The sequence below is a fragment of the Carex rostrata genome, chromosome 1 (genome assembly GCF_964058835.1).
Source record: "Carex rostrata chromosome 1, lpCarRost1.2, whole genome shotgun sequence".
NCBI lineage: Eukaryota > Viridiplantae > Streptophyta > Magnoliopsida > Poales > Cyperaceae > Carex > Carex rostrata.
In genome coordinates this window covers 17,093,057-17,151,481 of record NC_135918.1, presented here as the reverse complement: position 1 = coordinate 17,151,481, position 58,425 = coordinate 17,093,057, and the positions used below count along the sequence as shown (strand labels likewise).

At 34.7% G+C, this 58,425-nt stretch overlaps 7 protein-coding genes across 12 annotated transcripts in view; 3 read left to right on the top strand and 4 right to left on the bottom strand.

The window, feature by feature from the left end:
- Positions 1-2,059: 2,059 nt before the first annotated feature.
- On the top strand, positions 2,060-6,475 carry LOC144560740 (F-box/LRR-repeat protein At4g14103-like). The gene is made up of 4 exons (XM_078310016.1): positions 2,060-2,303; positions 3,872-4,762; positions 4,982-5,146; positions 6,107-6,475. Exons 2-4 carry the CDS (start codon positions 3,890-3,892, stop codon positions 6,395-6,397), a joined length of 1,329 nt encoding a protein of 442 aa, XP_078166142.1. The 5' UTR covers positions 2,060-2,303; positions 3,872-3,889; the 3' UTR covers positions 6,398-6,475.
- Positions 6,476-10,269: 3,794 nt separating this feature from the next.
- On the bottom strand, positions 10,270-13,571 carry LOC144561584 (putative F-box protein At4g22170). 3 transcript variants are annotated; one of them, XM_078310599.1, is made up of 3 exons: positions 13,428-13,571; positions 11,579-12,718; positions 10,270-10,447 (listed from the first exon to the last, which is right to left on the bottom strand). In XM_078310599.1, exon 2 carries the CDS (start codon positions 12,716-12,718, stop codon positions 11,615-11,617), a length of 1,104 nt encoding a protein of 367 aa, XP_078166725.1. In that variant the 5' UTR covers positions 13,428-13,571; the 3' UTR covers positions 10,270-10,447; positions 11,579-11,614. The 3 variants fall into 3 exon arrangements, with proteins under 3 accessions (XP_078166725.1, XP_078166731.1, XP_078166716.1); XM_078310605.1 differs by lacking the exon at positions 10,270-10,447 and having other exon boundaries at positions 11,171-13,081; XM_078310590.1 differs by lacking the exon at positions 10,270-10,447 and having other exon boundaries at positions 11,171-12,718.
- A 433-nt stretch (positions 13,572-14,004) lies between these two features.
- LOC144567757 (Pentatricopeptide repeat (PPR) superfamily protein) lies at positions 14,005-15,702 on the top strand. The gene has a single exon (XM_078317965.1). The coding sequence runs from the start codon at positions 14,005-14,007 to the stop codon at positions 15,700-15,702; it is 1,698 nt and encodes a 565-aa protein (XP_078174091.1).
- A 12,592-nt stretch (positions 15,703-28,294) lies between these two features.
- On the bottom strand, positions 28,295-33,628 carry LOC144561577 (RNA pseudouridine synthase 4, mitochondrial-like). The gene is made up of 10 exons (XM_078310579.1): positions 33,269-33,628; positions 32,721-32,780; positions 32,155-32,301; positions 31,107-31,154; positions 30,548-30,628; positions 30,329-30,442; positions 29,591-29,683; positions 29,401-29,503; positions 28,861-28,907; positions 28,295-28,772 (listed from the first exon to the last, which is right to left on the bottom strand). The coding sequence occupies exons 1-10, from the start codon at positions 33,593-33,595 to the stop codon at positions 28,407-28,409; spliced, it is 1,386 nt and encodes a 461-aa protein (XP_078166705.1). The 5' UTR covers positions 33,596-33,628; the 3' UTR covers positions 28,295-28,406.
- Positions 33,629-44,163: 10,535 nt separating this feature from the next.
- On the bottom strand, positions 44,164-47,461 carry LOC144561560 (scarecrow-like protein 14). 4 transcript variants are annotated; one of them, XM_078310540.1, is made up of 2 exons: positions 47,345-47,461; positions 44,164-47,212 (listed from the first exon to the last, which is right to left on the bottom strand). In XM_078310540.1, exon 2 carries the CDS (start codon positions 46,225-46,227, stop codon positions 44,314-44,316), a length of 1,914 nt encoding a protein of 637 aa, XP_078166666.1. In that variant the 5' UTR covers positions 46,228-47,212; positions 47,345-47,461; the 3' UTR covers positions 44,164-44,313. The 4 variants fall into 4 exon arrangements, with proteins under 4 accessions (XP_078166666.1, XP_078166693.1, XP_078166683.1 ...); XM_078310567.1 differs by having other exon boundaries at positions 44,164-46,233; positions 47,345-47,460; XM_078310557.1 differs by having other exon boundaries at positions 44,164-46,920; positions 47,345-47,447.
- Positions 47,462-48,446: 985 nt separating this feature from the next.
- On the bottom strand, positions 48,447-51,784 carry LOC144561551 (succinate dehydrogenase [ubiquinone] iron-sulfur subunit 1, mitochondrial-like). Its single transcript, XM_078310528.1, has 4 exons — positions 51,480-51,784; positions 50,869-51,036; positions 49,984-50,276; positions 48,447-48,828 (listed from the first exon to the last, which is right to left on the bottom strand). Exons 1-4 carry the CDS (start codon positions 51,684-51,686, stop codon positions 48,654-48,656), a joined length of 843 nt encoding a protein of 280 aa, XP_078166654.1. The 5' UTR covers positions 51,687-51,784; the 3' UTR covers positions 48,447-48,653.
- Positions 51,785-57,634: 5,850 nt separating this feature from the next.
- Positions 57,635-58,425, top strand: part of LOC144561491 (scarecrow-like protein 9) — a 3,298-nt gene continuing 2,507 nt past the window's right edge. The window contains exon 1 of the mRNA XM_078310460.1: positions 57,635-58,425. This exon is cut by the window's right edge and continues 345 nt beyond it. The gene's annotated coding sequence lies outside the window, so the exon portion shown is untranslated.

Genomic DNA, 58,425 nt, shown 5'->3' with positions numbered 1-58,425 from the left:
TTTCGTCTGCCAAGTTTCGAGATTTCTCAAAATGCTTGTTGTTTTATGAATTTTGTTATTTTAAAATGCTACAAATAAAAAAAAGTTTGAGATAAACACTAGTTTTTCAACTCAAATTTTACTCTATAAATTGATGAAACCGTAACAATGATACGATTTTGGGGAGAGGCCAATAAGACTGAACATTAACCGCCTTTGCTATGAGATGGAAAAAATAATTAATTTATTTTCCGACATTTTTTACAATTTTATAAATTTGATTACTCCCTAGCTTCTATATGAGATGGGAAAAATAAATAATATGTTTTCCGACATATATATATTTTTTTTTGAAAGAAGTGACTTTGTCATCAATTTTCATTAACATGAAAACTAAAAGAGGAGGGATCAAGTTACAACAATTTTTGAGTTACAATAAGTTACAACAAGCATTTTTTCATTTTCAAAGTTCAAATCGTCGATCCAAATCGTTAGATGTGATCTCTACAATAAAATGTGCTTGGAGACCAAATTTTACATTTTTTTGAATTTTTTTACTATTTATTAAGATGGGTACAAAATTCAATGGTATGAATTTGACTAGTTTTTGTACCCATCTTAATAAATAGTAAAAAAAAATTCAAAAAATGTAAAATTTGGTCTTCAAGCACATTTTATTGTAGAGATCACATCTAACAGTTTGAATCGACGATTTGGACTTTGAAAATGTAGAAAATGCTTGTTGTACCTTGTTGTAACTTGATCCCTCCTCAAACTAAAATTTACACAGTATTACCAGTACCACTAAGATAGTACCACACGTACCACAAAATACATACAAAAAGGAACTATCATCCAATAACCACATAAAGACCAACAATACTAGAAATCAAAACCTACAAATAACAATCCAGAAAAAGCACACTAAACAAAATATAACAGTAGCTATATAAAAGTAAAAATTTGCATTAAAGACCCTCCATCTTCCATAGACATCCAAGGCACCATCTGCAATCCATCGTTATCATCCAAACTTGTCTCGCCTCCATTTGTAAGGATTGTAACCTGTATACCTCCTAGGAAATAGCCAGCATTATACCTAATAGGTCCTTCACATCACAAGGCGTAATAAGCTTCAGTTGCTCAGCTAAATCTGTTTTCTGTTGAGAAACCCAAAAGAAAGCAAGTACAATAATATTTGAACCTAAAGCTTGAATATTTAAAATATTGCTATTACGAAACACAATCCTGTTGCGATCCAACCAAAGAGATCATAGAACTGTCCCACGTATCATTTCTACAAGATTGGCATCCTTTAATGGTATACAGTAATCAAGTTCCCATAGCTTTCCTACAGTAGTACTATCAAACACAAAATTATTAAAGATAGCTATCCAAGATCAGATTGAGTGTATACCGGACATGTAACAAAAAGATGATCCACAGACTCCAACTCAGTTAAATCTGTTTTTGATATTTTATATTTTATACTTTTAAAATATTTATTGAAGCCGTAGGTCAAAATAATTGGAAAAAGATATGATATCGACCAATGAGAATTTTTTGAATTTAACCGGAGGGAATATTAAATAATCTAAATTTTCAAATTATTTATAGAAAATATATTGTTTTATAAAACTAGGTCCGATGTCACCGAATTTACTTTTTTGTGAACTTCAAAACTGTCTGATTCGCTTTCAAATCTGCGCATACGAAAATTAAAGCAGAGCACACGAATATTGAAGCAGATCGCACGAATCTTATAGTGGATGGACGGTAGGTAGTTTGTGCCTATCGACTCACTGCGTACTTAAAACGTCCCCAACGAGTGCGTATCCTCTGAGATATCTCAACCTTTGCGTGACCGACGTTTACGGTGCCTATTTGGGGACAGCGCAGGGGCCAGTATAATTTTTGCCTTGAGATTCGTGCAGTACGTCTGTAAACGGTTGAGATTTTCCAGTAAAACACTCAAAGTTTGAGATATCGCAGGGGATCATTTCCCCAACAAGGGGGATTTTTTACTGTAACCCAAAAGCGGGAAAACACATGAGCTTTTTATCTTCTCCAATGTCGAAAATCCTAAACCGTAAACCCTAAACCCGACTAAGCTCTGATCGGGAAACCTTGCGTTCAGTAGAAACGCGTAGAGCTGTGATCGGAAGAGGAGAACGAGAGCGAAAATAGTTCAACCAACTGGATTTCAGAGAACTGAGACTCGCGCGATTTCAGTTCGAGATATCAGAGTTATCTTCTGTCCCTTCATTGTCGCCTTGAGAAGGTCATAGTACAACAACGCTAGATAGAGAGGTTGCTTTGAGAAGGTAATAAAGTTTTTTGCTCCTTTTTTTTTTTCCGTTTATTACCCGTATATTTTAGATTTTGGCTTTTTTGAGCTGAGCATAGGTCAAACCCTAATTACTGATATGTGCGGCGATTTTGGTAAATTAGAACAATAATTTGGATTATTAATCATATACAAATGAATCTACAATACGTGTTTTTATTTGGTAAATGAATCTATTAATTCATTTATCATTTTAAGATGATTTTGGATTACGAGGAAATTATATAAAATTGTTATTTGCATAGATGTGATTGTATAATGGTAGTGTCAATCCTGATAATGGAATTTGTAATTTTGTCCTTGTCTTTTATTTGACCAAAATACTTGCTAATTTGGCTTAAATAAATGTCCGCTAGTATTAGATATTTATAGAACCAATTTATGTTGCAACAAATGCCAACTTCAAATTGGAACCAGCATGTATTATCCATTATAAGTTCTAAATTGGTTTGGTTTTGACTTGAAAACGTCTATACCTTGATATGAAGTTGTGGCTTGATATTAGAATCAATACTAATTTGGATATAAACTCGTGATGTCTTAAAAACATCTTTACTTGAACTGAAATCAATGGAACTCTAATAAGTGTTGTGTTCCGATCACACCCTTACAGATGATATTTTCCGGTCAATAAAATTCAATTCTGAATTGACATTTTTCATCTCTTAACTGATGAATTGAATTCTACTTTTGTTGGTTTTTATTCCTATCTGAGAGTAACGATTCTCTGTATTGTGATATTACATCCTCGAATCTCGTTTTTTGTTTGCTTATCAGAGGTTAGTCTCTCTGGATGTTATTAAGTGTTTTTCAGTTTGTTGTCAGGTTTAGAGGGGTTGAGAATGAACCATAGTTACGGAGAGGTGGAGATTCAGAGGTTCTTTAATCACACTTTTAGGTGTCAAAAGTACAAATGGGTCCTCTTGTGATTCTTATCAGTGAGAAATAAATTATCTTTTAATTATTGAGGCTTGGATACTAATTACTGCTCACTATAAATTGAAGTTCAGAAAAAATTTCAGACAAAAATAAAAAGGAAAATTTTGGTATTATAGTAAAACAATGACTTACTTTTTTATTTGGAAATGGAAAAATAAGATTCCTCGTATAAAGCACAACCATATCTCAAATGAGCTATGTAACAGCAAACTGAAACAAATCGCACTGGATTCTCTCCAGAGATTTGGTATTTCAAGGCAACTAATTGTGCTCAAGTCTCACTACTAATTGCCTTCGAGATGTTGTCGTGCATATGAATTGCTTAAGTTTACTATTTTAGACAAGAATAACCAATGCTTGCACAAGTGAAGCATTGAGATATGACCGATCTACCAAATCAAGCAAACTACCATAAAATTCAGTGAAAAAGGCTACTTGAGGGCAGAATGTTTGTTTAAAATTCATATGTGTGGGGTGTGTGTGTGTGTTTTAGTGCCATGTAACCACTTCCTGTTCTTCAATTTTATATTCTACAACATTGAATCGTTGATGAACTACCTCTTTACTGTAACCTAATAGTTACGAGCTTTTGTTTTTTGCAAACAGGGTGAGTGCCTGCTTAAAATGGGCAGCATTGACAGGATAAGCGACTTACCTGATCCTCTGCTTCACCACATAATGTCTTTTTTGGAATCCCAAGAGGTTGTGCAGACATGTGTGCTGTCAAAAAGATGGAAGAATTTGTGGGCTTCTTTGCAATGTCTGCACCTTGACCTGTCAAAATTTGAGGTAGGTGAGAACAGAAAGGGGCAATTCACAAATTTTGTTAACACCCTGCTACTCCTGCGTGATACATCAGATCTGCAGACATTTCGTCTAAAATATCGTGATGATGATGCTTATGTTTACAAGGGGATATTCATGTCATGGATTCTTTATGCCATCAAGCGTAATGCTAAAGTGATCGAGATAGATGTTACTTGCTATGTAAGGTTGCCTCAATGCATGTTCAATTCTCCATCTCTTGAGGAGTTAAATCTGTGTGTTTCTAGCATAGACCATGACATGGAGTCCAGGGCAATCAATCTTCCTAGACTGAAGAAACTGGAACTTCATGGAGAATCATATGATAGTGAAATTTTGAATAAGCTTGCTCTAGGTTGCCCTGCGCTAGAAGATCTCTACCTGAATGAGTGCTTGATAGACATAAGTGTTGTTTCCTTCCCAAAACTGAAATATCTAAATATTAATAGCTCGTGGGCAGAGGACATGCGGGTTGGGTCCATTAGTGCTCCCAATCTTGTATCACTTACATTAGTTGGATGCACAGAAATCTTTGGAGAAATGTCTCTTGAGAAAATGCCATCTCTAATGAATGCAACTATTGATCTATGGGGTGGCTTCCCAATGCCATCTCTAATGAATGTGGAAAAGTGTAATCTGCTCCGTGCTGTTGTCAATGTCCAAAATCTTGAGCTATATGGGAGCACAATTCAGGTAAATGCTTCACATTAGGGATGAATTCCCTAGATACTGTAAATTCCGGTAAGTGTTTTCAATAACACCTGATACTTGCTTGTACGAAACCTGTATAAAACATGATAGCTAATGTATCTGGTATTTAGTACATCATGCTTGATTGATAAAATTACTTAAGAAAATCCCTTAATTTTCCTTTTATTTTGTCAAAGCTAAGCCTATTTCTTTTAAATGTAGGATTTGTTTGAAATAGAATTGCCTAGATGCCCTACTTTCTTCAACTTGACAACTTTGTCACTTCGCGCTTTTTGTATGATTTGTGATTCTAGTGATGTCGGTGACTTCTTGAAGCGCACACCTAATTTGAAGAAGATTACTTTATGCAGACACTGTTATAAAAAGGTACTCAAGTTTTCTTACAGAATTTTTTCTCTGGTCAGAAAGAAGTGTTGTTTTTCTATAAGGTGCAATCTGTGAACATTTTCTTATTCATTCTCCTGGAAATTGTATATCAAAGTGACACATGTCATTTCTGTGGTCAATTTTCGTAAAAAAATGCCTATATTGAATTGCTTTGGAATATATATAATGAAGTTCAGACCAATATATTTTGGATATGAATGGACTTTAGAATGTATAATACCAACTATTTCTTAAAATACCAACTATTAATCTAAATATCCAACCTAAGCATCATAGCTGTTATGAACATTTGTTCAGAATTTCTTGTTTGGTATATTCTTTTGGTTTGTGCAACAACAAACTCGTCAATATTGACACTGGGTTAAACAATGCACAAGATAGTAGATACTATGAGACCGTGTCCGGATCCCCTAAAGTAACCCAAATTTTGAGTTTAGAACCACTTCCAATCAGAATTCGAGCCAATCCGGTCCGAGATGGGATGCACGGGGCCCTTTAATATTCTTACCAAGCAGATCGAACGGGTCGGATCCAAACTCAAAATTTGAGTTACTTTAGGGGATCTGAATTCCTACGAGACCATTGATTTCATAGTTGGTTTGGTCTTCACTGTTTTCCAAGGAACCTGAAGATGCCCCCGGCTCTCGATCCATAAATGACCTGCCATAGATCAGTTTGGAAGTTGGGATAACTTGGCAAAATAAGATTCTAACTTATTTTTGTGGTTTAGGGCAATCTACGAACAAGGACATGTTGTCATGTCAACCTTCTTTTGACCGTCATTTTGTCATGTGGGTCATTCTTTGCTAATGGTTAGTAGTGATTTCGCATGATTACTGACCATGCAGGGTGTTTGATGAAGTGTAGGAACTACGTTGCATTTATTAAAGTTCTCTCTTATTTGTGGTCTGTTTCTTTTTTCTTTCCTTGAACTGCCAGCGTAAAAGCCACTCAAAAGCAGATCAAGGAAGCAACTCGATGAAGAGCGCATTATTTCAGTGCAAGAAATTGGATGAAATTGAGGTTGAGTTACAGCTCATAAATGTTAGAACAAAGCAATTGGTGAATGCACTTGTGGAGAGTCTAGCTGAGCTAAAGACAACACGTCTTGTACTATCCTTCCACTGCACCTCTCTAACCGAGTTTCATCAATCCTGTCTTTCCATGGTTCAAGGAAAAAATGTTGTCACCTTCTTTCGTTGCAACAAATTTGTTGTTTGTTCCAAATGAGTAATTAATTAATACTAGGTTAGATGTTAATGTCTGAATTTCATATGATTTTCTTTAGTATTTTTTTTTAGTTGCATACTCATGGGGCTTTTGTATATGGTGTCAGAATTAACCGATTGGTGTTAGAATAAAGCAATTGGAGAACACCGGTATGGTTATGGGAATGTTATTTTTCTTTCTATAACACCTGATACTTTTGAAATGGTAGAAAGGTAGAAAATCACTACCTTTCTTTAACACCTGATACTTTACATTTTAAAATTTTTTTCTACTATTTCTTTAGAAAGGTAGAAAATCACTACTTTTGAAATGGTCTAAAATTTTTAAATGAAGTGATCTTTTTTTTTTTCTTTCGATGGCACAACAGAAAAAATAAATAATAAACGAATATAACTTGGGATAAAAATCACCACCACTCACTATTTTCCTATATTATTTTATAATAATTGCTATTAATAAAAAACTCTCAATGATTTTTCATGTTTGCGTCCAAGTTAGAAAGTGAGATCCCTGAGGTACAGGATACAACAGGAGCCTATTTAGAATATATGAGGTATGCTTTGAGATTTGTGCCAAAATAAAACATACTACTAAAATTTCATTCTACACTGTCCTGTACTACATTGGGTCTGAATTCCAAGTCAGATGAACTAGTAAAGATTCGTTTATTTGCACATATAATATGGGCTTCTAAGTTCTCCTGTAAAGTTTCGTTTAGTGATAGACAATTTAGGCCTAGCAATGTGGTGTTTTGACTTTGGTTCTATTGATCTTTTATATTTCCATGTATTAAATGCTAACAGATAAAAATGTGGTAATTGCACCTTGCAATCCATGCTTGTCCGAAAAGAGTTTCTTTAGTGTTAACAAAAAAATTATGTGGTACGATCTAACTAATATATTTGCACTTATAATTTGGTTTTAACGGGTGTTTTATAAGTCTTCGTTGAAAATTAGCATTCAAAAGAAAGTTTTACATGTGTGTACACGCGTATAAAGAAATGGAGAAGAAGAGAGTTTGCATGATCAATCATGCATATGTTATTTAAGATTCTTGATTTAAGTACAAGCGACTCCAACTTTGAATTTTTATATATAAAAAAGTAAAAAGTTATTATCATATAAATCTATTTTTATTTGTATTTTTAAAACAAAATGAGAAATACATCTGACAATTATATTCATGTTTTTATATAAGTTTCTAAAGCTTGCAATTAGATATTAGAGAAAAATCAACAAATTTACAAATTAAATATAACAATTATATTCATGTTTTTATCAAAAGAGATCCACTTGCATTTTTTTGAGTGACACAATCTTATACTCTATTAAAAATATAGATCTAAATATTGTCAAAATACCATATTAATTTGCTAGATACAAAAAAACTCCTCTGCTAAATTTCATATAAAATCGCATTGCTGACTTATGTTCCAACAGGAAATGCAAAAAGAAGTCTAATTCCTCGCATTGCTGATTTATATTCCAACAGGGAATGCAAAAAGATGGAGAAAAGGGCTTCAGTCTAATTCCTCGATAATATTGTGGTTCTTAATACAAGAATTTGAAGTCCTCAGTTTCTTTTTAGGAGGATCACCTATACAATAATTAAATGTATTACATAATGCAAAAGCATTATTATTAAATTTATTTTAAAAATTTTACTCGATTCATGTAATCTTACCAAACTTGTATACTATTTTACATTATCTACAAAGTTTTGCTACCTGAGATTGCTTCGGTTGAGGCATTAGTTGAGATTGTAAAGGAGATACAGGTTTATTTTGTACAATTGTTTTGTTCAAAATTATAATACTTTGTCGTTTAATATTTTGTATTAGGCATTGCTCAAGCTCTAAAGATGAAGCAATTTAATATTTTGTATTAGGCATTCCTCAAGTTCTAAAGATGAAGCAATTATTTTGTCTTAGGCATTGCTCAAGCTCTAAAGATGAAGCAATTGTCCAGGACAATTATTATCTTTCAAATTAACAATTGAACTACAAAGTAGAAAATTCATTTTTTATTTTATTTTAAAGCATATGTATACATTTTTTATTTCTAAATTTTGATATTTTTTGACAGTTCTTATCTATAAGGCAATATTTATTACATTATTATTAAATTAAGGTGTCATTTGATAGGTTGTAACAAGATTTACTCTATCCACTTATTGTTTGCCAATAATGCAATCGTTGTTCAAATCTGATTTAAAAGGGAAAAAATATGCAACTCAAAGTTGTGAGTGATCTTAGTAAAAAAAAAAAAAAATAGCTGAAATACAAATTCCAAATAATAAAATCTCTACTCAAACCTAATTAATTAAGTTGGCTAAATGCATTCTTATATATGCAACAAAGAATTAGCTATGATGTAATTTATTTATTAGATATGGAGTAGTCGTTATTTATTCAAATTTGTGAAAGAAAAAAAAATAGATAAAATGTGCTTACATGTTTCTTTTGATTTTTGTTTAATTAATTATGACCACTATAGATAATATACTCATCAAAATCTCTCTCTCTCTCTATCTATCTATCTATCTATCTATCTATCTATCTAGAGAGAGAGAGAGAGAGAGAGAGACTCTGCTTTTGCCTTGGCAGCAAGGGTCTTCATCTTCTACTTTGTTTCTTTTGATTTTTCCATGTCTGATTTTGTCAAAAAAATGTCTTTTGACGCATCTAAGAGATGAAGTCTTGTTTTATGGATGTGGGTTGGGGTTTGAATGAATGAAGGCTGATGTGGTGTTAGCATGTTGCGCGGGTATGGGGGATGGAACTCCAGGAAGGCGCTTCAGGTCCTTCACACTGTCTTTCTCAAGGTAAGGCAAAGTGTACCACTAGACATGATTGTTATTTTTTTGCAATTGCCTTCAATCAGGACCTTATGCTTTGATTTTCTACTAATATCAGGATTTACCAGTACAGCTAGCATTCTCCAGTGATAGATTGTTTTGGCTGGAATGATTCGTGTTTCCCGGCCTGAGTCCATATGTGTTATTCTCATGCATTGTCATTTTCTTTTCAAGCAAATTTTGTTGCATCTTGGTTACTGTACCAGCAGGGGCTGGGATTGTGGTATTAGTTGAATACAATTGTGCTGATAATTATTTCAATCATGATTTGTGGTTTGCTGAATTTTAGCCCAAATTGAGACAGACTTGACCGAATTGGAACTGCCTAATGAATTATATCCAGCTTAATTGCACAATGGAACTTGCAAAAGTTATTTCGGATTAGACTAATGCTTGTTGGGTGCTTCTTTTTTTCTGATACATCAGCAACTCTACAGAACAAGCACTATATTTTCCTTTTACCTCATTTTACATGCCTTATGTGGATCGTACTGATACAGCTAAGTTCGCTCATATGTAGGATTTATCTGATACAAGTTGATTGTCAATATATAAAACAAAACATTGCACATAGCAAGGTAAAATTAAATAAGTTGAACTGACTAATGCAAAACAAAATAAACAGAGCTTTCTCATTATTTTTTTTTATTAAAGATAGTAATATATTTGTTCTACATAAGAAATCCACAATTATTTTTTTGTTCTTTCCAATAATTAAAGTTATCTTTACACTGATACAAGGCCTCGAGGTATAAATATTTACATTGCAAAACAATAAGAAAGAATTAGGTTCAATTTTAAGTTTTTAACGTATACTCTTTGCAAAGAGGACAGTGCAAAGAATAAACAAAAGAACCTGTACAGGTACCAGTGAGTAGAATCCTAGATTGGTTCACCTCACTATTTCAATCTTTTAGACCTATATAGGTACCAGCAAATGTACAGGCATCACTTATCAGGTACCACCTGAACATTGACAAGCTACTTCACAATTTATACCTTGTAAGTTGTAGAATAGCATAAAGAGGAAATATTAATTTTTGAATATAAATTCTACAAACTTCACAACACGATAAGCAAGAAATAACTTCAACTGAATATATATTGTATATGTGTTCCTTTTTTTTAGCTTGATACCGACACTTCTTGTCTCTAATTGCACAAGTTCCTTCAACAACTTGATCCAAATTCACCTACAACAAAGTAAAGATCTGAATTGGTAATATTTTGGCTTGCATAGATGATGCAATCAGCTTAACGCATGCTGTCATATAAAGCAACAACAAAGAATTTAGCCCCCAATATCTACAACTTCCCAACTAACCCTTGACCTAATTTTGTCTCGGTTAATACTTAATTTGGTGTATCATAGAACTTCACCGAGGTAAACTGAAAGTTTCTTGCATACCAATGAACACACTTTCAGCTTACCAGTATCTTGTATTAAGAGGTGGTACTTGTTTAACACCCTCTGATATCCAGTAGCCTAAAAGATTTGGTATCGACCTGGTACTTGTTTCAGTTACCATCTCTAATATGTACTTAAATCTTTTCAGAACATTAATTTCAACTAGTTAGCCATATCTTCTCGAATTTTTATCTAAAACTTGGACTTGATATATTGGGACAGTATAATATATGATGAATTTCAATCTCCCATCCAGATCCCCAGTGGATAAAAAACTCCCATTTAACTATTAATGATTCTCTTGTTTAACATATAATTTTCTTATTGGAATATTGAGTCTTGTTTAACATAAAGGCTTCAAAATTTAGCCACCAAATTATATAGAACTTGAATTTTATAACCATGAGTAATTTTATGTTCACATTACACACAGAGGAAGTACAGCCTACCATACATATATTCACAAAATATTCATGGTTGACATGCAAATAATTATATATACAAACAATAACATGATAGCACTTACTGCCACATATATATTCACAAATCAAAGCTGGTCATACAACATATCAAGGTCATAATTTAGATATACAATGGAAATAAATACCCAACATGGTGATTCGGTGAAGGATTCCAAGATATCAAATTTCACCATATTAGAATATTAGTTGGAATCAAAATATATCCTAACATAATAACTATTAAGTTAGAATAAAATTAACCCAAGTGGCAGCAGTAACAACCTATACATAATCGATCTCATAGCATAAGTGAAAACAAGTAGGTAAATTTGTAATACTAACATTACTTTGAAAAAACACTGATCACTAAAAGAGTTAAGAAGGCAGCCAAATTAGAACAACTAAATATCTAACTTATTAAACAAAAAGCTAAATTAATACTCAGTTAAACTTACTTGGCTCTTAATGCATGCATAAGCGATATCGGAGAGCTATACCAGACTAGGCACAAGCCAAGAGCCCACTTTATCAAAAGGGCAAGGCAACACCTCAGTTGTATCATCTCCTATGTTGTATCTACAAAGATATCGCTCGTCTTTCAGGAAGTAAATGCAATTCCCTTTGAATCTAGCAAAGTTACTGGCACGGAATGATAACCCACGATAATATTGTAGAAACAACATTTGGTCACCGATATCAGTGATTCTCACCCAACAAGGTTTTGCTTTTCCATCACCAAAATAAAGACAGTATATATCAAAGTGGCACTGCTCACCCTCATAATATTGGAACAACCTCAGGATCTTTCCCCTTGACTCAACCATAACAGTGCAACCTTCTAGAAGACGGTTGAAGTCCTCTGGTGGTGCGACTTGATAAACCAATTTTTTGGTGGCAACATCAATAACATTTGTAATTTCAGTTTCTCGGTCATGGCTGAAGTATTGTCCCCTATAAAATGCATTAGCACTGTTGCCGACCCCTCCTACATAGACCCAATCGTCAGCATCAGGTCGCCAAAAAGCCATCATCTTGTGTGGGGCACTCCATTCAATATTATCAACCCAATAATTTTCAATTAAAGGCGGCGATATAACCACAATATCACCACCTTTAATTGGATCTGGACCAATATAGTCGGGGAACCCAAAGACATTAACCCAGGGGGCATAAATCTGATCATTAGTAAGAGGATTAAGGAGATACATCTGGAAACTTTTTGTATGAGAGGCAAGTAAGTAGCGACATGCGGGGCCCTCGAGCCTGGCACGGCGGGAACCTGGACAGGTGACAGTATGAACTTTACCAGACGAAAGGCAGTAGAAGCGTATAATGGAATTTTCATGATGTTTTTCAGGGTGTTCACGGTGCTCTAGAAGCCAAGGGAGTTGCGGGGGATAATCATTGACTGGGGCTGATAACCGCCAACTCTTGCACACAGCACGGAAGCGTATGAAATCAGTGATATCATCAAGATTTTTGTAGAAGAGATGGAGAATGTCTTCTGGAAGTTCTGACCAGTTTCTCTCAATGCGAACGCCATCAGTACCACTTCGCTCTCCCCTAGTGACAGTGGTTGTCTTTCGCTTGGGCATCTAAATTCAACCAAAAATCAATTATTGAAGTTCAACACAAAGAAAACAGTCCATACATGCAAAAATTCAACAAAAAAGGCATCCAACAAAGCAAAATCATAAAAGATAAACTTTCTCAGCAACTAAGGCAGGAAGTTCAGCAAAGGAAGAAACATACCACATTTGAGAAAGGGACTAATATCAGAATTATAACCAAATTCTATCCCTATTCAACCAAATTAAAATCCCAAACAGAAAAGAAGGTTCTCAGCAAATAGAGAACAGCACTTAACGCATTTAAAACACCTGGTTCTTCCTCTATTCTACCAATTAGAAAGCCCAAACAGTGTAGAGGGTCTCAGCAACGCAACACTGGTTCTTAACCTATCACATAAAATTCATCCATTATTCAAACTCAATCACAGTTCAACACAGAACAAATTCAGAACACATTAGGTTCAGATCAGCAATTAAGCAAAGACACAAAAATATTACCAATACTAAAAATATTTTGGTAAATATTACCAAAATTAAATTTAATTCCATACCACCCTCAACAAACTATCAAGATGTAACCAAAAACCACAAAACTTTCTGCTCTAGTTGGCCTCAATGAAACACTGTTCGTAAATAAATAAATAAAGTTATATTAAAAGCTAAACCCTAAAGTCCTAAACCCTAAAACCACTGTTTGTAATTTGAATATACAATAACAAAAATAAATTCTGACCTTGTGAAATTTGAGTCTTCAAGGATGGAATCAGAATAAGCAAATCAACGCTGAGAAAATCGCTAACGATCCACCTATTTTGTTTGTGCGTGTGTGTGTGTGTGTGAGAGAGAGAGAGAGAGAGAGAGAGAGAGAGAGAGAGAGAGAGTGATCAATCATCGAAAGAACTGAGGTCTGTGAGGGGTTGGTGAATTCATACCATTTTCTTTTTTTTGTGATTGCACGCAGGCCTGAATCGGCCCATTTTTGCCATGAAGGCTGAATTAACGGCCCATTGTTGTTTTACACAAGCTGACTGCCATTGATCGGAACGCCCCCGCTTCCCTCGAATTCGCATATATCTCATATTTTGCGTGATTTTTCGGAAAATCTTAACCGTTCAAATACGTCCTTGCACAAATATCAAAGCTCTAATAGTAATGCCCCCCGCACGAATAGACACCGGGCACGTCGGTCACGCAAAATAACAGGTATCTCAGAGGATACGCACTCAGGAACCAAACCCAAAAATGAGTCGATAAGGCTCTCGCTCTCGCTCTCGCTCTCTCTCTCTCGCTCGCTCTCTTTAATAGAATCCATGCCTCCGCTTCTCCACTCAATTTGTTCTTTCCCAAGCACCGCTAAATCTCTCTTTGAAACCAAACCAAAGCCATGCTTCCTCTCTCTCTTTCACCTCACAAAGAACCCCACTTTATCACTGAAGAAACAAGTATGCTCTACTTGTGCAACATTACAAGATGAAAAGGAGATGTCCCCTCAGACTGAAATTACAACCAAAACCAAGTATGTGCGTGTCCTTGAGGCCTACGAATTATTCCAAAAAATGACCAATAAAGACCTTAAACCCACGCCGTCAATGTGCAAAAACTTAGTTTTCGCACTTTGTGATCATGGCATGTTCAGAAAAGCTGTGTGGATTGTGGAGTTCATGCTCCGCAATGGTTTTACGTTGCTCGATGAGGTTTGCACGCTCATTATAAAAAATCTCATTACCATAGGAGCATATGAGTATGCCATCCAACTGCTCGATGAAATGGAGCATAGAGGCTGCAATGTCGATCCTAATGTGTGCGACACCGTGACAAAGTCAATGTGCCGGGAAGCGGTCACATGCCGGGGTTGGCACTATTGGGATAAACTAATTCAGAAAGGACTTGCACCAACTAACCCAAGAACTATTAACAGATTGTTGGATTTTGCTTATTCACAGGGAGGCGCCTACTTGACTGTTTCTATGTTAACCCAAATCTTGTTAAGAGGTGGAGAACCAGACTTTAGATGTTACCAGGCGGTTCTAAGAGCATACAGGGAAGACAACCTGGTTAACATGGCCTTGGAGCTATTTATGGTATTGCCCCCTTGTTTGAAGTATCATTTGACAACCTATAACATTTTGTTACATGCATTGGGTCAGCAAGGCCGGTGGACTGAGGCAGAGGCAATCTTTGATGACATGATGGAGAGAGGAATTATGCCCGATATTGTAACTCATACGGGTTTGATAGTAGCTATGGCAAACAAAGGGTACACACAGGAAGCATTGGAATTTGTTGAACAACTTGGCAGAAATGGGTTTGAAATTGACGCATGGTGCTTCAATCCGATAATCATGCGGTGTTGTTCAGAGGGCCAGCTGAACATGGTCCACAAATGTTTGAAAAGCATGGAAAGATGGAAGTGCCCTTTCAACTCTGGCACATATGGGGCAATTGCCCTCCTTGGCAACAGAGGGATCTTAGATGAGGCATTTGACATGTTGGAGTCATTACGCCAAAAGCAGGGTAAAGACCTACACTCTTTTTATGGGAAAGAAGTGTTATCATACCTGTGTTCTAATGGTAACACCTTAGAGGCATTGCAAATTCTGACCAAGCTAGAGCAGGAGCAGGTACAGTATACACCCAAGTTACAAACCTTGTTATATGTTGTAAATGGTTTGAGCAAGGAGTGCTTCCATGAGGAGGCAATGGAGATGTTTGAAGTGATGGATAAGTATAATGTTCGGCCAAATATTGACAACTATAATAAGCTTGTTTTCCAATTTTGCAAGGGGGGAAGAATAGATTTGGCAATAAATGCTCTTGAAAAAATGGTAATGAAGGGGTATGAGCCGACAGAGCGCACGTATGTGATTATTATTGAAGCGATTGGGAACCTTGAGAGGAAAGATATAGTAGAGGAGTTGTTGAGGGAGTTGTATGCAAGAGAGAAAGTTAGCCAAGAAAGTATGGAAAAGATTAGCTTGAAGTTTTGCTTGGATAATGTTAGATTTTAGTTTGCAAAAATGGTATTAAATATGTCTATCCATTGAGATGGCACGAGGGATGAAGAAAAACCTAGCTTGGTAGATTTTATTGAATGACATATATACCCTTCTTGTCCTTTTTGCTTCATTTTCTGATGAGAAGTTTTGTAGCCAAAATTGTTGCCTGAGTTAAAACTGAAAAATGTTAAAACCATTCTGAAATTATCTAAAAATACTTTTCAAGTTCAATTTATGAAACAAAACTTCCTTCTGCAAAGTATCAAAGACACTAGCCAGAAGGCCATTTTATGTATTTGATCTCTGGTATTTTAAACCATTTTTTTTTTTTGTAAATACACTACAAGTGTGCTAACCTAACCAAACAGGAATTCAGATCCAGTCAGATATCTGACCTGGTATAATGAGATTCCAACCGTTTATTTTAATCTGACACGAATTTCGATGTGCATCTAAGGCATCATGTCTGAAAAGAAACCGCTCAGCTGAGAAAGATTTCCTCAGGTTTCTTGAGAAGAAGGCAAGTGATATATACAACTTTGTCTGGAACTGATAATTTATCAGGGCCTTATATTCATGGTTTCACTTTTCTGTTTGAGGTTGTATAAATGAGTGATGGTTTTTCACGTTTGGGTTCCAAGGTGGACACACTGGTACAGATTCATATCAGTACCTTACTTTTTAGGCTTCTAATTAAGTTCTCTTCTGTAAATTTTCATTTAGTGATAGACAATTTGTATGATTGCAAATTATATTAATGCCCGCTTAACACATCCCATTTCTAATTTAATTAGAAATCAAATCATTATTAGATACTGAAAGTTCACAAAAATTAATGTCGCAATTGATCGATTCCCTTCACGCTCAACACAACATGACAGTTCAAATGAAATGAGTTATATGTTTTTACAATAACATTTCTGTTAGCTAATGTGTAAATGTGTATTATTCAGTTTATTGTTCTTCATCATTTCCTAATTTGAAATGAACAGTTTGTTTGTGACAGGCAGAGATGACATGGAGATACATGTGTAAATGTGTAACTGTTTGTCATAATCTTTTTTCTGAATAACATATTCATAGATTAAATTCAAGCATGAGAAAATACCTTCATTGAACATCCAAAATCACACTTTAGTTCACACCCCAACAAACACAATTCAAGATTAATCTGTATTTTACTTATTTAGGTTTAATTTCCAAAACCCAAGATGGTGGTGAATTTGCAGCACAAAACTTGCTCAAAGCACCCTTGAGACATACCCTATTTCGATTCCGGATATCAAAAATAGCAATGCAATATGTCTTTGACGAACTGCGACAGTCGAACGACTGTACTGAGTAGACACAATTTTGCTTGAGCAGGCTGTTATCTCCTACTTTGAAACAACAAAAATCTTTCTGAAAAACTAGAATTACAGAGTCTAAATTATAAAACATAAAAAAAATTGGTAAAATTAGTAACACTGGATACTAAGGCTGATCTCTTATTATAATTTGTGCTGTTACAAAACCGTCAATGTCTTTCATTGAAAAACTTGATAAAAAGAGAATACAACACAATGCTTCCGTCTAAAAGTACAAGTACAGGAAATAAATCTGCTAGAATCCATGAGAATTTCAGGGACTGAAATTTCCAATCCAACCATCTATATATTTCGTGATTTGTGAAGAAAATTCTATCTGCTTTGAGATTCGTGTATCTAAAAACTTAAATAGTTGGATTTGGAATTTCAGGGTCGCTGAAATCCTCAAGGATTTCTGAGGATTTCAGCAGATTCATTTCAGAAGTACATCAATCAGTCTTTCAATCTGACCATTTAAATTGTTAATTATCTTCTTTCATGAGGACTAATCTGCAAAAACAACACAAGTAACGGATAGAGGAGCGTGGTGGCATTATAGAAGACGAAATTGTTGACGGTACACTAACGGAGCGCATCCGTTAGTGGGATTGAAGTCTACTGGCACCAATCTCGACGCAGTTTCCAAGGCCAAGAACCGGTCGCCGAATCTCTCTCCCTCGCTCTCTTCCCATTTCGCCAATTTTCCACTCCCAATCTCTCAAATTCAATTTGCCATTCTAAAGTTCCTGTTGCTCTTGTCAATATAATCCATGCCTCCGCTTCTCTACTCAATTTGTTCTTTCCCAAGCACCGCTAAATCTCTCTTTGAAACCAAACCAAAGCCATGCTTCCTTTCTCTCTCTCACCTCACAAAGAGCCCCACTTTATCACTGAAGAAACAAGTATGCACTACTTGTGCAACATTACAAGATGAGAAGATGTTCCCTCAAACTGAAATTACAACCAAAATCAAGTATGTGCGTGTCCTTGAGACCTATCAATTATTCCAAAAATGGATCAATCAAGGCCGTAAACCCACGCCGTCAAAATGCAAGAGCTTAGTTTTCGCGCTTTGTGATCTTGGCATGTTCAGAAAAGCTGCGTGGATTGTGGAGTTCATGCTCCGCAATGGTGTTACGTTGCTCGATGAGGTTTGCACGCTCATTATAAAAAATCTGATTACCATAGGAGCATATGAGTATGCCATCCAACTGCTTGATGAAATGGAGCATAGAGGCTGCACTGTTGATCCTAATGTGTGTGACACCGTGACAAAGTCAATGTTCCGGGAAGCGGTCACATGCCGGGGTTGGCACTATTGGGATAAACTAATTCAGAAAGGACTTGCACCAACTAACCCAAGAACTATTAACAGATTGTTGGATTTTGCTTATTCACAGGGAGGCGCCTACTTGACTGTTTCTATGTTAACCCAAATCTTGTTAAGAGGTGGAGAACCAGACTTTAGATGTTACCAGGCGGTTCTAAGAGCATACAGGGAAGACAACCTGGTTAACATGGCCTTGGAGCTATTTATGGTATTGCCCCCTTGTTTGAAGTATCATTTGACAACCTATAACATTTTGTTACATGCATTGGGTCAGCAAGGCCGGTGGACTGAGGCAGAGGCAATCTTTGATGACATGATGGAGAGAGGAATTATGCCCGATATTGTAACTCATACGGGTTTGATAGTAGCTATGGCAAACAAAGGGTACACACAGGAAGCACTGGAATTTGTTGAACAACTTGGCAGAAATGGGTTTGAAATTGATGCATGGTGCTTCAATCCGATAATCATGCGGTGTTGTTCAGAGGGCCAGCTGAACATGGTCCACAAATGTTTGAAAAGCATGGAAAGATGGAAGTGCCCTTTCAACTCTGGCACATATGGGGCTATTGCCCTCCTTTGCAACAGAGGGATCTTAGATGAGGCATTTGACATGTTGGAGTCATTGCGCCAAAAGCAGGGTAAAGACCTACACTCTTTTTATGGGAAAGAAGTGTTATCATACCTGTGTTCTAATGGTAACACCTTAGAGGCATTGCAAATTCTGACCAAGCTAGAGCAGGTACAGGTACAGTATACACCCAAGTTACAAACCTTGTTATATGTTGTAAATGGTTTGAGCAAGGAGTGCTTCCATGAGGAGGCAATGGAGATGTTTGAAGTGATGGATAAGTATAATGTTCGGCCAAATATTGACAACTATAATAAGCTTGTTTTCCAATTTTGCAAGGGGGGAAGAATAGATTTGGCAATAAATGCTCTTGAAAAAATGGTAATGAAGGGATATGAGCCGACAGAGCGCACGTATGTGATTATTATTGAAGCGATTGGGAACCTTGAGAGGAAAGATATAGTAGAGGAGTTGTTGAGGGAGTTGTATGCAAGAGAGAAAGTTAGCCAAGAAAGTATGGAAAAGATTAGCTTGAAGTTTTGCTTGGATAATGTTAGATTTTAGTTTGCAAAAATGGTATTAAATATGTCTATCCATTGAGATGGCACGAGGGATGAAGAAAAACCTAGCTTGGTAGATTTTATTGAATGACATATATACCCTTCTTGTCCTTTTTGCTTCATTTTCTGATGAGAAGTTTTGTAGCCAAAATTGTGGCCTGAGTTAAAACTGAAAAATGTTAAAACCATTCTGAAATTATCTAAAAATACTTTTCAAGTTCAATTTATGAAACAAAACTTCCTTCTGCAAAGTATCAAAGACACTAGCCAGAAGGCCATTTTATGTATTTGATCTCTGGTATTTTAAACCATTTTTTTTTTTGTAAATACACTACAAGTGTGCTAACCTAACCAAACAGGAATTCAGATCCAGTCAGATATCTGACCTGGTATAATGAGATTCCAACCGTTTATTTTAATCTGACACGAATTTCGATGTGCATCTAAGGCATCATGTCTGAAAAGAAACCGCTCAGCTGAGAAAGATTTCCTCAGGTTTCTTGAGAAGAAGGCAAGTGATATATACAACTTTGTCTGGAACTGATAATTTATCAGGGCCTTATATTCATGGTTTCACTTTTCTGTTTGAGGTTGTATAAATGAGTGATGGTTTTTCACGTTTGGGTTCCAAGGTGGACACACTGGTACAGATTCATATCAGTACCTTACTTTTTAGGCTTCTAATTAAGTTCTCTTCTGTAAATTTTCATTTAGTGATAGACAATTTGTATGATTGCAAATTATATTAATGCCCGCTTAACACATCCCATTTCTAATTTAATTAGAAATCAAATCATTATTAGATACTGAAAGTTCACAAAAATTAATGTCGCAATTGATCGATTCCCTTCACGCTCAACACAACGTGACAGTTCAAATGAAATGAGTTGTATGTTTTTAGAATAACATTTCTGTTAGCTAATGTGTAAATGTGTATTATTCAGTTTATTGTTCTTCATCATTTCCTAATTTGAAATGAACAGTTTGTTTGTGACAGGCAGATATGACATGGAGATACATGTGTAAATGTGTAACTGTTTGTCATAATTTTTTTTTTAATAACATATTCATAGATTAAATTCAAGCATGAGAAAATACCTTCATTGAACATCCAAAATCACACTTGAGTTCACACCCCAACAAACACAATTCAAGATTAATCTATATTTTACTTATTTAGGTTTAATTTCCAAAACCCAAGATGGTGGTGAATTTGCAGCACAAAACTTGCTCAAAGCACCCTTGAGACATACCCTATTTCGATTCCGGATATCAAAAATAGCAATGCAATATGTCTTTGACGAACTGCGACAGTCGAACGAGTAGACACAATTTTGCTTGAGCAGGCTGTTATCTCCTACTTTGAAACAACAAAAATCTTTCTGAAAAACTAGAATTACAGAGTCTAAATTATAAAACATAAAAAAATTTGGTAAAATTAGTAACACTAGATACTAAGGCTGATCTCTTATTATAATTTGTGCTGTTACAAAACCGTCAATGTCTTTCATTGAAAAACTTGATAAAAAGAGAATACAACACAATGCTTCCGTCTAAAAGTACAAGTACAGGAAATAAATCTGCTAGAATCCATGAGAATTTCAGGGACTGAAATTTCCAATCCAACCATCTATATATTTCGTGATTTGTGAAGAAAATTCTATCTGCTTTGAGATTCGTGTATGTAAAAACTTAAAATCTTAAATAGTTGGATTTGGAATTTCAGGGTCGCTGAAATCCTCAAGGATTTCTGAGGATTTCAGCAGATTCATTTCAGAAGTACATCAATCAGTCTTTCAATCTGACCATTAAAATTGTTAATTATCTTCTTTCATGAGGACTAATCTGCAAAAACAACACAAGTAACGGATAGAGGAGCGTGGTGGCATTATAGAAGACGAAATTGTTGACGGTACACTAACGGAGCGCATCCGTTAGTGGGATTGAAGTCTACTGGCACCAATCTCGACGCAGTTTCCAAGGCCAAGAACCGGTCGCCGAATCTCTCTCCCTCGCTCTCTTCCCATTTCGCCAATTTTCCACTCCCAATCTCTCAAATTCAATTTGCCATTCTAAAGTTCCTGTTGCTCTTGTCAATATAATCCATGCCTCCGCTTCTCTACTCAATTTGTTCTTTCCCAAGCACCGCTAAATCTCTCTTTGAAACCAAACCAAAGCCATGCTTCCTTTCTCTCTCTCACCTCACAAAGAACCCCACTTTATCACTGAAGAAACAAGTATGCACTACTTGTGCAACATTACAAGATGAGAAGATGTTCCCTCAAACTGAAATTACAACCAAAATCAAGTATGTGCGTGTCCTTGAGACCTATCAATTATTCCAAAAATGGATCAATCAAGGCCGTAAACCCACGCCGTCAAAATGCAAGAGCTTAGTTTTCGCGCTTTGTGATCTTGGCATGTTCAGAAAAGCTGCGTGGATTGTGGAGTTCATGCTCCGCAATGGTGTTACGTTGCTCGATGAGGTTTGCACGCTCATTATAAAAAATCTGATTACCATAGGAGCATATGAGTATGCCATCCAACTGCTTGATGAAATGGAGCATAGAGGCTGCACTGTTGATCCTAATGTGTGTGACACCGTGACAAAGTCAATGTTCCGGGAAGCGGTCACATGCCGGGGTTGGCACTTTTGGGATAAACTAATTCAGAAAGGACTTGCGCCAACTAACCCAAGAACTATTAACAAATTGTTGGATTTTGCTTATCCACAGGGAGGCGCCTACTTGACTGTTTCTATGTTAACCCAAATCTTGTTAAGAGGTGGAGAACCAGACTTTAGATGTTACCATGCGGTTCTAAGAGCATACAGGAACGCCAACCTCGTTAACAAGGCCTTGGAGCTATTTTTTGTATTGCCCCCTTGTTTGAAGTACCATTTGGGAACATATAACATTTTATTACATGCATTGGGTCAGCAAGGCTGGTGGAACGAGGCAGAGGTAATCTTAGATGACATGATGGAGAGAGGAATCATGCCCGATATTGTAACTTACAAGATTTTGATTTTAACCATAGCAGACAAAGGATATACACATGAAGCATTGGAAATTGTTGAACAACTTGGCAGAAATGGGTTTGAAATTGACGCTTGGTGCTTCAATCCGATAATCATGCGGTATTGTTCAGAGGGCCAGCTGAACATGGTCCACAAATGTTTGAAAAGCATGGAAAGATGGAAGTGCCCTTTCGACTCTGGCACATATGGGGCTATTGCTCTCCTTTGCAACAGAGGGATGTTAGATGAGGCATTTCAAATTTTGGAGTCATTGCGCCAAAAGCAAGGTAAAGACCTACACTCTTTTTATGGGAAAGAAGTGTTATCATACCTGTGTTCTAATGGTAGCACCTTAGAGGCATTGCAAATTCTGACCAAGCTAGAGCAGGTACAGTATACACCCAAGTTAGAAACCTTGTTATATGTTGTAAACGGTTTGGGCAAGGAATGCTTTTATGAGGAGGCAGTGGAGATGTTTGAAGTGATGGATAAGTATAATGTTCGGCCAAATAGTAACAGCTATAATAAGCTTGTTTCACAATTATGCAAGGGGGGGAGAATAGATCTGGCAATAAATGCTCTTGAAAAAATTGTAATGAAGGGGTATGAACCGACGGAGCGCACATATGTGATTATTATCGAAGCGATTGGGAACCTTGAGAGGAAAGATATAGTAGAGGAGTTGTTGCGGGAGTTGTATGCAAGAGGGAAAGTTAGCCAAGAAAGTATGGAAAAGATTAGCTTGAAGTTTTGCTTGGATAATGTTGGATTATAGTTTGCAAAAATGGAACTAAATCTGTCTATGATCGAAGTTCTCTTCTTGTTGTATTGAATTCCTTAATTATCCGTTGAGATGGTACGAGGGATGAAGAAAAACCTAGCTTGGAAACTTTAATTGAATGACATTTATACCCTTGTCCTTTTTGTTTCATTTTCTGATGAGAAATTTTGTAGCCAAAATTGTTGCCCGAGTTAAAACTGAACAATGTTAAAACCATTCTGAAATTATCTAAAAATTCTTTTCAACTTCAACTGATGAAACCAAACTTCCTTCTTCAAAGTGTCAAAGACACTAGCCAGAAGGCCATTTTGAGCACTTGATTTCTGGTATTTTACAACACATACAATGTCTGAAATCAGAATGGCCTAGAATAAATAAGTAGTCGACATACTGATGGCCCTTCTATTGTGATAATTATATTATTTTAACTGTTTAGTTGAGAAAAAAAAAAGTTTAACTTTTATCTTTGAGCGAAAATATCTACAAATACAGATATCATGACAATTTATTCTTGTTCGATTTCTGAATCTATACTTAATATATACTATTTTCTGATTTTAGTTTATCGGTTGATATATATTTGTCGATGAATGTAGAAAGACCCATATATTCATATTTAAGATTGTTATCATCTGAAATTCTGATGCATGTATTGGTATCTTTTTCTCTATTTGTGAATATTTGACTTTAAACCTGATTTTGAGCAAATTATTGAGTTGGCATGTTTGCCTATCTATTTAATGTTGTCCAATTCTGATGGTGTCTAATTTGATTACAGTTCTTTAACGGTGTCTAGTTCTGTTGGTGTTGAGTTTTTTTGCAATTTGCCAATTTTTTTGGTCATTTATGAATTTGGTCATTTATAGAAATATAATATTTTTTCTTTCATTTTTTTTTGGGTATGTCATGCTTATGATGCTCTAAATCGGAGTTGGAACTGATATGTAATTTGTAATTTGTAATTTGTAACTAAACAATTTTTTGAGCAATTTTGATTTTCTATTTTTGTTGTTTCTATTTGCAATTTTCCATTTTTAATTAAACTGATATGCAATTTTCTTGTTTATATTAATCTGAGAATGGAATTTGCTAGACCATTTTTAATTTTTAATATAAAAGAATACATATATGAAACAAAGTAATAATCAGTAAATTTCCCAAAGTTAAAAGAAAATCTGTGTGTCATAACAAAAGGAATTGTGCTAAAACCAAAGCTATGTGCCATTGTGCTCCATAAAATGTTAAAAAATTCATGATTCAGACCTTCAAAGAATATATAGCTATTAAACAACTCATGCAAGTGTAGATTTGTCAGTAAACTAAACTCAGTGAACTCAGTCTTTCATGGCTTTGAAAAACCCTTGGTACTGGTACCATACAAGATACTTTGACACTGACAACTCTGGTGAAACAATTTTTTTTTTTCCTTGTTTTTGACAAACTTTGGTGATAGGGTATATAGTATATGCAATATGTATACACCATGGATCAATCAAAGATGAAGGTTACCAAATCAAAAAAGGGTGCTAATTATCTTAACATATTTTGACAGAACAGTGTATTCTTACAAGTAGACTCCTGCATTTTTGCACATTTATATTTCTCACTTGTTTTCATCTAAAACAGTGGTTTATGAAGGGATCATGAAGCATTATACCTAAATGGTCGAGAATTATTCAACTAATTAACATAAAATTATTGTCGTTATGAATGATATGTGACAAAATATATATACCTATATATGCAAACTTTTTATTAATAACAATATTATTTAATATTAATGACAATTGGATTAATATCTGTTGAAACAATGAAAAATAAAAGCATCATGTATTATTGTTTGTCATAATTTTTTTTCTGAACAATATATTAATAGATTAAATTCAAGCATGACATGTAAAGATGCTTAAATGGAAATGTCAACAAACCACACTTGGCTTCACACCACAACAAACACAATTCAAGATTAATCTAAATTTTGCTTATTATTTAGGGTTTCTATCCAAAACCAATCCTCCATTGAGAGACAGCGAAACCCAAGAAGGTGGTGAATCTGCAGCACAAAACTTGCTCAAAGCACCCTCGAGACATACCCAGTTTCTATTCCGGATATCAAAAATAGCAATGCTATACGTCTTTGACGAATCTCGACCGGTGTTCGACTGTACTGAGTAGACACAATTTCGCTTGAGCAAGCAGTTATCTCCTACTTTGACGGAGAAACAATGCACGATCTCCAATGTCGTAGATATTGATCCACTGCACCAATTCACCATTGAGATTGGCGTGGTGAACCATGTAAAAATGCAAGTAACAATCACCACATTGATACATCATGGTGAGGTTAGACACAAGCAACAATTCACCAGATAATACGAGTAAGTGTACCTCAACAGGCAGAATACCAAAATAAGGAGGGTTGATTACAGTTATCTCTTCAAGAGTCTCCTCATCCAAGACAACCGTCTCGAATGTGTCAAATCGAAGAACATAAAATCTACCTTCATCCTAGGTGATGCTACTGGCTTTGTGATACTGCTCAAACTCGGTCATGGCCCAGGCCGGTTCACCCAACCGGTGGTAAAACACGCCCGGTTTTGTGCGGCATGCGGCCATAACTATCGAGTCAGAGCGGTCCCACACGAGGCTATCGGATGCCGAACAGGACAGGGACCAACATGGATCAGGAGAAGGGAGTGCGATCAAGGCACCAGTGAAGGGATTAATTAGAGAAAAGGTATTGGTGACGCTAACAGAGAGGAACCAACCTGAGGAAGATCCAAAGAGCTTACAGTTGTCAAAGACATTAGAGTAGACGCGGTCTTCAGAGAGGGAATACAAATGGGTGGAGGAGGTGGAAGAGAAGGCTAACAAGGGGAGTTGCGGAGGGAGGCAGAGGGTGTGGGAGTGGAATGAAGACCGCCAGTGAGAGCAGACAGAGCGAAATCAGAGATGATCGGTGAACTCCATTAGGTTGCCGGCGATCTTGATTACCAGTTCAGATGGCAGCTCTGACCAGCCCATTTGTTTGTTAGAACTTAGATTTGAACAAGGGGCGACTTTAGGGGTGTCAATGGTAATTTTTAGCCGTTTACCCGACCCGTATCGTATTTGATAAGGCGAGTATGGTTAAATTTTTTATTTCATTAGCTTATTGGGTATGAGTATGGATAATAATTTTTTTTCGTTAATCAAATGGATAAAGGTATGGGTAATGACTATTTCGTATCCGTTACCTATAGGATAATTATAAAATCTAAATATATTTTCAATTTAGTTTCCTACCCACATAAATATATATTCGTAGTTTTCAATTGTCTTCTTTTATAAAATACAATTTAGTTAGAATTAATTGTACATTTACTTTCATTTTTTTTTATAAGAAATACAATTACATATGTGTGAAATAAATGAGTTTTGATGTTTAATTTGTAAAATATAATAAAACTAATTATTATAATAGTATTATCCGTTATTCACCTGCTACCGTTTCGTTACCCGATAATATTAATGGGTAAGAGTAGGGTAGGATAAAGTCAATTTTTAATGGGTATGAGTAGGATATGGGTAAAGTCCATTTTAATAGATATGAGTATGAAATTGCCTCCACCCGATCCGTACTGTCCCCATTGAAACCCCTAGGCGACTTGTCTTTGGATTAGGACTTAATTAAGAGAGAAAGAAATGGCTAGTAAGGAAGGGAGTTTAGCCAATGAAGACTTTGTTGGTGGTGCTGAGCGAATTCGTATCCCCTCAGGTTACCTGACTGAGTAGAATTAAATTGGACGGTCAGAAAATGAATTGGCACGCATCTCAAAGTACAAATAATACTGCCCCTCTTTAATCCCGAATCCCAACCGGCTGAGCGTAAATCTGAGCCGTCCGTTTCAATTTTGTTGAGTCGGGTACCTGAGAGGATACGGATCCGTGCTGAACTGGAACTGATTCAGACAGATTAAATTACGGTATGGTTTTTAAATATGGGGGAATTTCATGAAACCCCTTCAAAAACATTAATATTACGTATTTTCTTTTTCAAAATCACTAGTTCTATGTTTATCCTTTAAAAATTATAAAAACTCACATATATGTCGAGTATAATCTATAATATCTAAAAAAAAAAACAGTTAAATAATAATATTCAAAACTCTAAAATTCAGGTGGATTCTTTTTCTCCTAGTTGGCGTTTTAAAATATGGCATCCCACGTGAACGTCATAAATTGTGGCATTTTTCCTATCATTCAAAATTTCACTAATATGTTTCCATTTTTAAAAATTAGTATTTATTATTTTCTATTAATAAAAAGATAGAAGACTAATATAACAAGTCAGTTTCTAAAACATCTAAAACATGGAAAGTACCACCTTACTGGAAATAAAATGAGAATTTAACTATTTTAAAAATTTATATGGGTACACCCGAAGTTTTCCCATTTTCATTCAGTAATAGACAATTTAGGCTGAGCAATTTGGTGTTTCGACTTCTGATCTTTGTATATTTCAAACAAAGAATTCAAACCATTGAAATTAGTGTACTTCATGAGTGATGTGTTTATATGTAAAATTTTTAAATTTTCAAATTCATCAAGTATAAAGACATATAGTAAAAAAATGATAAAAAATAAATGCATTAAATAACTCATAAATCTTCATCCGCTTGACTTTGTACTAAATGAATTTGAAAATTTAAAAATTTTGCATGCACACACATCACTCATGAAGTACACCAATTTCAACGGTTTGAATTTTTTATTTAAAACCAATCCGATAAATTTTGAAATTATGCTCACCGAACTTTCTAGGTAAGCATAGTGCACGGTAGCTTTATTCTTTAATATTGACGGTTAAAAATATGGTATTTACACATTGCAATCCATCATTGTCAATAAAAATGGAAACAAACCGTCCATGAAATTGCTACAGAGTGCACATTTGCTTAACAGTCAATACAAACATTAAAAAAAAATGAAAATTTCTAACGCAAGATCTACTCTTATTTGTCGATAAAATTATAGTTTAGACCCTCGGCAAAATCAATAAATTTTAAATATAAACATTTAGTACAAAAAACTAAACTACAAAATTGCTAAATTCCAAAAATATAATTATTATTCTACGACTAAGTTCTTCAAAATTTCCCAGCTCATTTGCATGTGAGATGGCAAAGGTGCAACCATACTAAGCTTTTTTAAACTCGATATTTCATCGAAATCAGAAGCACCAACCATTTTCAAAGCAGATGAAATATCAGGCAAAATCATTTGCTTACAATGCAGATGCAAAAACGGTTGTTTCTCTGAGATGGTACCACCTTCAGAATTCAACCCAAAAGGAAGCTTTAGTTTATGATTTGTTATAGAGTCATCAAAATTACTTGGCAAAGGGACAGGTTTCCATCTCTTGTGGGCCCTCCACCCGTATTTGGCATCCCCGACTATCGGTGTTTGTAACACCTCTGCGCAGTGCACTCTCAGCTTTTTTAATTCAAAAGAGTAAAAAAAATGATTAATAATTGATCATATGATTTGTGTGCTGTATCCGCAATTTTTAAAGACTTATTACCTGATGCTTTCTTCCAGTAAGGGGGCTAAGCTCTAACCACGTCAACCCTGAAAAATCAAATAAATATAATATATATATATACTACAGACATAAATATATAACTGCTGATACTAGCTAAAGATAACATTAAAAGGGTGAGGCTATGATACTTTGCAAAGACCATATTGGTCCGTGCTATGGATCTGTATATTCATTTTTAAAATTTAAAAATTGATCTAAACATTCCACCTGATCTCGATATGAAAATGAAAATGTACTAAGAGACGAAAAGTTATATTTATTTTAGAAACTTACACTATTTTTTAGGTAGGTAGAAAATCGCTACTTTTGGATGGTTCAGAAGTTTTAGATCAAGTGATTTTCTACTTGTCTAAAAAAAATTATAAAAATTATAAAATTTGGTATCCATGTACATTTTCATATGGAGATCAAAATGAGCAGTTCAGATCGAATGCTTTCACCTCAAAAAAAAAAAACAATTCAGATCGAATGTTTGGACTTTGGAAACGAGATAGTTATTCCTTGGAGAAAATGACCAACCATTGGAGAAAGATTCAATGACACTATACTCTGTCAGAGCATGTTGCGCTGATGGATTATCAGAAATAGTTATTCTTTCAGACTTGCCATCATCTAATACAACCTACAATAGAAAAATTTGATATTTACCAAAGGCACATAAATCAAATAAGGGAAATTAGTATAATAAGGTCATCTTAGCAAGAGTTACCTTTGTTAGTGGAACTGATATTAAACCCTTAGTTTGTTTAGGTATACCAATAACCAGTGCTATGTACTTCCTTTGCAATACTCTCGGAGCATCCTTAATATTTTATACAATAGAAACATGTCAGCAAACAAAATGCGAAGCTTAGTGAAAACTTATATCAAAATTTAAAATTTTATACTTTTGTAGAAACACCTAATACTCTTTTCTGTTTTCACAAAACCCACAACCTTTTGCATTTGCCAGAAAAATAAAAACTCTCACAAATAACATGTGCACGAACTAGGTGTTACTCAACTACTAAGCAAAATAATTTGACCTTCTATTGGGGACCAATAAAAATGATTTCCTCTTCTACATTGAATTCCTCTCCTGAGATATCTCAAACTTTAAGTTTATTTGTGGAAAATCTGGACTGTCAATTCCTTTGTGCACGAATCTCAAAGCGCAATAATACTGCCCCCCTGGAAAAAAAACTTGGCCCAGTTTTAGATAAACTGAAAATTTGAGATATCTCGGATGATACGGACTCCTAATCATTTCTATCCTGTGCTATTTTACCAATACAAAAAACACAATTTTTTTTTTAAAAAGAAAAGAAAAAGAAAATCATGAATTTTTGAGAAAGAAAAAGTGTAATATTCCCTTAGATGTGTTCTTTTAGCAAAGACATCATTGTTTTTTGCAAAAACTAAACAGAGTGGGGCGTCTATTCCAGAAAAGAAAAAAATTGATACTTGCATCTGATAAAGCACTTGAAGTCTTTTCACGAAAAATCGAATGAAGAAGAGTAGCACTAGCTTGATCTCTACCTAACACAAGCACGCCACTACTATCTCTGTCCAGCCTATGTACCTATAATAAGTACTACTATTAGGACAGTACACTTTCTAATTACTAACACAAGCATTGACTTCACTTTTGAATTTCATTTTGTTTATTTTGCAATATAAAACTCACCAATCTAGGTCCATCAGGGTAATCGTACTTCAAATACTTGTTCGCTAGAGTGTCCATGCTGCATTCTATGCCAACACCTCCCTTTTCAAATTTAAATCCATATCTAATTATAAGAAGTGAATTTGAAAATTGATAATTTGTTAAGAGTGAGGCTATAATACTATGCATAGTGCGGATTGGTTCGTACTATGGATCCATATCTTTATTTTCAAAGTACAAATAGTTGATCCGAACGTTGAACATGATCTACATATGAAAATGTACTTGCAGACCACAATTTTATTTTTTAGAATATTTTTATGATAGGTAGAAAATCACTACTTTTAGTGGTTTAGAATTTTTAGATTAAGTGATTTTCTAACATCTAAAAAAATAGCAAACGAATTGGAAAAATGTAAAAGATATGCAAGTACATTTTCATATGGAGACCAGGTTGAACGGTTCAGATCGAATATTTGGAATTTAAAAACAAAGTATTGATCCATAGTACAGACCAATCTGCGCTATGCATAGTACCATAGCCTCACTCTTTAAAAAAAAAAAAATCTAAAGTACCTACTTGTACAACCATACCGGTTGGTTTGTTCACAGCAATAATTGCATCATCCTGAAAATGTTTCAGAAAGAATAAAGAATTTAATACACAACAGAATTGAAATATCAGGGACTTAAGCATAAAACTATACTGTAGTACCAGTCTAAACATATACTGCATAAAAAAAAAAAAAATGTTATTTTGTATTGGCTTTGGATCAAATGAACTTTTTAACTGATTGGAGCAATTCTCCCACATCATTTTTTTCTCCCCGTTAGATCCAATGGAGCACCAATATACTTATTTGACAATTACAGTATAGCGACACAGGATTTTCCAAGTAACAAAGAAGCCTCGTAAGTCCCTCTTCATGTTACATCTATAACAAAATTTTACTTCTGATATCGGCTTTTTTTACATAAAGTGGCAATGATTACTTGACAATTCATTTTAAATCTAGAGTAAACTGATATGAGTGGATTAAGCTAAGTCATACAATACATAATTGATATAGACATCGTGTATGAGCTGGGAGCATCAAAGACTTTTCCTTGTAAAAATCATAACATATAACTAGTAAGTCTACACATTATTGCCTAGCCTCGGAATAAAAGGGCGACCAAATCACTTAATTTTTTGAGGCAAAACACCAACTTATCATGTAAGTCGAGTGTTTATATTATTACTAATTAACTCTTCTGGGATTATTTCTTACAGTTGTACTAATTCCCTGACAGATGTACAGTTCGGCATCTAATATATAATGATTTCAACTCCAGCTATGAAATGATGCTCTGAAGCTAATTAATTGTTTTACTCTGCATCAACGAATATTTGCATGAATTGCAATACATTATGTACCCTGATATAATATCTACTGAAAACAATAGAGATGTCAAGTATATTATCTTTATTACTTCTTCTATTCTCCACTTTTTCTTGAACCACCTATTTCTAATTATAATTTTAAAAGTAACTCAATAGCTTTCTTTAGGATCAAATCCATATTATACCATTTTGCCAAATGTTCGATTCAATTTAATGCATCTACCAAGCAAATTTGCGAGAATACCTTATATAATTCCAGGCTACGAACAAAATCCATTTCATCTGTGTCTTTACATACACGAGGAGGCTTCTTCACTGTAGGAACCGATTGTCGAACATTTGCTGGTAAGCATAGTATCTCCCCATGTGAAAGGACATCCTTTGCCGAAACCTTCCCAAAATTAATAAAAAAATTACTATAAGGAGCACAAAACTAGTACAAAAACTGCACAAGTCAAGTTGTTTGTTTGTTTTGTTTAAGAAAGGCTTAACAGCCCTTTTAATTACTGAAAATTTAAAAACAAAATCTTTGAACTAAACCCAACACCACTGACTCTAACTATCTTAAACCTATCTCCTAAATATTTAAAATTACTATAAAAGCTGTCACAATCACCAGCAAAATTGTACCAGTATGGTACCACAAAACCATACCAGTATGGTATCAACTAAACTTATCATAAACTTAACATTACCAGTATGGTACCACAAAAAGCTCATTGAGCTTCATTACATCAACAGCTTAATTTCTAGCATAAAAAATGCAACAACCCATCAATGTACATGTATGATTTTAGAGTAATTAATTACCCTTTTCAACCGTGCTTGTTGTTCGCTGGTTACGTTTGTGTGTATCAGGTTTTTCTTAACCTGTCAACAAAAATCACATTGTAATATCAAATTATCAATGATAAAAGAGTGAGGCTATAATATCATGCATAGCGCAGATTGGTTCATACTACGAATCAATATTTTTATTTTTAAAGTTCAAATATTCGATTTGACCATTCAACGTGATTTCATATGAAGATGTACATGCAAACTAAATTCACATTTTTTTTTAATTTTTACTAGTTTTTTAGATAGGTAAAAAAAGCTACTTTTGAATGGCCTAGAATCTTTAGATCAAGTGCTTTTCTACCTATCTTAAAAAGCATAAAAAGAATTCTAAAAAAATGTAAAATTTAATCTACAAGTATATTTTAGATCATATTGACTCATAGTACAGACCAATATGCGCTATGCATTGTACTGTAGCCTCACTCATAATAAAATGTCTTCTCAGTTCTTACTGTTCATGCATCAAAACAGTACTGATTTGATCAGACAACAATATACTGTTACAGTAATTGCATTACCTGTCTCAATCGGAATAGTTTCTGAACCAGGGATAAAGGCAAATCGGGACAGCATCGCCGAATCCATTTGATAGCAGTTGTCGTAGTCGCCACCTCGTCGCTCTTCCCTGGAACAATGCGTTCCCATGAAATCTTCCTCGCAAGTGCTGCCGTGTCTACTTGAGGTGCAAAGGGAGGCAACTGGAGCCATCTAGACCGTTCATTGGCGCACGGATTCTCTTCCTGGGGAGAAGAAGAAGAAGAAGTAGAGAAGCAGTGCCTGATGGCGATTGAGTGGTGGTAAGAGAAAGAAAGCATGCGCCGCCTTAACTGGAGGAGCTCTGCCATGTTTTCGAGAGACTCAGAAAGTTTGTTTTTCTTTTTCTTGATGAAACTGAGGGAGTTCTGAAGCAATAGCAGAGCGAATCCATATCCTCTGAGGTAACAGAATATTTTTGTTTGGATCAAGGCGGTCCGATCGAGATCTGGGCCAATCAGGTACCTCTGCTGCCTCTGCAGAACACGGACTCTAGAACTCTAGAACCTATCATATCCTCTGAGGTAAAGATATTAACAGAGTAGTTTTTCTCTTCCAGCAGCACACGGACTCTAGAACCAAAGCACCTCTGCTGCCTCTGCATATGTTCTGTGCGCTGTATGAAGTAAAAATGATCTGTTACAATCTTTACCCCTGCTCTGCTATTGCTTCAAAACACCTTTTGATGAGTCCAGCTAGTATAACATTGGTGTCACATGACACTAACTTCAAAATTAATTGAATAGACTTCAAATAACTAATTCAAACCAATTTACTTTATGAGTGATACATTTATATGCAAACTTTTTTTATTTTCAAGTTATTTTAGTATCAAATCAAGCGGTTTTAAAATTGAAAAATGAATGTATTAAAATTAACTTAAAAACTCACCCATTTGACCGCTTGACTTGATACCAAATAAATTCAAAAAGTTGTAAATTTTACATGTAAACGCACAACTAATGAAGTTGATCGGTTTGGATTCATCGTTTGAAGTCGATTTGATAGGTTTTGGAGTTGGTGTTATATAGATTGAAATGACACTGATGTTATAGTAGCCATACTCTATATTGCCCACTTATAATCTTAACCATTCGATTTTAACAGAGTAGCTTTCGCTTCTACAGCATACGGACTATAGAATAGGGATGGCAATGAGCCCACAGGCATTTGCCAAATTCAGGCCTGGCTTGCCCGTTAAAAACTAATGGTCCACCTGCCTGGCCCAATCTGACGGGCTTAAAAATTTAGGCCTAGCCCGCTCATGGGCTTTCTCATCATTCCTGTGCCTGCCTGCCTGCCTGCCTATGCGAATGGGCTGCCTTACCTAGCTTGCCTAGTCTCATCCAAAGCAATTTACACAATCAACACCAAATTTTAATACATACAGTAATTTCCACAAACAATTTAATACAAACAATAATTTACACAAGCAATTTAGAACAGCAGTGTACACAAAATAGAAATTACCACTAAAATCCATACAAATACAAACAATACACAAAGTTTAACACAAAACAGTACACAAAGTTTAACACTAAAAATACAAACAATACTAAATAACATAGTTTAAACACTAAAAAAAGATTACACAAAACATATTCTTTGATGCAATTAGCTCGATGTCGCATAATCTGACGTTGTTTTTCTTACAGTGTTGCTTCCTCTTGATTAGTGGGTTCTTGCAGAGTTACCATTACAATATCTTGTGACTCTTGTGCTTGTGGGGTTTCCATTTTTCCTACCAAAATAGAAGTATTTGATCAGTTGCCAAAAAAAATGTATAAATTTGAAGAAAGGGTATGGCAGGAGCTGCTAAAGATTAATATATTAAAATGCACTCTCTGTCTAATAAATATATAAATATATACTAGTATCATACCCGTGCGTTGCAACGGGGACATATTATAAGAAACAAATATATCAATGAAAATAATAATTATCTAAAAATTAAAACACATGTTAATAGAAAATTTATATGATTATGTATTTTTAATTAACTTTAATCGTGGTCTCTGATAACAATTTGATGATGTGATGATTCTTTATTTTTAAGTACCAATGATATCAAATAATAGCTCGATTCGAATCTAATATCAAATATCATACAACAATTCAATATCAACATATAATATGATATAAAAAAAACATAAATAAAAAGTGTTATCGTTTGTATGTATAGGATATACTAGTATCGTGCCCGTGCGTTGCAACGGGGACATATTATAAGACAATAAGAAACAATTTTAATATAAGGTCAAGCATTTTCAATCTATAATAGTTTAACCATTCTCATACAAAATCCAAGAAATATAATCATAAATGGAGCGACAGGATAACAGTTTAACAATAAGTTTTTAAAGTTTTTTTCTTTACTTTGAAACATCAAATTTAATATTAAGACAAATATATAATATACACATTCATGTTTCCACTGTATAACAACTTAGGATCGCAGGTGTTCCTGAAACATTATAATAAAAGAAGGATAAGTCTTTTTAGAACATTATTTAGTCACATTATGCTGGTACGCAATGTATTCTAGTGCTTAATAAAATTTGGGCTGAATTATTTGACTGAGACACTATGCTTAAAGAAAAGAATGTTATATTTTGTCTTGCTAGAACTCATACCTCCAATCTGAAGTACATATCTGCATTGAACGGGCAAAGATATTGACAAGGCTAGAATGGTTTCATGCAGCACACAAATAGTAGAGTCAAAACTAAAAAGTATATGACTGGTGTGTTGCCGGAAGTCAAACCAACTTTGTCAATATTTTTATCCCATCGAACTGTACCAAACTGGTATTTTACTAAGCCACCTGGTTTAGCAAAAAAAAGAAAGAAAGAAAGATACAAATAAGTAAAGCTAAATCAAAGGTATACTTCATTTTTCAATATGATACTCTTACTAAATAAGCTTTGTATCATCTTAGTTTCAAAACAAATTAAGGAGCAAATTATCAAACAAACAAAAACCCAGCAATTCCAAGTTTTGAACTGCACTCTATTTATGGAAGTTCAATAAATTAAAACCTCTGCAAAAACAAAAGTTGCAGTTTCAATTTATTTAAATTGGCAGGGAGAAAAAGAAGAGAGAAAAAATATTAAATTCTCAACCGGCATTAGCCATCTCCTCCAGCTTAGCATTGATCTGCTCTGCTGTAAGACCATCCAAGGGCACAGCAAATTTCAGAAATTCAACACCACTGGTACGAGAACTTCAGAAATTTATAGTAAGTAATAGAATTACCTTTTGAAGTTTAGTGTAATTCCTTCTGGCAAAAGTACACATACATGTAGTGTAAAAGGTCATGGGTAAAAAGTGTCAAGGGAAAAAAAAATAAAGTGTTGTAGAAGGGAAAAGACAGCACCTAAATAGTAAGTAATGAATTACTATATGATATAGTCTCGTGCTTTTGGGTGTATTACCTCATGTTAATTATGATTAAAAGTGTACTATGTTTACCAAATATATTCAATTGTCATGACTAATTTATGAAATTTATTACACATAGTACACTTTTAATCATAATTAACATAAAAAGGGCATAAACAGTGTTTTAGTCTCTTGCTTTTATTTCACGGAACACTAATTCATGACAATAACAGTTCCATTTTCCATTACCTTAGAGATCCAACCATGTTAATAAACAGTCCCCCTTCCACATTCCCTTATAATACCAGTTCCGGTTTCCTGACAAGAGCAGCTCCAGTACCCAGACATGAAAATTACCAGTGTCGGTACAGAGATAAAACAAACCCATGACAATTGTAATTACATAGCAGTCCCCCATAATTGTGAACACCTATTCCTCCAAAAACATCAAAACCATGATAATATTATAATTACATAGCATACCAGTAAAAAGGAACACTAAAAAATTTAGATGTCACAAGGAGACAATGAGTAAATTGTACCTTGATGCTTACAGTTTGCAGTTTGTACAAACACATTTTAGAAGATTTGCATGGATACAGATCTGAATCGTTCAGTTGGTGTATAAATTAGTTTTAATAAGATAATGAAGGATTTGATAGAATTTGACTATAAATAGACATATTAAATGTTGGCAACAATATCAGAAAAGATAATGAAGAAACATTTAGATGTATAGAAAATAAATTTAAATAAAATATATGTTACCTCAGTATAAAAAAATTTAGATGAATTATGTCGAATATATGAACCAAACCAAAATTTTAGATTCATTTGATACTTTAATACCTCATCCTTTACCAATTACCAAAAAAAAAAAAGAAATACACATATGAGCCACAACCAATACACAATTAGACATGTACCGGTACCAGTTATTATTGTTTTTGGATGATACAAAATCAAAATCCATATGGGAAAAAGAGGAAGAGAAAAATTTGTTTATGACAAGTTTATGTTACAAAAAAGGCCGTTATTGTGGAAGCGGGCTGCCACTACTGGGGCCCAATTGCGAAATGTTGCTGTCAGCCCTCAGGATTTGTGTCTGTCTTCCCATTCATAGACGGTTCACCAATTTTAGATACATAAAAATATGTCAACCAGTAATCGAGATCATCAGAACCATTGTAGTTTTGTATAAAGTGATATGTGAACAAAATATATATATACATCAAAATATGCCCTCAGGATTTGTTGCTGTCAGCCCTCTTGAAATGGTTCACTTGTAAATCTCAATACTAACCATGCGACAGTACCCAGACAGATCAAGTGAGTTCAATCTCAATGGATTAGTATGCCAATTTGGAACCGACAGATCAAGTGAGTTCAATAGATGGCATATAGCTATGTGACACAGTTCTACCAAAAGTGATAAATACAGGAAGTAAAAAGTCAAGACGGCAACCCAGAATTGATTCCAAATCGCGAGTAGAGGCGTCAGAGAGCTTCGTCGAGAGGTTCCAAATCACGGGTTTGGGGTTCACATAAGAGTGAGAGATGGGTTCGGGGTCTGAGCCGCGTGAGAGAGAGCTTCGTCCGGTTTTGATTTAGGTTAGAAATCGCCTTCGCAGAGAGAAGGAAAAAGCGAGAGAGCAAGAGACGGAGGCAGGTTGGGTGGGGTTTATGTTACTGGACCCGTCCAGTGCAATTTTTCGGCGAAATTTGAAATCGGATAAATCTGATCAAGCACGAATCAACAAAGACGGGGCTCGGGAAGGAGAGGTGAAATATCTTTGTACATTTATAGAGAAACAATGAGTGGTCTTTTATGTGGCGGGTATAGTTTTAACTTAATTTAGATTTCTACATCTAAAACAGATACATTTAATCAAATGAAGACAGATTATTTATTTAAATGACTCAGATTCAATCTGAAACAAACAAGTAAATCAGAATCCTTGCAGGATCTAAACATTAAGCTCCTTAATAAGGAGGAGAGATATACACACATACATATTATAAGAAAAATATATATTCACACACACGTTCCAATTTATAATACACATACGCACACACACATACACACATTGATATATTATATATTGGAAATATATTCTAAATTGCCCACACCAATATGTATAGAAACAAAGAAAGAAAAATAAGGAAATTAAAAAAAAATATATGATTTTCATTGTGATTCGTATAGAAACGAAGAAGTAAGAAAACAATAAATAAGAAAATGGAAGGTTGAGTCTTCTCAATTGAAGATGAGAAATATGGAAATAAAGGAATTAGGAAACAAATAAATATATCGCAAAATTTCAGAATTTGTTCATTTTAAATTATAACGTATCGTGTGGCAGCACATGTGATGGGTATGTTTTTAACTAAATTTAGATTTTTATACATAAAAGAGATGCATTTAATCAAAAGAAGACAAATTATATAATTGGAGAGCTGAGATCAAATCCGAAGTTTTATCTCTCAATCGTAGCCGTTGGCGGATCGGACACTCAACGTGCTTAATAATAGAATGGAGATATATATATATATATTTTTTAAGAAGAAGAATTGACAGGAGCTGCCAAAGATATATCAAGTAAAAAACTGAGTACAAATTACAACATCACCTCGTGCAGTCGTGCTATACTGTTTACCAGTAATAATACTAGTGAGACCATAACTATCTAAATAAACTACAAACAACATTTTAAACTGCGCCAGAGACTCATCTCTCACTCTGGTACCAGTTTTCGGTATCTACTGGAACCTAACTACAAACAACAGCACTGCTGCTATGTTTTCGAAAAACAACATCTAAACCAGAAAAATAGAAAGCTATAATCCGACATTCCTCAAGGGAATTGTACAACATAAAAAATGGAAAACAAAGAGAAAAATAACACTCCGTCATCATGCTTTGTACAAGTCCCATAACAGGCTTTATAGCATAACATATGTCTCATTCTAGGATACAAGTTATTGCATAACGGTATCTACTGGACCATAAAAAAATAATGATTTTCAATAAATCTAAAAAAATAGTAAAAAGTTTTCAAAAAAATATAAAATTTGGTCTCGAACACATATTAATATGGAGAACAAGATGAACGGTTTGGATTGGTTATTTGGACTTTGAATTCAATGATTTGTAGTCCAATGTACAAAACTGCCTATGCATTACAATGTATATATGGTAGTCTTACTCTCTCTCTATGTGTATATATATATAGTTCAATAGATAGATAGATAGATAGAGTGATGCTACTATGCATGCTTTGGGAATTAAAGTGGGTGTTTTTATTAAAATTCTGCACCATAAAAAAACAGCGACTTTCAAACCATCTTAATAAATAGTAAAAAAATTCCAAAAAATATAAAATTTTGTCTCCAAGCACATTTTAATATAGATTAAACATCTAACGGTTTGAATCGGTCATTTGAACTTCGGAAATCAGAGAACTGAATCGTTTGTTCCTGAGTCCAGGAACAAACGATTTGAGCTTAGCCATCCTCTATATATATATATATATATATATATATATATATATATAGAGTTAGGCTGGGGTGCTATGGATAGCATAGTGGCCTCTATGCTACGGCTCAATATTCGAGTTTTCAAAATCCAAACAGTCGATCTGAACCGTTCATCTTATTCTCCATATTAATATCTGCTTGGAGACCAAATTTTACATTTTTCTGAATTTTTTTACTATTTATTAAGTATTTTACAAAATTGTTGATCCAACGGTGGCTGCACAAAACAGTAAAACCGTTGGATTAACGATTTTCAAAGTGGCTTAATAAATAGTAAAAAAATTCAGAAAATTATAAAATTTGGTCTCCAAGCAGATATTAATATGGAGAATAAGATGAACGGTTCGGATCGACCGTTTGAATTTTGAAAACTCGAATATTGAGCCGTAGCATAGAGGCCACTATGCTATCCATAGCACCGAGGCCACTATGCTATCCATAGCACCCCAGCCTAACTCTCTCTATATATATATATATATATATATAGAGGTGGGCTATGGTGAGTTGCGAAGTAAAACGCGTTTCTACTTCACGCCGTATTTTTATTTTGAAAGTCCAAACGACCGATCCGAACCGTTAGATGTTTAATCCATATTGAAATGTGCTTGGAGACCAAATTTTATATTTTTTGGAATTTTTTTACTATTTATTAAGCATTTTAGAAAATTGCTGTTTTGCTGTGAACAGTAAAAAACAGTAAAATTTTCTGGACCATCAGATCAGCGACTTTCAAAATTGCTTAATAAATAGTAAAAAAATTCCAAAAAATGTAAAATTTGGTCTCCAAGCACATTTCAATATGGAGAACAAGATGAACGGTTCGGATCAACGTTTTGAACTTAAAAACCACAAAATATGAGCGTGAAGTAAAATAGTCGCTTTACTTCGCAACTCACCGTAGCCCATCTCATATATATATATAGAGTACGGCTAACGCGCTTCCTCTAGCATATGGGCCGAAATGCTTCCGGTGGAAATTTGAAATTTCAAAATCCAAAAAGTCGATCTGAACCGTTCATCTTCTTCTCCATATTAATATCTGCTTGGAGACCAAATTTTACATTTTTCTGAAAATTTTTACTATTTATTAAGCTATTTTGAAAATCGCTGATCCAACGGTAGCTTCTGATTTTTACTGTTTGGTAAGCCACCGTTGGATCAGCAATTTTCAAAGTGGCTTAATAAATAGTAAAAAATTTCAGAAAAATGTAAAATTTGGTCTCCAAGCAGATATTAATATGGAGAAGAAGATGAACGGTTCAGATCGACTTTTTGGATTTTGAAATTTCAAATTTCCACCGGAAGCATTTCGGCCCATATGCTAGAGGAAGCGCGTTAGCCGTACTCATATATATATATAGAGAGAGAGAGAGAGAGTAGAACTAGAGTGTTCTTAAGTTTAACAAGCTCCTTGGTGAACTCAAGTCTCAAACCTGTCAAATTGACTTTAAATGATGAATCAAAACCGTTGAAACCCGCCTACCTTACGAGATGCATCTACATGTGAAAATTTTAAATATTCAAATTAATTTAGTATAAAGTCAAGCGATCAAAATTAGAAGGTTAATAAATTAATTTTAATGCATTCATTTTTTGAACGTTTTTTAACCACTTGACTCTATGTAAAATTAATTTCAAAATTAATTTTTTTTACATGTAGACGCATCACTCGAGCAGGTGGATTTCAAAGATTCAGATTCGTCATTTAGAACCGATTTGATGGATTTTAGATTTGAGTTCACCAATGAAATTGGCGAAATTAAGAACACCCTAGTTCTACTCCATTGCCTCGTTCCCCAAATCACCTTGGACGCATTTATTTCCTCTCATCCTAGCTCTTTGATTCTTAGATTCATAATAATTATTTGGGATCGACTAACAGTCCCCCCTACTTCAGTCCCCTATCTGTCCCCTCCACTAAAAGACAAAAAAAATAGTTAAAACGTGCTAACTACCACCAAAGACTTGATTAATGCTATTTTATTAATAGTCAAAATGTATAGTATTCATACCTACGAATTTATAGTATTCATACTTATTATCAGAACCATTCGTCATATGTAAACACAAGCTGGAGGGGACTAGTAACGACCAGGGGGACCGCTGATGTCTTGTGACAGCCTGGATTGGGGACCGCAATCGTCTGAAAGTGACATTTGCCAAGATTGGGGACCACTACAGCGAATCTATATATTATTCATATATAAATAAAGAAGTATTCATATTTAAACAAATGAAGTATTCATATTGACGATTACGAAGTATTCATACATGTTTGAAATAATTTATACAATTCAAAATTCAAAGTCAGATTTATCTCTCTTACCCCACCTCTTCCAAGAAGTATTCATACTGACGATTACGAAGTATTCATACATGTTCGAAATAATTTATACAATTCAAAATTCATTGTCAAATTCATCTCTCTCACCCCACATCTTCCAAGAAGTATTCATATCTAACTAATGAAGTACTCAATATCTAACAAATGAAATATTCATATATATAACTATTCATATCTAACTAATGAAGTATTCACACATGACACTAACAATATTCACATCTAACACTAATAATATTCACACTTGCCCAGATTGGGACCAAGAAATATTCTCAACAGACTAGTATGCATATCTAAAACAATGAAGTATTCATATCTAACTAAAGAATTATTCATACTGACGATTACGAAGTATTCATACATGTTCGAAATAATTTATACAATTCAACATTTAAAAGTCAGATTCATCTCTCTCACCCCACCTCTTCCAAGAAGTTTTCATATCTAACATGAAGTATGCATATCTAACAAATAAAGTATTCATATCTAACTAATAAAATATTTATATGTTCCACTGTGACAACCTTCGCTAGGCTAGCATGGACCCCCTCAAATGGTGCACCACGCTCTCCCCGCCGAATCTCGACGGTGCACCACTCTCTCCTCGCCGGATCTCGACCGTGCACCATGCTCTCCTCGCTGGATCTCGAGGTGCACCACTCTCTACTCGCCGGATCTCGACGGTGCACCACGCTCCCCTCGTCGGATCTCGACCGCCATCACAACCATCGGCGTGGGTAGCTGGTGGCGAGTAGTAGAGGAGAAGAACAGAGTGGGTTTTGAGTTGTGTTGAATTTTTTTTTTTTTAAGAGAATATTGAAGAGGGTGGATTTTGATCACGTGGGGGAACAAAAAAGGAAGGTTGTTAGGGGGACAGATAGATGACAGATTCAAAGGGGACAACATCTTTACTCTAATTATTTATTTATTTTTGAGGAAAGGGCCGAAAGGCTCTTAGGCATAACGTTTAGATAATTATTCAGCATTGTGTGTGTGTGTTTTTTTTTTTCTCTTTCAAATTTAAATCATTGTGTTCTCATTAAAAATAGTTTTGCAATATTCTGTAGGGATGTTTTGGCATTTACATCTATCTTTAAACAAAAATTCCATTCTTTTTCCTTTTTACTTTTGCAGAGGCATATAGGGAAACAATAAAATAAATTAAAAGGGCTAAGTTAAAAAATTAATAGTTGATAGTGCAGCTGCCAGCTAAGATTCGTATGAATATTAGAGCGGACACACATAAATATTGAAACAACATGTATGGAATTTAAAGCGGATCAGATGAAAACAGACACCATCAAGCTCAAATTTCTTTTGGTCCAATACACGTGAGACGCATCCGGTTCCCAATATTTACATTTAGTGTAGAACTAGAGTGTTTTTAAGCTCATGACCAAGGTGTTTGGTGAACTTTACTCCAAAACCTATTAAATTAGCTTCAAACAATAAATCCATACCGTTGAAACCGACTAGTCTTGCATTGTTTACCATTCATTTAATTCGTAAATTTGTTTATTTTATTTTGTGCGCATAAGCAGTTTGATGCAATGCCTCTGTAACCAGACAAAGTCACTGAATAAAATATGGATATCAATTAGAAGGGATAACCAACACAGAAAATTTGTAACAATTTATGTAGACTTATACAAGCTTCATTTTACAAATTATTAGTAAAAAAACAAAGAAAAAGCTTAAAATGACAAATCAAAACCATTCCCAAAATATAGCTCATTTTATCATGCATGCCTTTACTATTTATTATTGCAATCAACGCTCATTCTCATTCGGTTTCCATGTGGACAACCCTAATAAGATGGTTCCTTTCCATCCCAATAGAAGCCATTTGTTAGTTTCTTCAACAAGATAATCCTTGTGGTAAATATCTCTCACCATTCGCTCTATCTTTTTCTTGATCAGTGAATCCACAGGCAATTGCTCAAAACCGGCCCGAAGACTCCTAACCTGCCACTGCCTATACGTCTCAGGTCTCTCATCTCTCTCTGAACCCTCACAAGCTATTGCATTAATTGCTCTTGGAATGAAAACTGTTCTCTCAATATGGAGCCTCGCCTCACTCTCTCGAGGCATAGTTGACTCAAAAATATCAAAAAATGATGAGAACTTGGATAAAACCCCCTTAAATCGGGTTGTGTAGAATGGCGTACTGTACGGGCCATTATAAATTCCATGAATAAAGACACGTGGTTTGATCTCCCTTATCAAATTTAGAACTTTATCACGAGGGCAGATCATGGCATCAGCAATTGTCTCATCAGCAAGTTTTCTAAGTCTAGCTGAGCAATTTACTACTAAAATCTCATCTTTTTCAATCTTAAGATCTTCTATTCTAATGTTCTCCCATTTGGATGCTATACCTTGATACTTGAGATGGATATTAAATCTCTTAGCATATTCTGACAACCGCCTTCCTGTCTCTTCAACAAGTTTGTTTGGACGGAAACCCTTTTCAGGAAATTCTATGCCAGTTATACGGATTTTAGGTGGTGTACTTCCTAACCTCGAGAGACGTTCAAAGAAAGATGGCCACAAGAATCCCATGTCGATTCCAAAGTCAATTACATGAACCTTTGTGGCATTTTTTGAGATGTTAAGGATTGTTTGGATAGAGAAGTAATATAATGCTTTCAGAAACGGGCAAATTGCATGATAAACGCGGTATGCTTTCAAAAATTCGGTCACAGTTCCTTGCCTCGACAGTAGTTTATGGTAGATATCACTTCCCGTACCAGCCAAGCGTGCCTCGAGTGCATCCACCAAATAATATGCCAAACGTTGGTCGCCATTTCCCATAGGATACGAGTGTTTCCTTATTTGCTTGATGAGTTCAGAGGCACTGTTGGAATCGTCAGCAGAAACTGCTTCGCAACAACTAATTAGGAGAGAATGAAGATTTACCAAGCAATCTCCAGTTTCCTTCTTTCCTAACACCTTCGGTACTTCATTTTTCACATCTTGTTTCATACCTTCACGTACTGAGATAACCTCTTTCGCATATTTGCTACCACGGAAAAGGAGAAATTGATCCAAATCATTTCTTGCCTGCTCATCTGCAGAAACTGCTCGTTGCTTGAGAGCTCGCCCCTCTGATAGATCTGGTTCTCTATCATTACTTGAGCCAGTTTTAGTATAGATCTCGTAACATATTGCTTTGTTCTCATTCTCACTAACATCGTTTTTCTTGGGTTTTTCATGAAACTCAATTCTATTTGGCTCTAAACCCACAAACAACTTTTCAATGGCTGGAAGAAACTTCATTGCTTCTTGAGCACCCTTTTCGACTCGTGTGGCGGCTGGAAGGTTCTCCATTGATGAAGCAGATATAGGGTCAGCACTGCCACTGATCAAGAGGGGTTCAGATATAGTGTATGGTGACACATCATCTCTTTCAAGGAGATCATAGAAGGATTTCTCAGTTTCTCGAAGAGCTGTCTCTTCTTCATAAATTCTTATCTCATCATCTATATTCTCTTCTAATAGAATTTGGCCTATATAGTTGATTATTGCATTGGAATTGAGATCACAGACCTCTTGGCTATTTGTACCATCGCTTATCAAAGGATTAGGTGTGGCATTCTGGTTTTGGTTGTCACATTCAAAAACAGCTCGTGGTGCACTCGGTGTATCAAGGGCATTTTTTTGCCAAACATCTTTAGAATCCATTTGAAGCTGCCAAGTAACTGTGATTAGCACCAAGTAATATATATATATATATATATATATATATATTTAAGGGGGTCTGAATTGTAACAAACCAATTAGTTGCTGCACTGGCACAGTGTTTTTTTGTCGTTAAAGCTGACTACATTGTGGTAACTAGTACCGGCTTTAACCCGGTAAGACTGGTACTGGTATGTATGGCTTTTGAGTGGACCAATGAGAGATACTTTACAAAAGGACCTCATTAGCTGTCATTACCGTTTTGGTTGATGCATGAGTATGTATTTGTTTAAACTTGTTTCTACGAATGGATGTAGCCAGTACCTCTCTCAAACAAAAAAAAAATGTTAGATATGCTTTGTTGTCCTAATCATAAAAGGATAAATCGGAATCAGAATTGGAATCGGTCACTTAATTTTGAAATCGGAATCGGATAAATCTGTTAGAATCGGTTGAATCGGATCAGAAACTCGGATTTTTTTGCCGGATGTTTGTTTTGTTTGAAATAATAGAAATAAAATTGTAAAAAAATAATTAGGTCAAAATTAATACTAAGACCACTTGTTATGGAGAGGGAGAAAGATGCGAATAGAAATTCTATTCGGAAGCTCTCCTGTTCTCATTTAATTAGACAAATGGATCCCATGCCAAAGAGCCCGTCATTTCCGATTGAAGGGTCCCATGGTTCAAAAGTATCTGTTCGCCATGTTCATTTTCTGTTAATAATCTTTTTTTTTCCTCAGGAAGGAATTTCCAAAATCAGAAAAATAATTGGAGTTTTGGAGAGTGAAGATCGAAGAATCGGTTTGAAATCAGAAAAACCGGTCTAAATCATAAAACTCGGTCTGAAATCAGTGCAAATTCAGCCGATTCAACACTGTTCAACCCGGTTTTACCCCTTAAACTCGCTCTCCACGTAAATCGATTCAAAATCGGCTCGGTCTATTCCAATTTTGGTATGACTTGGCCGAGTTTCTCTTCTATGGTCCTAATTAATATGTTCATGGAATAAATTTCTTGAGAAATTTTATCTTGAAAGTAATAAGGTTCAGAAAATTCATTACAAGAACAAAAGTGTAGAGATAAGAGATGAGATGAGGTCCATATAAAAAGCCCGTACCTATATGTGGTCTCTCTGCAGCTCTGCTTTATCTCTGTTGTGAATACAGAGAATACTTCTTCTTCTTTTACCTGTATACCTCTCTGTTTTCTCTCTGAAAATGGTGGAAAAATGAAGTGTAGAAAAATAAACTCGGATGGAAGGACTATGACAAAGATAGTCATTGTCAATTAGTCATTATTTAATTACTTTGACAATTCGGAGAAAAAATAACCTAGAGATTAGATATACCAAAAAAAGTCAAAGATTGTTTGCGCTTTGATTCTCTACAATTATATTTAATAGAACCAAAGCAGTTCTGCATATGTTATCTGCGCTGTATGAAGCTAAAAATGATCTGTTACAATCTCTACCCCCGCTCTGGTATTGCTTCAAAACACCTTTTGATTGCCCACTTCTATCAACGTTCGATTTTAACAGAGAAGTTTTCGCTTCATACAGCACAATGACTATAGAACCAAAGCAGCTCTGCATACGTTTTTATGCGCTGTATGAAGCCAAAACTCCTTTGTTAAAATCTTTACCCCCGCTCTGCTATTGCTTCAGAACACCTTTGAATTGTCCACTTCAAAAAATTCTCTTCTCGCTCCTATTGTCCACGTGGCAGCAACAACATGTACATATTGTGCAGAGGTCAAATTTTTTGAATTTTTTTTTTTAAACCATTACCAAAAAAATAAGAAATCCAAAACCAACTTGATTGTAAATTAAAAAAAAATATATCTTTACCGAGTTTCAATTTCAGTATGAAATTCCCATACAAGTTAAAAAAGGAAATACCAATTGTTATTTTCGGTTTCTTATTTCTCATAGCGAAGTAAAACTTCGGTTTCCATTTTTTTCCTTTTTTTAAGCCGAATTTGAAGTTCGGTTTTTTTTTTTTTTTTTTTTTGTTGAATCCGAAAATTTACATCATATTCATATCTACCACATGGAAAATTAACATATTAAGAGCGTTGCCATTAATCATCAACTTGAATACAGTAAAGTTCTCTTTGCTGGGTGTTTGGTTGTCTATTACAGTGCTCAGAAAGCACTGAATATATCAACAGATAGCAAACGAAACGTAATAGCATAAAAAGCAAGCTATGAATCACATCCATTAGGAATAAATATCAACAGCATTTAATTTCTCCACAGAAGAAAAAGTTTTTGTCAATTTATTTATCAATTATCACAGCAGAGACAAAATGAAGAGAGGTGAGTAGATGACATACAACAGTCCAAATACACCTCCCATAAAACAAAAGTACCTTAAAAAAGAAAAAAGAAAAAAATTGATGCCTCATAAAAGAGAGCAAAAGAGTGCTTAATTAGCTGAAATCTGAAGCTTCTTGATCGTGTCGATCTGTTTTGCTGGGTTGAGTCCCTTGGGGCATGCATGCACACAGTTCTTTATGGTGTGGCATCGATACAACTTGTACTCGTCATTTATCGACTCCAGCCGCTCCTTTGTGTACTGATCACGGCTATCTTGAATCCACCTGTGGAACAAAGGTGAAAAGAGTTATTGAGCAAACAGTTCTGATAAATTATTTGCGAATACTAAATAAGAATTATTTGAGCAAAGAGCAATCCCATAACTTCTTGTTCTTAATTGTTGGTGATATGAAATAATTGGAAAGGTGTCACTGTAAAACTGACATTGTCAGAACTGTTTAGGAAGAGGAACCCTAAATAAGAATAAGAGTCCATTATTCACCAAAAGTTGACTCCGGAGGTATAGTTAAGATTGCTTTTTTTTCTTCTTTTAATTTGTCTGGGTGATTAGTCTAATCAAATTATTTAAAAATATTACTGAAAAGGTAAAAGGAAGCTATCCTGAAAATCCTTTTTCAAGAACTAAATGGTCAATTTATTAAACATTTTGGGTTTTCATTTTTTTCTTTTTGATTATTGATTATTGATTATTGTGTTTAGTACTTTAGTACCTGTGGTTTCCATTTTAATATAACTTGTTCATATCGGATTGCAACAGACTAACCCTAACCTGACCTAATACAGATATTTAACAGTTGTGATTTGCACTTCCTCTCAATTTCTCCTGTCCCCACGAGCCCTTTTAAATTAAGCTTAGAACACTTAAAAATCCTCATAATCACCAAACACTAGATATACTAGCAATGTATGCTTCCGACTCCCACCAAAGCCTAAAATGAAACCAAATGAACAAAACCCAATACAAATCTAAAAGCGACCATAATTTCAGAAGACCTGATAACCAAGACAGAAAGTAAAACACTCAGAAATAATTGTTTAGAGAAACAACAACCTGAAATGACACAACCGAACCACAATATAACTCAACTGTCTACTCCAAACCGAACAAACCCATGAATTGGGGTGTCGATGGCACCCTTTTATCCGTTTACCCAACCCGTACCGTGTTTGATAAGACAGGTACGACTAAGGTTTTCATTTCGTTAGCTTATATGGTACGGGTAAGGGTAAAGTTTTTTTTTGTTAACTTCACGGGTACAGGTATGAAAATGCTTCCACTCAACCAATATCGTACCTGTTGACGTCCATACCCATGAAAGGGCCTAAACCGCAAACTCCAGACAGGAAACAGCCCCAAAACCCAACTCAAGAAAAAGCACAAAAATAGATGAAAATATAAACGAGGAAGGTCAGTAAACCTGTTAGCATGGAGGAGCGCAGCGGGGCCAAGATACGATTCGGGGTTCCACCAGTAGCTAGGGCAAGAGGTGCTACAGCAAGCGCAGAGGATGCACTCATACATGCCGTCCAGTTTCGCACGGTCTTCCTTGCTCTGCAAATTCTCCTTCCCGGCTTCGGAAGGTGGGTCCTTGCGCTTCAACCATGGCTCCACGCTCTTGTACTGGTTGTAGAAGTTTGTCATGTCTACCACCAGATCTTTTACCACAAACATGTGAGGCAGTGGAGTTATCGTCGATGCAGACCCCGCATCCTGTGTTTAAAGAAATGGAAAACATATTACTGCGAACATTTCAAGCTGCTATCACTAACCAGGATGGTAGTATTTAACCCTTGGCATGAACCAGTTATATTCACACACGTTGAGCATATCCTATACAGGTATGATAAATTTTTAGTTTTTTACTCATATTTAAATCATATAGTGACTTTTTTCTTGAGATCTTGATGATAAGAAGCAATAGATTGGTTTTTATTTTTTATAAAACAAGTTTTGTAAGTTTTTATTAAGGATTAGTTGATTTTTTTTCATCATTATTTTGAAATTTTAAATCAAAAACTAACAAATCACACACTAAGATAGCAATTATACTAAAAGAGTCAATCAAAAATTTATTTAACCCTAACTAATTTGAATTCCTTGTCTTTTCTTTCAGAAAAAAATGTGCTACTGGTACGATTGGCCATTTGGTGTTTGAGATTTATTTAGTGGTTCTAAATTCCTTGGATTGAGTTGCATTTATTTGTATTCGATTCAAACTTTATGGTTGTCATTGGATTGATTTCAAATGAAAAAAGAGAACACAAGTTATTATCAGCTGAGACCAGGTATAATTGTAAAGTACCTGGATTTTGGTGAGGCATGCAAGGCCATTATCACCGTCAATGGTCATGGCACATGAACCGCAAATCCCCTCACGACACGATCGGCGGAAAGTCAGTGATGGATCCTTCTCATTCTTTATCTTGATTAGTGCATCCAACACCATAGGCCCACATTCCGCAAGGTCAATCTACCAAAGAAAAAGCATTTAATTTGTTATTATTTTTGTTTTCCTTAGAAAATAATTAATCAATTGATGATCTCAATTGGTAAGGGTTTGACACTTTTATATGAAGAACATCCATTTATTGAAGAAAACATAGATGGAAATCAACAAAACATAGATCGTTATTGAAGAACCTCCATTTAAGGAGGAGGATTACATTGTCTCGAGAAAACCTAAATGACACTGATGGAAAATGGAGTTCTAAAAGCTAGATTGACAACACATCACAACTGGATCGTGGTTTATAACAAACAAGCTAGAAATTATTCTCTTCTCGAATCAAGTCTATGCCATCTAAATCAGCAAAAACAGCTTTAGAAATCTAAATCATTTCCTCTATCTCTTCGATCTTCTCTTAAATCAGCTCAACGAAAGAAGAAGGAGCGAAGATGAGAGAGAAACAATACCTCGTAGTTCTGGAGCTCAGGCTTGGTAGGGGAATCGGGATTCCACCTATAGATCGAGAAGGTTTTGATCCGCTTGGGTTTCGCGTCAGCCTGAGAGGAGTGCGTTTGAGTCTGGACCAGCCTTGCGGCAGGCGCCGGGGACATGATGCTCCGCGCGGCGGCGCTGGCGGCGGAGCCCCGTCGAAGTAGAGCTCTCGCTGTTGCCATTTCGTAAGGGCAATATGGGAATTTGATTGATGCTTTTGTTAAAACAGATAGAGATGAATTAATGAAACACGAGAGAGAGAGAGAAGCGAAAGAGTAGAAACAAAGATCATTAGCTTTATGTACTAATAAAGGAATTCATAAACCTAAAGTAACTCAAATTATGAGTTTAAATCTCAACCGTCCGATCAGAATTCGGACCAATCCGTGTCCAGCCTGTAATACCGGAGTTCTCTCAAGATTCGTGATTGTGTGTTATTAACGGTCCAATTATAAACTCAAACGGTGCGATAATGTAGAGGACAGGAGCACCTAATAAAGCGTGTGCTTATTGGGTGATGTTGACCTATTAGATGGGACCGACTTTCACGGGTCAAGCACTCAGGCTCCTCTAGAATATATTTTTCAACAATGCCCTGCGTATTGATAATTTATTTTACTAGTGAAAATTTTAAAATTTTAAAATAATGTATTATAAAGTCAAGCCGTCAAAATATGATGAAAAATGAATGTTAAAATTAACTTATAAACGAGAATCAGTTTTTGGTATTGCGGTAAAGACAATGTTCTTAGTGTGAAAGATTGTAGGTTTGAAACCCAAAAATATCAATTTTTTATGGATATTAAATAGTTTGGTGGCTTGACTTCAACCTTTACTAAAAAAATTTAGCTATAAACCTTCTTTTTTTAACACTAAATTAAATAATAAAATTATAAATTTTGTATGAAAACGAATTACTAGTGAAGTAGATCGGTTTTGATAGATTGAATTCATTGTTTGAATACAATTTGATAGATTTTTGAAGTTAAACTTACAAAGTCTCTTGATGACTTTAAAAACACCCTAGGTCTATTCTCCTAAGAAACCAGAGGCTTAAAATATCGTTTAACAAGCAAGAGGTGTGGTCATAAATTAAGAGAAGTATTTCAGTATAAATCATTAAATTTGTTATTTGTTGTTAATTATTCTATTTGTAGAACAAATTTTATAATATCTTCTATAAAATTTTTCAATTATAAAATTATTAACTAAATTATGACTTTAGATCGATGAATTTGTAAATTAGTTGTTCCTTGTCAACCATTATTTTGAGAAATTTTAATAAAATAAAAATAAATAAATATTGATTTGACAATCTATACAGTAGTTCTCTTAATTTATTTTAGTGTAATATAACTCCATTAAATAAACTTGTGTGGATAATCAAAAGGTATATTTATTCCAAGATGAAAAATTTTCCATCAATCAAGAATATTATTGTCTTTATTTATTATCTGATGCTTCCTAATTTCATGTTATATTGTATTGAAAAATAAAATGAAATCTTAAAATGGAGCAAAACAATAAAAAAAATGTGTACAGCAAAAGAATAAAACGCTATGTGAAATACAAACTGAGCTCATAATATATATTCAATCTGTTCTTAGTTCTTATATTGCTGCAGTGTAAGTATTATATGTCAATATTATTTTGGAAAAAAAATGTGTAAAGCCAACTTCATTTTGGAAAAATACAGATCGGCATAGATATTCTACAAAATATTATTTCAGAGGAGTATATTCCCCATCCCCAGGTGCTAAGGTTCTGATCTTCTGAGTCAACTAATTCTGCAGTAATCGTGTAATTATCTTAAGTTTCAGATATGGAACATAGTGACAAATGAATTATTCGGATTCGGTTCGGCAAGGTAAAAAGTTTGTGATTCGGTAATAATTTAGATATAATTCGGAAATGATTTGACATTATCCGGACCGGAGATCTCGGTCCCACAAGAGAGCAAAAAAAAAGTTCGTGAATTATTCCTTAATAATTCAGATATAAATTGAGAATGATTTGAAATTATTCAGACCAGAGATTTCAGTCCCACAAGGGAGCAAAAGAAATAGTTAGCAAATTATTCGTGAATAATTCGTAAAATTTGAGAAAAGTACATAAAATTTGCAAATCTTGTGAATATTTCGTCATTCAGTTCGCCATCACAAAAAAATGAATTATTTGAGAATCTTGTGACTATGATAGGTAAAACCAGTATTGTAAATAACGGTATGCAGTCATCGGACGCACAAAGTATTGTCAAGTGATTAACCTGGAATAATCGGGAATAATCGGTCACATTCAGAAATAATCGTCTGATTAGTCAGAAAAATTCATGACAGTTTGGTCACCACCAACAACCAATCAGCCGATTAATCGGCCTAAGTGGACGTTTTTTACAACAGTGGGTAAAACTTAACTCAATAGTTAATTACTCGCTACACAAAAGGGGACACAGGAGTTGATATAGAAAGAGATGGAAGGATGTGGAAGTTGGAAGTTTGAGGCGGTAAGCTGTGTGAACCATGATATGTGAGCGTGGCAGTTGAATGAATGGGAGATGTGGAGGCTGTAATTAGCACTAATTATAGGCATTGCTCAGTTATTAACTAGCGTGTAATCAAACGCAACTTGAAAACAAGATAGGGTTTGTTGAAGGTTTGAATCGGATCCGATGCTATACACCGAGCTTTGATAAGACCATAAACTAGCCCGAGTTAAACTAACCCGAGCTAGATGATATTCAAACTCAGCTCATGTTAAAACAAGTCGAGTTGAGTTTGACTTTAGTTGAACCAATTACGAGCCAAATTGAAACTTATAATAATTCATTCGTGTGTTGTGAGTTACATAGGAGCCGTTCGGCAACAAGGGATTAAGCCTCTTTAAGGTTTAATCTGCTTCTTTTAACTTCCTTAGCTGCTTAATTCTGTCGAACATCGATTCTTTAATGCGGATTAAGAACACCTTCTTTAACCTTCTTTTATCCGAATCTTAAGGCATCTCTACCTCTTCCTTTAGCTTCTTTAGCTTTTATTTACGGATTAAGACAACTAAACATTGGTTTCTTAGTACTCTTTAAGCTCTTAATCCTTAATCCTTCATTCTTAATTTTTTGTTGCTGAATGACTCCATATAAATTAAAAATTTTGGCAACTTGTAACATTACGAGTCTAAAATAAATTGTAAGTTGTGATTTTTCTCTTTATTCGCAACAAATTTCGTGCTCTCACAATGGACACAAAGAAGATAGTAAAGAAGTCAAATTTTTTTTTCATATTTTTCTTGTAACAAACAAAAAAATGAGCGGAGTCTAAGAATCAAAGGAGGAGAGGAAATAAATGTGTCGAAGGTGATTGGGGAACGAGACAATGGAGTATGAGATGCCCGCCAGAGAGAGAGAGAGACTGATGTTACTATATTTGGAAATTAAAGTGGGTGTTTTAATTTTCGCTTATATCTTTATTTCTAAATTTTACATAGTCAATTTGAACTTCTCAACATATTCTTCGTATTGAAATGTGCTTGGGACCAAATTTTATATTTTTTTGAAATTTTTTATTATTTTTTTTAGAATTTTTGTAAATCAGTGTTTTTTCTAAATTAATGAAGAACACTAATTTTAAAAATTCTAAAAAAATTGTAAATTTTTTCCAAATATGTAAAATTTGGTCTCCAAGCACATTTCAATATAAATAACATGTTGACAAGTTCGAACTGACTATTTGAACTTTGAAAATGAGATATGAGCGGGAATTAAAACACCCACATTAATTTCCAATTAAAGTATGGTAGCATCACTCTATGTATATATATATATATATATATATATATATATATATGAGAGAGAAAGAGAGTTGAATTATTCAAAAATTATAAAATAATAGCAAATAATTTTCAAAAAAATGTAAAATTTGGTCTTTAAGCACGTTTTAAAACGAATATCAAATTGAACAGTTTGGATCGGTTGTTTGAAAATCAAAACTAATAATTTATAGTCTAATGTACAAGAAGACATATACATTGAGTGCGCGCACGCGCGCACACCCACACCCACACCCACACCCACACCCACCCACACATATATATATATGATTAATATTAAAATGTTTATTCCGGAGCTTTGGAATAAACAGTGTCGTTTTTTACATTTTGAAAGTCCTAACAGTCGATCTAAACTGTTCAATAATAAACTTATATTAAAATGTGCTTGGAGACTAAATTTTATATTTTTTTGAAAACTTTTTACTATTTATTAAGCAGTATTAAAATTATTTTTTCAATGATTCAGAATTTTGTCATTGTTTGTTAAAATCAATGATTATAAAACTGGATTAATAAATAGTAAAATAATTAAAAAAAATGTAAAATTTGATCTCCAAGCACATTTTAATATAAAGATCACATCTAACTGTTTGGATCGACCATTTAGACTTTGAAAAAAAAAATTTGGTTGCACCACAGCTTCGGAACAAATGTTTTGATATTAGTCAGCCTATATATATATATATATATATAAAGAGAGAGAGAGAGAGAGAGAGAGAGAATAAGGATACCATAGATTGCAATGCATAGGCATTTTTGTATATTGGACTATAAATTACCGGATTCAAAGTTCAAAAACCAATCCAAACCATTCATCTTGTTCTCCATATTAATATGTGCTTGGAGACCAAATTTTACATTTTTTTCGATTTTTTTTACTATTTATTAAGCCACTTTGAAAATCGCTGATCCAACGATAATAGTAAAATAAAAGGCACCGTTAGATCAGCGATTTTTAAAGTGGCTTAATAAATAGTAAAAAAAATTTAAAAAATAAAAAATTTGGTCTCCAAACACATATTAATATGGAAAACAAGATGAACGGTTTGGGTCAATTATTTGGAGTTAAGCTTGCAATATATGGTAGCCTTACTCTATATATATATTGGAGTTAAGCTTCCGAATAAACGTTGAAGACTAATTGATTTCAACAGCTTAAATTTATTGTTTGAAACCGATATAATATATTTTGGAGTTAAGCTCACCAAATACCTTGGTGAACTTAAGAACAACCTAGTTTTACTCTTATATTTATAGAGCGTTTATTGTTACAAAGTATTGATTGCTATGACAGAGCATAACGAATTAAAGAGAATAAAACAACATAACCCAGAAGAAAAGGGTACCGGTGCGTTTAGATAATATAATTGTAGAGAATTCAAGAATAAATAATATTAGCCAGAGGCTAGCTATTATCCGGTTACTCTTATATGGACTTCGTACCCGTATCCAATACGGGTCGGAAACCGACACGCGTCCAATATGACTTCGATATGTATCAGATGAGTTGGCGTATCCGTTGTCAACTGATACAGTTTCTGATATGCATTGACACGCAGGGATACGGTTGTCTCTGTTTGGATACGCACTCGATACACCAGAACAGTGAACCAGACCATAGACCCGTGAACCGCGCACTGCGCTAGAGCAGTAGACCAGTGAACCGCGCCTGGACCCAGTGCTAAAATGCATTTTCTTGCATTGTGCAGGAATTGAATCCATGTCAATTTATTCACCAACATAATCCCTTACCACCACGCCAACTCACTTTTATTGTTAAAATTGAGTAGCTATGTTATTTAATACATACATAGGTTATTGTATCATCTCCCATTCAATTTTTTTGATATTTAATTTAGATAATATAAATTTTGAATTAATAATATTATTAAAACGATAAAAAATAATATATAATAGATGTATCGTCTTCATGATTTTTGAAAACTATCGTATCTGTATCGTATCCGTTACGATATCCGTACACGTATTCATGCAAAACATAGCCCAGAAGAGATGGGTACCGTGCATTCAGATCATATAATTGTAGAGAATCAAAGCGCATACAATCTTTGACTTTTTTGGTATATCTAATCTACACGTTATTTTTTCAATTAAATGATGACTGTGACTATCTTTGTCAAGGTCCTTCAATTCCATCCGAGTTGATTTTTCTACACTTCATTTCCACCATTTTCAGAGAGAAAGCAGAGAGGTATACAGGTAAAAGAACGAGAGAAGTTTCCTCAGTATTTACAACAGAGATAAAGCAGAGCTGCAAAGAGACCACAGATAGGTATGGGTTTTTTCTATGCACCTCATCTAGCTCATCTCTACACTTTTGTTCTTGTAATGAATTTCCTGGTATATTTGAAAGACCCTTTATCCATGAACCTTATTACTTTCAAGATAAAATCTGTCAAGAAATTTATTCCATGAACATATTAATTAGGACCATAGAAGGCAAATTCGGCCGAGTTAGATCGGAATCGGACGAGACCGAGCCGATTTTGGACCGATTTACATGGAGAGCAAGTTTTAGGGGTAAAATCAGGTTGAACAGTGTTGAATCAGCCGAGTTTGTACTGATTTCAGACCGAGTCTTATGATTTAGACCGGTTTTTCTGTTTCAAACCGATTCTTCGATCTTAACACTCCGAAACTCCGATTATTTTTCTGATTTTGGAGATCTTTCCTGAGGAAAAAGAAAGATTATTAACAGAAAATGAACATGGCGCACAGATACTTTTGAACCATGGGACCCTTCAGTCGGAAATGACGGGCTCTTTGGCGTGGGCTCCATTTGTCTGATTAAATGAATGACAGGAGAGCTTCCGAATATAATTTTTTTTCCCATTTTTCTACCTCTCCATTTCTTCTGTTAATGGGAACCTCCATTTCGATCTTTTCTATTTTGCAATTTTTTTTCCTTTAACTGTTTCCTTTTTCTCTTTTGGTTTTTCTTCTTTATTCTTTTTCTTACTTTTGACCTAATTATTTTTTTTACAATTTTATTTCTATTATTTCAAACAAAACAAACATCTAGCAAAAAAATCCGAGTTTTCAATCCGATTCAGCCGATTGAGACATATTTATCCGATTCCA

Bases quoted from the DNA above. Each gene is read 5' to 3' on its own strand.
- LOC144560740 (XM_078310016.1), top strand. From the start codon at position 3,890: ATGGGCAGCATTGACAGGATAAGCGACTTACCTGATCCTCTGCTTCAC. The intron at 4,763-4,981 runs GTAAATGCTTCA...TTTTAAATGTAG, and splicing joins TATATGGGAGCACAATTCAG to GATTTGTTTGAAATAGAATT. The intron at 5,147-6,106 runs GTACTCAAGTTT...TTGAACTGCCAG, and splicing joins GCAGACACTGTTATAAAAAG to CGTAAAAGCCACTCAAAAGC.
- LOC144561584 (XM_078310599.1), bottom strand. From the start codon at position 12,718: ATGCCCAAGCGAAAGACAACCACTGTCACTAGGGGAGAGCGAAGTGGT.
- LOC144567757 (XM_078317965.1), top strand. From the start codon at position 14,005: ATGCCTCCGCTTCTCCACTCAATTTGTTCTTTCCCAAGCACCGCTAAA.
- LOC144561577 (XM_078310579.1), bottom strand. From the start codon at position 33,595: ATGGCAGAGCTCCTCCAGTTAAGGCGGCGCATGCTTTCTTTCTCTTAC. The intron at 30,443-30,547 runs GTGAGTTTTATA...TACTTATTATAG, and splicing joins ACCCTGATGGACCTAGATTG to GTACATAGGCTGGACAGAGA. The intron at 29,504-29,590 runs GTAACTCTTGCT...TTTCTATTGTAG, and splicing joins TATCAGTTCCACTAACAAAG to GTTGTATTAGATGATGGCAA.
- LOC144561560 (XM_078310540.1), bottom strand. From the start codon at position 46,227: ATGGATTCTAAAGATGTTTGGCAAAAAAATGCCCTTGATACACCGAGT.
- LOC144561551 (XM_078310528.1), bottom strand. From the start codon at position 51,686: ATGGCAACAGCGAGAGCTCTACTTCGACGGGGCTCCGCCGCCAGCGCC. The intron at 50,277-50,868 runs GTACTTTACAAT...CTTTAAACACAG, and splicing joins CATGCCTCACCAAAATCCAG to GATGCGGGGTCTGCATCGAC. The intron at 48,829-49,983 runs GTTTACTGACCT...TTTGTTCCACAG, and splicing joins GCGCTCCTCCATGCTAACAG to GTGGATTCAAGATAGCCGTG.